The 72089-nt window shown below is 38.4% G+C and overlaps 1 protein-coding gene across 10 annotated transcripts; it reads right to left on the bottom strand.

Moving 5' to 3' along the window:
- Nucleotides 1-45797: 45797 nt before the first annotated feature.
- On the bottom strand, nt 45798-71821 carry LOC149802348 (uncharacterized). 10 transcript variants are annotated; one of them, XM_089951564.1, is made up of 5 exons: nt 71108-71804; nt 70682-70735; nt 63933-64199; nt 56134-56241; nt 45798-51183 (listed from the first exon to the last, which is right to left on the bottom strand). In XM_089951564.1, exons 3-5 carry the CDS (start codon nt 64161-64163, stop codon nt 50980-50982), a joined length of 543 nt encoding a protein of 180 aa, XP_089807690.1. In that variant the 5' UTR covers nt 64164-64199; nt 70682-70735; nt 71108-71804; the 3' UTR covers nt 45798-50979. The 10 variants fall into 10 exon arrangements, with proteins under 10 accessions (XP_089807690.1, XP_089807689.1, XP_089807698.1 ...); XM_089951563.1 differs by having other exon boundaries at nt 63933-64192; XM_089951572.1 differs by lacking the exon at nt 56134-56241 and having other exon boundaries at nt 63933-64192; nt 71108-71821.
- Nucleotides 71822-72089: the final 268 nt, after the last annotated feature.

Genomic DNA, 72089 nt, shown 5'->3' with positions numbered 1-72089 from the left:
CTGAACCAAGGACTCAATTTGATCTTTGTGTACTCCGATGTGGTGGAGTACAACGTGGTGGGACACACCTCTGTGCCATTACTGTGTGTCATTCCTTTCAAAGTGGATTCTGCCACGGCCGCTGACGAGGAAGGTGGAAACACTTACCACGTTCACCGCGAATTTGTACATCCTCATTATTTGCCTGTCGGCAAGTCGTATTTGGACACGGTCAAGATTGCTATAAAAGGAGATCTTCGACAAAATATTCCATTCACCAAAGGAAAAGTCACGGTGAAACTCCATTTTCGAAAACGGTTCTCTCACGACTTGTAAGTCATGTATCCAGTGTACCGAGGGGTTGCTCGACAGCGAGGACACGGTTTAGGAGATATGCTAAAATCGGCTTTTCGTTCGGTGGCCACGGTGTTGAAACCGATGGTGACACGCGGATTGCACGCCTTGGAAGATGCGGCACTGACGCAAGGCAAAGAATTTCTCCAAAATGTCATCATCGACAAACAAAACCCCAAAGAAGCTTTCTTGAGGGCAGGCAAAAATGTCTTGTTGCAAACGGGTAAAGAACTTTTGGGTCGACGAGACACACCTATAAATGCTCTGCACGCTACCGAGTCAGGCATTCAGCAAGGACAAGGCAGAAAGAGACGACGAAGAAAACACCCTTTCACCAGACTTCACACGTCTAAAGCTAGAAAAGCAAAGAAAAGAAGAACCGTTCGTGATTTAGACGTTTTCGATTATTGAGGCACAGAACAAAAATGACGCACCGAGAATCTTGCGCTTGTTCCAAGTCGGAACTGGATCTGTTTGCCATGCCCCCCACCATGATGACGATGCAAGAATCCCAATGGGTGGAATTTCACCCCGTCTCCTCTTTGACAGCCTCAGCTCCCATCGAGTTTGAAATCAAAGGACAGCCCGAAGATTACATCGATCTTAATAGCAGTTACTTGTACCTGAAAGTGAAAATTGTCGATGAGGACAATACAAACATAGAAAGTGATGAGGTAATAGCTCCCGTCAACAATTTCATGCATTCCTTGTTTAGTGGAGTTTACTTGTACTTGAGTAACAAACTAGTCAGTAGCAGCAGGGATACTTACCCTTATCGTGCCTACCTGGAAAATCTCTTGACGTACGGAATAGACGCCAAGAACACCCATCTCAAGGTCTGTGTGATATGGGAAGCTGACGATGCGGGCGAATTTGAAAGATTCGAAACTGATACAAAAAAGACCACAATGAGGGATTTGTTGAACGAAGAAAGAAAATTGCTGAAAGTCGTAGCTTAGAACTGATGGATCGTTTACATTTGGACATGTGATTACAAGAAAAGTATTTGCTGAATGGGGTGAATGTTCGCCTGAGACTGAATGGTAGCAGTGTCGCTTTCCATTTGATAGGTACTGCCGCTTGCAAAACTGTCATCGAGGAAGCCAGGCTCTACGTACGACGCGTGGAAGTGCTACCTAAAGTGGGTAACGACGTCAGTCAAACGTTGAGCAGAACGACCGCCAAGTATCCGATACGACGCGTGGAAGTGAAAACGTTCACCATTCCTGCTGGACAACAATCCATCATCGAAGATCATCTGTTTAAAGGACAGTTACCCAAAGGTTTGATCGTTGGTATGGTCAAGAATTCAGCTTTCAATGGACTTCACAACGAAAATCCTTTCCACTTTGAACACTTTAACGTGTCCAAGATCGAAGTCAGTCGCGATGGCAAGACCTTGTGTACCCGACCTTTCGAACCTAACTTTACCCAGAAGAATTAATTGAGATCGTTCTTGTCCCTGTACGAAGCCACGGGACAGTTAGGAACCAACACCAGTCACGGTATTACGTACGAGGATTATGCAGGAGGCTATGCTTTGTGGGCTTTTGATTTCACTCCAGACCAAGGCAGCGACGACGGACATTTCCACCCTATAAAATCCGGCCAAATTCGTGTAGAAATTCAGTTTAAAAACCGAGACCCTGATGTAACGGTGAACGTCATCCTGTATGCAGAATTCGATAATACCATAGAAATCAACAGTTTAAGAGAAATCATTCTAGATTATCAGAAGCCATGGAAGACTGTTATCCCTCTTTACCTAGTGGAGAAACTTTGGAGATGGAATGTGAGGAGTCCGTGGAAGAAGAAGTTATCATGATGAAGTCGAGATGGCCAGAACAAGAAGCCCATTTAGTCTCCTGTTTTGCCAAACACTTGGTCGATAAAATGACGGAATTGATCAAGAAAGATTGCTATGGATGTCAAAACGATCATCCCAGTCAAATTGAACACGATAAATGCCTGATGCTGAGTCAAGAAGAAAAATTGGACGAGTATCTGGACGAAGCTTGGAGTCTCATCTCCGACGAAGTCGTGTTGCATCAGTAGTATAAAGACTTGCGTGAATATTCTTGTCCACCATTAACCACTCAAGAGATCCATCGTATCGAAGCGGTCCTGAATCAGAATGGGGAGACGAAGCGAAGAAACGGTTATTTGTCAGACATTTTCAAGCAAAATGTCAGGATCGAATTGATCACTTATTATTACCTGTGAAGAAGAAGAAGAAAAACATGGATACCTGGGAACTTTATTACCTTTTGAACCACAGTTCGCATACGGCTTCTTGGAATCCTGTCGTCTGTGCTAAAGATGAACTCCCTCATCGCAAACCTCAAGACCATCAAGCTTATGTGATCAACACGGACGACAGTCATCTCCCAGGAACCCATTGGGTAGCCGTCTACTTTCCTCAAGAAGGATGTGTGGAATATTTTGATTCGTATGGATTGCCCCCTTTGGAAGACGATATCATCGACTTTATGAGAAGAAATGCTCAGACCACCCGATTCAATAATTTGAAATTACAAGGCACATATTCCTTGGTGTGTGGACAATATTGTGTGTATTTTCTGCATCATCGCAGCCTGGACTATTCCTTAGAACATTTAGTGACTCATTTTGATCGTCGTTCTTCTTCTAGAAACGATGTGAAAGTAGATCAATGGTTTTGTGACCATTATGCTTATCTTTTGTCTCAAGCTAGGAAACGTAGTGTCCATCAATGGCCTAATGACTTCCAACAGTGGAATCACAATTTCATTCACAACGTTGTCAGCCTTGTCCAAAATAATGTTAGTTGAGAAAAAATGTTTGTGATTTGAAAAAAAATGTTTGATGTTATATTGTTGGATTATTGTTAAAAAAATGTTAGAGTTGTTTGTTAGTGTTAAGTGATTTTTGAATAAAAAATGTTGTGTTTTGAAGAAAAAATGCCTTTGTGGTTTGTTTGGCTATAGGAATCTTGATTCATGCTGTTTGACTTCTTACTATCCCTCTCATGACACTCATTGAACGTTCCAGCTCGAAAACCGTAGAGGGATGTTTTCCTTCACGTCCGCGCTTTGACTTTAAAAACCGGGTCAGTTTTCAGTCTAACCATCCATTGTCGACTCATCCTCCTACGAAGATGTGCTCCAAACTAGCTAAGCTAAACGAAGCCTACGTGAATTTGCATAGGGTCAGACACAGTCTGATACCGAAGCCTGAAGAGACAGAGAATGTGAGAATGTTAAAAGTCACTGAAGACCTGATAGAAGAGCTCTTCAGAGAAGAAATGAACAGGGAGAAAGAAGAATGGACAGAGAAGTACAGACTTCAGAAACAGCAGAGAGAGCAGCAACAGCAACAACAACAACAGCAGCAGCAACCTGAACCTGACAGAGGCTTTGTCGACTGTCGTATCGACAGCAAAGAGTTCTTCTTCTCTTTCCGAAGAAGCAGACCTATCGTCAGAGGACGTCGCATTCTTAGAAACTAAAAGATCGCCCTAGCTTCAACTTCGCACAAAAAACAGCCCTTTTCATGGCTACCCAATACTCTAGAAAAGAAATAACAATCGATTTGCCAATGTATGTATGTAGAGTAGTGTGAATATAAACACTCACTCTTTTCTGGTGTGACTGTATATGTTTATGTGTGTGGGTGATTGTAAGCGCTCAAGTACGTTTATTTGAATAGTAGATTATGATCATGTTTTTTTTGCTGTTTGACGTGCGCGGAGAGTAGATTTGGGGTTTGATTTGACTGCTTTGCGTATGTGGATAGTATATTATTTGTTTAATGAAATTTTTTGAGAATAGTGATAGGTAGTATAAAAAAGTCAGTGAGTGTTTCTTTTAAGTCCGCGCGTTGTTTGGTCATGATCTAGGTAATATAAATTTTGTTTTAAGGTGAAAACTAATCGTCAGTTGGGCTACCCATCGTCGACCTGTTAACAGCAAGACAATGAATACAAGAATTGTAAAGCTTCTAGAACTCCAGATGCACCTGGAATATGCCAGGCGTATAGTGAATGAGCTGGCTTCAGAGGCCATAGTAGAAGAGGCAAAGACAAAGAAAGAAGAGGAGGAGAGAAGACAGAGGGAAGAGGAGGAAAAGAAAATAGGAGAGAGAATGTTGTATAAAATTCCAGAGACAGAGGATTGGGGTGCTGAAGCCAATCATCCTCCCTCTGCGCTCCCAACAAAAAAAGTAAAAAGAGAATGGAGTTGAAGATATGTGTGTGGTGCCAGGCCTGAAAGGTGCCATCATTAACCAGGTGCCCTGGAGTTAAAAAAAAACAGCCCTTTTTAGGGCTACCCAAAGCTTTAGAAAAGAAATAGTAATCTATTTGCCAATGTGTGTATGTAGAGTAGTGTGAATATAAACACTATCTCTTTTATTTCTAGTGTGAGTGCATGTGTTTGTGTTTGTAAGAGCTAACGTATGTTAGTGTGGATAGTAGATAATTGGGTTTTGTAAGAGCTTAAGTTGATTCCTGTGGATAGTAAATTTGGGTTTGTTTATTGCTGCTTCATGTATGTGGATAGTAGATAATATGAAATGAGAAAAGTAGGGGATGTTTTCCTTCACGTCCGCGCGTTTTAAGCGATGATCTAGGCATTATGAGATTTGAGTCTTAGGGGGATGTTTTCCTTCACGTCCGCGCTTTAACTGTAAGAACCTACAAAGTTCGTCATTCACACCATTCTACGGAATAACGGAAAGAAAATGGTAGCTGTATCTGACCTGTTCAACAACTTAAAGGAAACATACTACTGGATGATAGACAGTGAATATGTAGTGGAAAGAAATTACAGAGAATGGAGGATAAGAAGCAGTCTGGACTTTGCTAAAAAACTAAAAGTAGCCAGGGAGAAGATAGAGGAGTTAATAGAAGAAGAAGTGAAGAAGTTGAGAGGGTTTATTAATCCTGCATATGTCAGAATTGGAATGTTAAAAGAGGCCTTGGATAATGTTGTAGAAGTAAGGTGCTTTTTGGAAGGAATGGTGAAATAGTTAGATTTGTCCTTTGTCAAAAGAGGTCTGGAAAAGCTGAAGAAAGCTGAAGAATTAATAAGAAAAGTAATGGTGGAAGAAGTAAAGAAGATAAAGGAGACATGGAGTAAAGAAAGAAAGGATGAGGAAAACAAAAAGAAACAGACAGAGTTTGAGAGGCTGAATCAGAATTGGATAAAAGTTCAGGAAAAGTTTAGAGCTCTAGGCCATCCTGACTGGATGCCAGAAAAGGAGAAAAAGAAGACAGGATTAGTGACAAAAGTGAGCAGATGGTTGAAGAAGTGGAGGTGTTAGAAGAAGAAGAAGAAACCCAAAGGCCCTTTTCAGGGCCACCCACATCTCTCGAAAAGAGATAGACTTTCATTTGCCTACCCCTTTTTTTATTTTTATTTTATTTTTAAAAATAAAAATAAAAAATCCCATGTTAATTCCCCTTGTCACTAGAATTGCTTTTTTTCTCCCATGTTACATTTCCCTTGTCGCTCAACAGACCCAAAATATATTCCCATGTTAATTTCCCATTGTCGCTAAAGTGGCCCAGGGGTTTACGTAATGTTAAATTTCCCATTGTCGCCAAAGTGGCCCAGGGTGGTTTTTAATGCTAATTCCCATTGTCGCTAAAGTGGCCCACTTCACTACTAATGAAATAGTCTTGCTAAGGTGGCGCTCACCAGATAATATGTACTTTTGAGAGAGTGACGTATGTAAGGTGAAGTAGTTCACATTTAAAACATGCACAGTGGAGAGAATGTTTGCATACCTCTATGCTACATTAATGTAATGTGGATGATATTTCTTTTGGATATTGTACTTTTGGAAATTTTACATGATTTAAGCACACTGCTAACTAAAATGCCTGCTCCCTTGTGTTAAAAAATCAGTCTGAATTAGTCTAAAGTACACTATACATAGCAGCTATTAAAATAGGGAAAATGGATTTTGCCAGACTAGACAATACCAGCTTCTGAAAGTGCAATGAATGAATTACCAAATATATAAAATGTAAAAAAAGTTATCGGCTCTTTTTTATACAATTGACCTCTGAAGTTCAGGAAGTGAAAATGACCAAGTAGAGCTAGCACTTTTTTGAAAGGTGCACATTTGAAGTAAGGCCAAGCTGTATACTCTATAACCCATAGTACACCCATCAATCATACACCAAAATAAAGGGAATTAAAGGTTCTTTGCATTATACCTAAGATATACAAGGTCTTTTTTAAATAGCCAGTATAACCAGTGAGGAAAGCCGGGGACATTCTTTTTCTTTAAAATCCTAACCCTATGCAAAATGCGAAACTGTATAGCGCCACCTAAGAGATCCAACATCCGACGAAGATACGGCAACAAAAACATACGTGGACAACTTAGATGGTAAATTATCCACGCTGAGGGCCGATTATGATGTTCACGTAAGTGCGTTTACAAATCTTCGTAGAAATTTTAGAAAAATTAATGAAACCGCAGGGGAACTCTTTGGTACTCCGTTGACTGCTGACGTGAAACTCTCTGATATCAAGACGAATATTGAAACGAATAAAAAAACACTAAAAGATGTCATAAGTGGAATTCCTGAGATCGTTAACAAAATTAATCTGATTAAAATTCCTCACAAGCAGATCACCAATATACACAGTGTCATCGGGATTCTCGACATGGTCACAGCACAATACTATCAAACACACCGCAGAAGTCACTGGTGTATACAGGTTGTCTGTGTTCAGTGCTGCAACATTTAGTACATACACTACATATCTCTGGCGGCATTCAACCGATAAGTTTTCCGGGGTTGTGTCTATTGTGTTAAATAGCGGAGATGAAGAAACATACTGGAAGCAGCTGATAAGAAATTAACCGCAACATCTTACTGGTGGTGTCTGGAATTTGTTGCTGAAACACCTCAATTGGTTACTGTGTAAAATATAATGGACGTTCAAAAATGTATATATGATCAAGTAGGTGATTGGCAAATAACATTGAAAACCATCATTGACAAGTATACAACGAAAGTAAAAAAAAATATCGAAGACGTGCAGTTCTCATTGATGTTATTGTGTACTCGGTATCCACACTCGTTGCGACCACCGGTGTGGTATTATCAGCTCCAACACCAGTGACAGCAGCTGCAGCTGTGACAATATGCGTTTCATCATCGGCGACCATCGCTTAGGTTTTTAATATTATCGCGAAAAAGACATCCACGTGCACGAGCACAAGATTGCATGATGTTGTAAAATTACACACGGCATCGAACGCGTATTCTAAATTGTCGTCGCTGATAGCATTAAGCCTTAACGATACAACGATTTCAGATTCCGAATTTGATGTGATATACAATGACGTCACCGATTTGGAAAATGGAAATTTAAATAATGACAGAACTACTTCAGCAGATAGCCGAAAATACAACCCCGCTGAAAACCACGATGATAACAGTAAACTCCACTAACCCTGAGTTCGGTATTAATTTATCAACCGCGATTCCAGTAAAAGAAATCGCCCTTGCGCAGTTGCGAGTATACTACAGTTGGCCAAATATCCGGTCAAGATCGTTTGATGGACTACAATCAAATAATTCGCTGTTATTTGCAAATAAAAATAAAGATGATGGATCACCTGACGGGGCAGTTTTTGAAATACCCACGGGAAATTATCAAATCGAACAAATCAATGATGAATTTCAACGTAGAATACAAAATATTACGGGGAAAGAATCCAAGATAGCCTTAACAGTACACGAACCAACGCTTTCGTCCGCTATTGAAATATATTCACCGGATTACGTCGTTGATATATATCAGTCATCGATCAGATCAGTGCTAGGATGGGCTGAAGTTGCTCCACCATTATCTCCGATACCACCTGAACCCAAACGCGAGGATTTTACGTCGGATAAGGAGTCATACCATGGACTTAATCCAACTTACTTAACTAATGTTATTCAGTTGGATGGGGGGGGGGGGAGGCGGAGGATATTACCTCATGGAGCATAATACACCGAGATTGGGATGAACGAGATAGAGTTCATGTCGGCAGGGATGGTAATTTTGTTTGGTATTTAGTGAGTAAAAAAGTTCATTTCATCTACCAACTATAACGAGGATACTGTTAAGGTTACTTTAAGAAGAATGAACTGTGAACATAAACAACAACTAGAAAAATGACGCCAGCGTTTTAACGAGTATGTTTTCAACGTGACGTCTACGCGAGATGAAATCATTACTCAAATAGAAATTCTAAATCAAATTGTATCCGATTTGATTTAATTTCATGGTAGAATTATAAGTTTAGTTTTTGAAAACAGAAATTATGAAGATAAAAAAATCCTTTCTCGATAAATATTCTATAGCAATAGCTGAACTGCCAGATTTTAAATATCCCGAATACAATCCAGAAGAACTAAAAAAATCCGTCAACGATATCATCAATGAATATTTCCCTAAAATACTAGCTGAATGGAGAAAGATAACACCGCAGCAGGATAACATTCTCAGATACAACAATGACCCATACGGACAAGGCCGTCATATCTCGCCGAGAATTGTAAACACAGCCTCAACGATCGCAGTCAACCTTATTTGGGATGTAATTGAGGGAAGTTATCTGACAAATACTGATTTATCAAATCAAGCACAGCAAGGATACATTCTTAATACGTTTACACCGCAAGTACCACCCGGATATCTGATTGTGCAAGAACCGATCAATCCGGTCTATCTATGATGTCATAAAACGCTATTATCAAGAATAAATTTCAAACTAACTGACCAATCCGGCAACTTGCTTGACTTAAGTTATAAAACGCTGGGTCTGAATTTATATGTATAATCCTAAAAATCTACGATTTTCGAGGATTTTTAATCGTAGAGTGTTGTCTCCCCTTATCAAGGACAAAAAGAGCAGCACAAAAATGCCACTGATGCGTGATACACATTAAAAACAGTAAAAAAAAATTAATCTCCTTTGTCCTTGATAAAATCATTGGGGTGGACATTTTTTAAATGACAAATGGACTAAAATAGGTGATAAAAAGACTAAAATCTGACATACTGTCACTTTCATTTCCACGAATGACTCTAACTTTCATTTTCATTGGCACTGATAGTTTCTGATATAATTGTTCTTAATTGTCTTATGCGAGTATTGATTGTATTCACGAGACAGTTCTAATCTGACTTTTTCTATTGCGAGAGACAGCGAGAGAGAGAGAGAGAAATAATTCAAAACCAGAAATAGTTTTTCATCAGATATATTTATGCCGTCGTTTTCTAATTTTTTAATAGCAGAAATAATATCATTGATATTTTCGTAATTCATTATATACTAAATATACGTTTAAAAGAAATACAAAAAAAATGAACCTTAGCATGATGAGCATTTGTCATTCATTGGGTCCCTTCATTGGCCTTTGTGTCTTTCATAGGGTCCTTTTCTGAGACTTTTGTCCATTTGAGACCTTTCTTATGGTCTTCGGCACGCTATGACTATGACCGTTTCTTTTGGCCGATATTATTTCTGAATGTCCTTCAGCATGATGATCATTCATTGGGTCCCTTCATTGGCCTTTGTGTCTTTTATAGGGTCCTTTTCTGAGACTTTTGTCTATTAGAGACCTTTGTTATGGTCTTCTAGGCACGCTATGACCGTTTCTTTTGGCCGACATTCTTTTTATTGGGTACCCTTCAGTGAGATTTAGAGCTCACATCATGCTACGGTTTATTTTTGGGGGCGCCACAAATTCTTTCATGCACACCCCCATATCAAACCCCGGTGAAGTGCAAAACGCACTCACTACGTTGTTTGACTTGGTGAAGAGGTGTACATGAAATTTTGTGGGCTTGGAGCCCCCAATTATATATATAAAATCGCGAGATATTCGCTACCATCGAAAATTGTCCGTCACGGGATTCGATCGCCAGACCTCAAGCATAAGAGTTCTACGCGTTAGCAACGTGTTACTTTCCATCTGTTACAAATCTTTGATTCAGAAACTATTATAAACTTACCCATGTTGGATTGCAAGAAAATAATAGTTATTACAATTTGAATTTATTTCTGAATACACAAATTCAGAAGAAATACGCTTTGTAAAATATTTATAAACATTTTCAACATGAAAAGCCAGATTTGAAAAGTTAGTTATTTTCTGGATAACATATATACTAGAAAATAATTCATGAAATGGTGTGGCTGCTTGCTGTTTGTAGATGAAACAGAAAATCCGACGGATTCAGTAAAACGAGAATATTGTTTCTGAAAAGAAAACATCATTTATCCTTAATAAAAGATTACACCTACCTTTACTGGTAGTCCTTGATAGAAATCAACGGAGATAACTGATACTTCCTTGAAATATGATGTCAACCGCTCTCTTAAGATTGTAGTCATTTACTTCCGTGTTTGTCGAATTAAAATTCTAGTAATAAGTCTGTCTTTTGTGTTGCGCCGAATCCTTCGAAAATCGATTTGATTTTTTCCAACCATTAGATTCTTTGACTTTTAGGAATACCTGACCCCAAGAAACTCCGGAAGAGAGAATTAACCACAAAAAAAATGTTTATTTACAAATATCCTGAAATGTATCTCCCTTGACAGAGACAATGATAAAATCAGGGACAGTGTCAAGGGAACAACGATAAATCTATCAACCAGACTACATATCCGCTGGAGAGTTATCTCCGCTGATTTTATCAAGGATAGTGTTCGTATCTAATACAAACGGGAGGTATTCAAATGAAATCCATTTTTCATACTTGTGTGAAAAGGCAGTTTTGGATATTTTATCTGCTACATGTTGAAGCCCGCGTGAGTTAATACCGAAATACTTACCAGCCGCGGTCATTGACTGAAATATTATTTTTTCACCGGTTTCAATATTTTTTGATTTGACGGCTCTCCTCCTAAAAAATTTTCATACTTCCCAGTGTTTCGGAATAAACAGTTTTTGCTCTGTGTAATAGCTCGAATGTTACTCAAATTATTATTTTTCTTATCTGAGTCAATATGATCGATCACGAGATCGTCTTTGATCGCCCCAAAGAAACATTCGAATGGTAAGCTATGACAGAGATACCTTTTCTTCCCAACAGTAAATCTAAGATAACTAGTATTATCAACAGTGCCAACTGTCTTTTTCAGCTGACAGTTTCTGATTACACCGTCACGAGATGCTCCATAATTTTTTAATATAGGATTCTGACAAATTCTTTTTGCTCCGTTTTATATATAATATTATTTGTCTAAATTATAATTTGTCTTTACAATTCTAGCTATATAATCTTCCGGGGTTCTTATAACCTTATCGTGTAGATTTTTATCAAAGTCCTTGACAACGTCCTCGACAGAGTCAGGGTTGTTATTTTTTTATCATAATATTGTTTCAGTTCTCTGCATCTTTCACCACCACATTCCCCACACAACTGCGTTTTCCCTCTAACTCCAACACCACACCGTAAACACGGTTTTGGACCAAGACTCCCTCTCCTTACGCTTTGTAAATGCTGTCTGCAGAATTCATTTACGCAAGATTTGTTAAAAGGAGTTGAAGACCCTGTCATCAACCATTTACACTGATTCCTTATTTGAGCAATTGTATATATAATATTTTTTATTTAAATACTTGTCTAAAATATAATATGGAATAATTTGAGAGATTATCCACAATGGAGCCCTGGAAAACTTCGTTTCCTGAATCCAGATTGGATCTTGACAGAAGAACGCCTGACTTGCGGAGGCGAGCTCTGGTTGATCCGACGAATAATCTCATTAATAATATTCGGAATGCTAAAAAAGAATTTCGTGATGTTGGGGCATCTCACACATGGTCGACATTCAGAATTATACTTGATGATAAAATCATTGATGCTACAATGAACGAACGATGAGCGGGCGAAAGAGATTATTGATTATCTCAACGATCAAAGATATTTTTCAGGATAAAGTTTATTATGCTAGCAGAAACAGATTCTGCTGAGTGGATTATCCGTGACAAACGTGATCCTGTTTTTCATAGTGGAAAAACCGCTGTGCTAAGTAAAAATTCCAAGCCAGGAATGCTGATTGATATTGATAAACCATATTACGCTGTTATTTATGGAATTTATCAGCTAAATGATAACCCTAACGTTAATAATCTTGCACCAATGAGATTTTCAAAGCCGAATTGTGCAGCCGAACGAGTAATCGAACATTTTACAAACGCGATATGTGGAATTGAGTTAACGGATATATGAAGTGAAAAAATAAACAAATGGGCTGAATTAGTTAAGGATACCGGAGCTACAATTAGATGAAAAAAACCCACTAAAATTCCCAACGATAACAGGAGAGATTTTATACGATTCGAAACATTATAAAAAAGGGAGCTCCCATAAATATCGTTGATCATAATGCTCACGCGTGGACTAGTGCAGTAACAATATTTCCACGAGATCGAATCGTAAGATTTTACCCCCCCCCCCCCCAGAGAACACTGAGAGGGGAAATATGTTTGATTTTATTCACGACATAAGTAAAAACGATCCTGTATCAGTATGGCTATTTAAGATTTCCGATGATGAAAAATATGATCAATTTATACGACCTAATGGCGAAATTTATCATAAAGAATCTCTTCATGAAGAAATGAAGAATCTTGCGCAGAAACTTTCAACAGAGAATACTGAACAATTACTAAATAATTGTTTCACAGTTCCGTCAGTTGCTGCTCACTTTGCAAGAGAGAAAAATTCGTGGAAGCCAAAATGATTTGAATTTCTCGAAGACGTGAAATTAAGTTGCTGTGAATACGGACACGGTGGATTGTGGAATATTGAGTATAATTACAGCGACGTTATCTCGGTTGATATGGTCGCGTGTTATCCGGGAAGTTTTCTAGGTTACGGAGAGTGTCCTGGATATTTTAAAAGATTTGGACACCCCACAAACGAAATGACTTGAGTATCGATAAATGGTCCCCTACCTGATTTTGAACTAACTGGATTCGCTTGTATTGTGTCATTTGAGTTTGCTGAAGGTCTTCATCCGATCTGTTGTGTTTGGTTTGGTAGGCTCCTTTCAGAAAAAATGTGGGCACCAATAGCTTTATTGCGATATATGCTTGATTGTAAAATATTAATATCGTTTATTTAAGTGAAGCAATTATATCATACCGTCCTCAGACCGAAGTTTGGTTAACACCACCTGATGATGATAAAACCGCAAAAGATCTCGGTAGAAGAATAATCGGTAAATTTACTCAAGGCGGGGCATATGATCATAAACGACATTATGCACGATGAATTCTAGCTGATGCTGAATATGATTTTATAATCACCGATACAACAAAGAGAGATATATTTGTAAGTCGAGAAATCGCTTACTTGTCTAACGGAACACGATTAGGAACAATTGTTGGTTATATTGATGGTGAGTTACCTCAGTTTACTCATTTAAGATCTTCAACGATCGCTTATATTTCTATAAATTTATTATCGATGATAAATAGATTCCCTACCACTGCAGTCAGAGTTGCTACGGGTTCATTTTATATCGAAATCAAATATTCAGAATTACTGACTCAATTTACAAGTACTGATGCATCATGGGGCGAATGGAGAATAAAACAAGAAATGTTATATAATTATTCTGAATCCGCAGATGTTGAAATCAAAGATATTTATTACAAAAATAATCAGATATCAGAATTGTCGTCTGCTGAATCTGTGTATGATCCAGTATCCAGACACAAGACGGTCTATCTAAACGGACTGGGGTTTTCTGGTAAAACAACGCGAGTTGATGAATTATTTCGACAGAATTCAGATGAAATGGTAGTTTTAACGCCTACACACAGACTCGCAAGAGCAATGAGAGAACGAGGAGTGCAATCATGTACTTATCATAGCTTTTTTCGATAGAAGGGAGACGCATGGACTCCTGATAGAATGGGTGAGAAATATATTCCAAGGATCATCATTTGGGATGAGATATGTACAGTGTCGCTAGATACTTTAAAACTGTTTCTTGATTGGCTGTTATTGAAAAATACAGCTGTGAATATGTGCGGCGATCATGGTCAACCACCACCGTTTGTTGGGTTATCTCCGCACGGGTGGCTAAAGAATTTTGTGGATTATTACGAGGAGATAACTGATGATCATAGATCTCTTGATGTAGAATTAAGGGAGTTTAAGAAATTAATCAGACTACAACCGAATAAAATTCAGTGTGAAATAATGCGTAAAATAATTTCAGAAACTTCTTTGAACGATTTTCTGCAAGTGTGGAGACCAAATGATTTGATAGTGGCAAGTAGAAAGATAGTTCGTGATACACTTCAACAGCGGTTATTTCAGTTGCATAAAGAAACAGTTTCAGATCTACATGTACCGTTGTGTTATAGACCATCTGAAACACGACGACAGAATATCTATGTTGATATAACCAGGACAGACTGAGAAACAGAAACTCGTATTAAATGATGTTGTTTTGGTTGATGTGTGTGTTGTTGAGGATACGCTTAGCGCGGATGAGACTCCATGGACACTGGGATACGCAATGACAATTCACTGATCTCAAAGGTTATCTATTTCTGATACGCGAGTTTGGATTATAGATGATCGTGTCGAGTGGTCAGACTTAGTTTATCTCACAGTGTCTAGAGTCAGAAGAATAGTTCAGCTGCGTTGAATTGTCATAGACGTTATAGAAACCATCAATGATGTCCTCAATAGTGATATAGTAAGAAAAAAATTAGCTGGTTATAAACAAAGTGACAAAAGAAACCGAGACTTTGATCTCGATGTTGAATTTATCAAATCGCAAAAACAGGAGCAGAAGGATCATTGTGCAAGTCGTAATACAGTAATGTTGTGGCGATGTTCAAATAATGATCCAAGACAATTTACCGGGGGATAGAAAAGATATTAGTCTTGGTCATACACGCAAAAATGTGATGCTAACCTGTCTTGAATGTAATCGACGTAGAGGTGCTAGTTATGTGATTGCGGTGTTAATTGTGTGTCTTAAGGAATTACTTGTAATTGTTCACGTGTAAATCCACGTTGAGGAGCAGTTGAATCTAGTCTGTAGATTGCGTGTTTACCCGCGGATCTTACCACGCTGGAAATTGTATGTGTCGTAATACTCCAGATAGGATCAATCGCTCTTTTTTAACCACCTTCAAGTTCACTGGGTTCATATAAATACCTGACAGTAACATTACCTAACATTGGTTGTTTTGAAAAATCACGTCGTTGTACGGGTATATGTTTTTTGGTAATTGCGCTAATAGGTTTCATGTTGGTCGTTCGGGTAATTTCATTATTTAATGCAGCTGTCACACTTGGTAATCTTGCAATCCATTCGCGAGATCTTTTGTCCTGAATTATTTCCTTCGCATACTGATATCCAAATAACCGCTCAGCAAGTGTTCGTTTAAATCGTTCAACACAATTGCTTCATAGAGATGAATTGCAGTGTGTCCTCGTCGTATTTTGACGTTATGTCGCTTCATCAACTATAATACTACACCTTGAAATTCTTTGCCAGGATCAACTTGTAGCAGCTGTGGCCATCGTAGACTACTACGTCGATAAATTCTTTGAAACGCAGAAGCTACTAAAGTTGCTGTCTTTGTTGCTAGTGGCTCTGCTTCTTGATATCTACTTGCAGCATCAACAACAGTCAACGCGTATTTGCACGTTAATCAACGTCTACCAATTTTAATAGTATCATGTGGTAAAAATAAGATATCAGCCTGATGAACTTCATTAGGAACGCTAGCATCAAAATGTGCGTACTGAATTGTTTTAGGTGGTGGTAGGTAAATTTGCCATATTGCCTGTCGTGCTAACCATTTTTCAGCAGTAGAACGTTCGACTGCTGCTCCTTCGGCGAGTTTACTAATCGCTGCTCTACCTTTCCAATATCCTCTTGGGCTATAATAAATCGACTCCATTATAATAATAATCGGTTGATTACACTGGACAACAAATTTTTACAAAAGTCATGTTACTGAAATAAAATTAGTCAATTCTTATCAATTTTTATGTGCTGAACACGAATATGACAGTCAAATTGCAAAATTGGCTCTAGTTTTTTTGTAATCTGCAAGAAATTAATGTTTACATAACGAAATGCATTCCAATAGTAAAAGGTCAACTGTAATAGCCTACCTATAAAAAATCAAGTCATTGACTACATCTTAGATTTCTTCGCCTGTCTCTTGTACAGCTGTTCGGGAGTATCTCTGAGGAGTGTCCAGCAGTAGTCAGCCAGCATTGTAGTGTACCATTTTCCCTGGTATCTTTGTTCCATTGTTGCGATATCTTGATGAAAACGTTCGCCGTGTTCATCACTAACAATACCACAGTTGCTAGGAAAGAAATCCAAATGGGAATGAAGGAAGTGAATCTTTAGAGACATATTGCAGCCAAGTTTCTTATACTTCATCAACATGTCTTCTACTAGTTCCTTATAGTTTTCTGCCCTAACATTTCCGAGGAAGTTTGTAGAAACTAGGCGAAAAGCATTCCATGCTTGTTTCGCGTCACCTTCCAGCAAGTTGTTGAACCGGTCATCTTTGAAAAGCTCTCGAATCTGAGGACCCACAAAAACTCCCTCTTTAATCTTTGCTTCGCTGAGTCGAGGGAATTTTTCATGCAGGTATCGGAATGCTGGCAAAGTCCGGTCAATGGCTTTCACGAAGTTCTTCATCAAACCTAGTTTGATGTGAAGGGGTGGTAGCAAGATTTTCTGAGCCTCAACCAGAGCTGGGTGTTGGATATTCTTCTCTCCAATGGCTACATTCTGCCTGTGAGTCCATTCCTTCCTCATGTAGTGCATTTCCCTTGCTCGGCTATCCCACTCGCATAAGAAACACATGTATTTTGTATATCCTTGCTGCAGTCCCATTAAAAGGGCAACTACCTTCAAATCACCACAGAGGTGCCAGCTGTACTTGTTATACTCAATGGAATTCAGTAGCTGCCTTAAGTTATCGTATGTCTCTTTCATGTGGACAGAATACGCTACTGGAATAGATGGAAGAATGTTTCCATTGTGCAAAAGCACAGCCTTGAGACTCAGTTTCGAAGAGTCCACAAATAGTCTCCATTCTTGTGGGTCATGAGTGATTTTTAAAGCATTCATGAGGCCCTCAATATCGGAACAGAATATCAGATTACTTTCCTTTCTGAAGAAAGGCTCCAATTGCTGGTGGCGCTTTCGATATGCAGTAATTGTGACATCTTCTTCTAGAAGATTCCATTGTTGGAGTCTTGATCCTAGCAATTCTGCCTTGTTCTTTGATAAGTCCAAATCACGAATCAGGTCATTTAGTTCTTCCTGTGTTATTCTGTGTGGGGTTGATGATGCACCACAGTGAAAATCTGGATCACTGCATGCTGATGGACCAGGAGAAGAACAGGTCGACTCACCTTTGTCTTCGTCAGATGAATCAAGAGAATATTCTGCTGGAGGTTCTGGAATAGGAAGTCCCTCACCATGTGGAACTGGTCTCAATGCAGACGGAATGTTTGGGTAGACTATTCTCGACTTCTTTCGCTTCGTTATTCCGCCGGAAAGGGGAGGAACCAAGCAGAAGTAACAGTCATTTAGGTGGTTGCTTGGCTCTCTCCACACCACTGGGACTGCAAACGGCATTGATGACCTTTTGCAATTCAACCACTGTGAAAGCTGTGTTGTACATGTAGCACAGCATATATGCGGAGCCCAAGGCTTGTCTTGGTCACCAACCTTGCATCCGAAGTAAAGATGATATGCCTTCTTCACTTGAGAATTGATACTTTTCTTCTGGTTGGCAAATGTCACTTCCCCACAAATATAGCAAAAATTGTCCGCGGTATTAACACACTTTCGAGGCATTACTGTTCTTTATTGTACGTAAATGGATAAAATAATAAGTTTTATGTAACAGTAGCTTGAACTGTCTCGCACAACGTCTAAAATATTTTAAATGCTGAACCTATCTGATTGGGCTTTATATAGTACACTGCTTACGTCAGCTTCAGCAGCCGCCTGGCATTAGTATAATAGGCCTACACATGTATAGTACACTGCTGACGTCAACTTACTTCAGCAGCCGCATGGCATTAGTATTGCATTGCATCAGAAAATGATGCAATCAACTGTGGATGATGTGAGCATGATGGTATTATGCAATGTTACATCATTATTCCGGATGTTGCTGCAGTCCTACTGGAGAAATTTACACAGTGAAACATAGAAAATGAGGTATATGAATATCTTCAAAACGAGAGCCAATACAAATTTTTCACGGTTATATTCGTGTTCGGCACACCAAAATACTACAGATTAGGGCCTTTTCAAGTCAGTAATGATTTCACTGTTGACCAGTGTTAATTACCAGCTCCTACTACAAGCTTACTTTTCATCGCAGATCTCTCCAACCAATTAGCTAATGATTCTTTAAAAGATGTATTTTTTTATGGAATTTATCGCATTAATTAATTGTACATCTGCAATATGTCTATATTGTAGGTTTTTACTTTTATAAGCTACATCATGAGCGTGACACGCTTTATCAATAGCGTTCACTGTATACTCACGGGGTTTTGCTATCTTGGCTGTCAAGTCGGATATCAAGTCGAGTACCAAGACCACAATAATTATATCCTGGAAGGTGTTTTTCTCCTGGGTATTTAGCCCATGGTGTTCCTGGTAGTTTTGCTAACTGAACGGCAACATCACCTCCTCTTTTTTATATTGTTTGGATTAGAAATTAATTTAAGTTTTTTGTACCACATCGTTCACACTTACCTGTAACTGTTGATATGTTATTTTTGTTGTAGTAATTGTTAGTCCACTTGTGGGAGTACGCTTCCTACATGTCACACAATATAAATCCATATTATTTAGTATATTTCTACATCATGGATGTAACTGATTTTTCGGCAACAAAAAAGCGAGAACCGGTCAAGCATCATCCAGCATTACCAAATTCTGTCCGAATGATTATTATTGGACCATCCGGGTCTGGTAAGACACAATTCTTACTTAATTTGATAATGAGATGGTTGAAATGGTATAAGTTGTATTTAGTAGCTCCGTCTGTAGATCACCAGCGATCCTATGATGTACTGAGAGACTTTAATGAAAACGCAAAATTGTTGGATGAAAACGGTGATAATGTTATTGAATTTATTACTGATATCGGTGAAGGGCCATCCGTAGATGACCTCGATGGGTTTATTAATAATTTAGTTGTATACGATGATGTGATGCTGGACAAACAGTTAAATCCAGCTAGAATATTCTCGCCCGGAAGACATAAAAACACAGATGTCATTTATGTTACTCAGCGACATACACAAATACCAAAAGTGATCTGAGATAACTGCAATATTCTTGCTGTGTTTAATGGTGTTGATACACATACTCTGCGAAATATTCATTAGATTTGGTGCAGCGGAGGTATGGACATAATTAAGTTTAGAAATGTATTTAGTCAGGCTCAGTTAACCCGCATGGATTTATAACAATAAACTTACTTGACCCACAATCGCGTTATCGTATAGGTCTTGATACAATTTTTGGATAGCAGCAGAGAGGGTGCGACCTCGATAAGGCGTCAACGTAGTAAAACTTACGATATGTTTTTCGAAAACGACGACGCGAAAAAAAAGTAACAGGAAGCTAACCCCGAGGGAGACTCTCTGAAAGTTAGAGGCTTCGGTTTCATGTTATCAGTGTATTTGTTTCGGTTTTTGTATAAGCCTTAGTTTACCAAAATAACGCTTATAAAATGAGGTCGGTTCACTCTCTCTGCTGCTTATAGTGATGTCCCGCACTGGGGCATCATGCCGCAGACATGTAGCATGATGTTCTACCCAGTCACGTTATCATGATACCAGGCCGACCAGTTCTAATACTAACCTCTTAATGCTGAGCGCCTAGCGAGGCAGCTGTTAGTACCATGTTTGTAAATCTTTGGTATGACTCGGCCGGGGTTCGAACCCACGACCTCCCGCTTTCGAGGCGGACGCCCAAACCACTAGGCCGCCGGAGCGGTCTGATAGTTTAGTAAACAAGACTATATAAATTGATACAAATTAAAAATATTGACAAGCTGTTATCAATTAAAATTGATATTTTACACAAAAACTACAATTTATATGTTACCCCATTATGTCCAAAATAGAACACAAGTATTGTTAGCATCCGACGTTCTCGCTTTGTTTTATGAGTATTTAACTGATCACCGGTAATCATCATGTAATTTGTTGGTGTACATGGTTAGAGCGTCCGAATCTCGGCCGAGTAAGCACAAAGACTTATAAATAAATGATACTTGCATCTTCGCTAGCCAATGTTCCTGTGCGATAACATTATTTACACCTTGGCGTATCGAGCTGATATGTTTGTGCTTCGGGTCTGTGAATTTCATCGGATGCGGAAGCAAGCCACCGCATCCAATCAAAATTAAGTTGTTCAAATTTGAACATTGTTCCTACATTATCGAGACAAGGGGAGAACACAACTTGAATGGACGGATAAATAAGCTATTTTCCATTGCCGGTCCGTGTTTGCACAAATACCTATCACTCAAATACCCGTGTAATGGCTTCCTTCTGGTACATATTCATGCTTTCGATGTTAAAATTCAAAAGTATCCTTTTTATGTCAATTGCCTCCACCACACTATTGGTTAGTTGGCATTGCATACTAAGGCAGGCAACTCATGAAATCCAATAAATGTCGCTAGGACAAAGCACCAATATATCTGTTTGATCCGCCAAGGTATAGAAAGGATTATCATGTCGGAGCCTTGGCTAGCGAAGATATTACCTGGCTTGGTGTTAAGCATTAAGAGGTTAGTGTTAGGACTGGTCGGCCGTGTGTCAGGATAATGTGACTGGGTGGGACATCATGCTACATGTCTGCGGCATGACGCCCCAGTGCTAGACATAAGACATACAATTGAGTTATACATAAGGAGTTGAAATAAAACATCAATACATATACGATGGCGTTATACGTAAGGAGTTAACAAAAACAACACATAAACAAAGGCATAATACATAAGGAGTTAACAAAAACAACACATACACGCTGACAGTATACACACGGAGTAAACAAAAACAGCACATACACAATGACATTATATACAATGAATTACAAACAACAAAAACCCACATGAACGGAGGGATTATGCACAGGCAGTTAAGAAAAGCAACACTTCTTATATACTCATTTTTTTCTCCATTAATTTTACATTGACGGAATCGTGCAACATTTTAGATACTACACATCTTCATGCTGCACGACACGTTTATCTAAAAATAATATCCTGTATTAGGAACTACTTTTTAAACGAACCATGTAGACGCATATCATGTTGTAGAGACTTTAGCTTTTGGTTGATTAGATTTGTGTGTGTGTGTGTGTGTGTGTGTGTGTGTGTGTGTGTGTGTGATTTAAATTTTTAACGTAGCTTTAATAATGTTTCAGTCATATCGCTTCGATGTCTGCAGTGTGGTTGTTTTTAGTGAAGCCTAGCACTGGGGCATCATGCCGCAAACATGTAGCACGATGTCCCACCCAGTCACGTTATCCTGACACCAGGCCGACCAGTCCTAACACTAACCTCGTAATGCTCTCAGTACCAGTTTTGTAAGTCTTTCGAATGACTCGATCAGGGATCCAACCCAAGACCTCCCGCATCCGAGGCAGACGCTCTAACCACTAGGCCACCGTAGCGGTCCAATTAGATTTGTATCTGTATTTGTATTTGATTGAACTTAGGTCTCACAAGATAGTTTCGTATTTTGACACCTCCCTAATTTTTAAGGTAGAAGGCATGAGCGTAATTATCATAATCCCAGTGTTTATAAATTCACACAGAAGCTAAATCTGTAATGAGGTTGACATTTATTTTGAGTTATGAAAAGTATGTTTATTTGTTATAGTACTAGTGAACTTTAATCATTTTGAGTTATGGTGATGAAAAGTATGTTTATTTGTTATAGTACTAGTGAACTTTAATCATCTATAAAGCATGTACTGATTCTTTTAGGCGCCTTATCACAGGAAAATATCAAAATATCTCTTTACTGTCAAAATAAATGTAAGAAAGAGGGGCTGGTAGCAGTGTCGATTCAGTATAAAAGCCGCCAGTTGCATAAGGAATTATCATGAATACCTCAGTCAAAATCCCAAAAGAATACTTTTGACAAAATTTATTGCATACTTTTTATTTGTATATTTCATGTAAATTTATTCTCATTTTTCTGCAACAGGTCATTTTCGGATGAAAATTCACCCCAAAAACCTGTACTGTGAGACCTAAATAAGCTGTTTTGTCCATTTGAAAGTAGAGATGATAAAGTTAACGATGTGACCGAGCTGAAAGTAGAGATGATAAAGTTAACGATGTGAACGAGCAAACTGAGTCACAAACGAAACTTTCAAAGAAGCAAACAGATGAACGTGATATTTGAAACGTCAACGACAAAATTGAGAGACGCAGGAATTGAAAATACTATTATAATCATTTAAACATTTATTGAGGAAAAATATTCGTAACTTTTCGCAAATAGAATGATTCAGACTATGAACAGTGCTCTCTAGGGTCTTTAAAATAGCATAGAAAAGTATTACGAGGCCAAGGGCTACCGCATATCTATCAAAGACGTTACCAATTTACAAGTCAGTCAACACTCAACTCGTGAAAAAATGCAGCAGAAAGTTTGGTTGAAACCTAAGGGCCTCAGAACCAATTAGCCAAGAACACGAAAAAGTATTACTTCAGCTCGGCTGTCACACAGCAGGTGCTTTCAATTTTCCCCGTTTAACTATTTTGATACAATGTTAGGCTAGTGATAGAAGATACACACTTTATAAAACAGGCCATAGTTGGGGTCCATCCAACAGCGAACATGCAAGTGACAGGGCATAAACATGTTTTCTATAGCTGGGAATAAGAATGGTAATATATTTACTTACATTATACATCTTGAATTTCCTCAAAATATACTTTCTCTGGAAATCCGAATGACATGAGTAGTGAAGTGGGATACCCTGGCGACAATAGAAATTAGCATTACAGACCCCCTTGGGACACTTTGGCGACAAGATCTATAGCGACAGTGGGAATTAGCATTACAGACCCCCCGGGACACTTTGGCGACAAGATTTTTAAGTACATCCTCGGACTGTATAGCGACAAGGGAAACTGAACATGGGACTATTGGGTTTGTATAGCGACAACGGAAAGTGGGGTCTGTATAGCGTTTGACGTCACGGTAGGGATTTTGGTAACAATGTTGCAACTAGTGGGAGGTGACGTCACAGTACTGAGCAAAGGGTGGGTGTACAGAGATAACACAGACAAGAGATAAATATTTATGCAACATTAAAAAAAAATTTGGGGGGAGGCAAGAAAGCAATTTCTTTTTGAGGCATATGAGTGGCCCTGAAAAGGGCCTTTGGGTTCTTCTTCTATTTTCTCCAGTTCTTCAGCCATCTTCTAATTTTTCCTAATATTCCTTTCTTCTTCTTTATCTCTGTCTCTGGCATCCAGTCAGGATGGCCTATGGCTCTGAATTTCTCCTGTATCCTTATCCAGTTGTTATTTAGTCTTTCGAATCTTTCTTTTGTCTTTCTATTCTCTTCTTCTTTTCTTTCCTTTGACTACTTTTCTTTTATCTTCTTCACTGCTTCTGTCAGCACGTTTCTTATCAGTTCCTCTGCTTTCATGATTTGATCTAATCCCCACTTCACAAATGACCACTCACTCCATTCCAACATATCTTCTAGGAAGCACCTGACTCTCGTGACATGATCAAGGACTTCCTTCAAGCTACCTTCTCTCACATACTGAGGGTCAATGAATCTTCTTAAATTTTTTACTTCCTCTTCTATCATGCCCCGGAGAAGATCCATGGCTACTTTGAGACTGGTCACTTGTCTTGTCACAAAATCCTTGGAAACTGGATACCTCCATTCCTTCTCAAGCCTTTCCAACACGTCTGTCCCATCCACTATCCAATACCAACAGTCCTTTAGTTCACTGCACAGCTGTATGCTCATTTTCTTTGCTTATTCCGTAGAATGGCGCGAATGACGAACGCTTTGAGTTTTTACTTGTCAAGCACGGACGTGAAGGAAAACATCCCCTACTTCTCTCTTCACATATTATCTACCATTCACACAGAGATGAGGAGACAAAAAACTAGCCACAAAAATCTACTATCCAATCACGGGAAGAAGCCAAATTAAACCCAAAATATAGTATCCACACACGCGAAGAAGCATAAATCAGACTCAAATTATACTATCCACACACACGAAGAAGCAAAATAACATAACCATAATCTACTATACACACAAGCGAAGAAGCAAAATTCAACCATAATATACTATCCACACACGGGAAGGAGCAAAATCAAACCCAAAATATACTATCCACACATGCAAAGAAGCAAGAAACAACCATAATATACTATCCACACACCGGAAGGAGCAAAATCAAACCCAAAATATACTATTCACACAAGCGAAGAAGCAAAAACCAAACCCAAATATACTATCCACACATGGGAAGAAGAAAAAATATAACCAAAATCTACTATCCACACACGCGAAGAAAAAAATAACATAACCACAATCTACTATCCACACAAGGGAAGAAGCAAAACAAAACCAAAATCTACTATCGACACACGCGAAGAAGCAAAAACAGAACCTAGTTATACTATCCACACAGAAGGAAAATTACAAAACCACACGCTCTACTATCCACACAAACGTACGTGAGCGCTTACAAATCCCAATAATCTACTGTCCACACAAACGTACATGAGCTCATACAAAGATACACACACACACACACACACACACACACACACACACACAATCATATTAGTAAAGGAGTGAGTGTTTATATTCACACTACTCCACATTCACACAAACTGGCAACTTGAATAGTGTCTATTTTCTAGAATTTTGCTTAGCCCTGAAAAGGGCTGTTGTTAGGAACTCCAGATGCACATGGCTAATGGCGACATCTCCCCGGCCTGGCACCACAGACACATCTCCTACTCCAATCATTCTCCCAATTCAATTGTGTGGTTGAGAGCGTTGAGGTTGGATGACTGGCTTCACTATCCCAGTCTTCACTTTGCTTTGAGGGATAGTGAAAACTTCGCTCACTCTTCTTCTATGCCACACGCGTGGATGTTGTGGCCTTATTCCTTCTTCCCGGTTTTCAGTTGGGCGTACCACTGGTCTTTGTATTGGTGGAAGAGGCTGTGGCTGTGTTTGACGCTGTTGTGGTGATGTTACTGTTTGCGGAGGCGTCATCGCCTCAGGTTTCACCTCACATTTAGGTCTCATAATTATGTGAGACAGGATATATGTTTTCTTTTCATCCTCTTCTTTCTTTCTTCTCTCCACTTTATCTTTGTCTATTCTAGCCTCTTCGGCTATGGCCTTCATAGCCAGCTCATACAGAGGTCGCCTGGCATACTCCAGATGCATTTGGAGTTCCAAAAGCTTCGCTATTCTGGTACTCATCGTTTTGCTATTAACGAATCAAAAGGGAGAGCCAGACTGCCGAGTGTTCCGTATATATTAGCCAAGCACGGACGTGAAGGAAAACATCCCCTGACACCAAAAACTTACATCGGCGATATTATCACCAAAGACGCGCGGACTTAAAAGAAACACTTGCTCACCTTTTTACTGACAATCACTCATGTAATATGTTTGAGAAGCTACGGAAACGAAGGGCTTATAATCACACTTTCTAACTAAGATAAGGAAATGAGGTGCTTATAGACGCACTTCTGTTTTTATCTAACTGACTAACATACCATTGGCAATTGAATGAGTATATCTTTTCTAGAGTATTGGGTAGCCCTGAAAAGGGCTGTTTTTTGTGGACGAGGAGCTATGGCAATCTTTTATGATCTAAGATTGCGACCTCGTCTGGCGACAGGCTTTCCCACAGGATAGGGCCTGTATGTTCAGAAAGCGAAGGAGAACTCTTTGGTGTCGACACGGCAGTCAGCAAAACCTCTGTCAGGTTCCTGCTGCTGTTGCTGCTGCTTCTCTCTCTCTGCTCTCTCTCTCTCTCTGTTGTTTCTGAAGTCTGTAGTTCTCCGTCCGTTCTTCTTTCTCCTTGTTTATTCCCTCTCTGAAGAGCTCTACTTTCAGGTCTTCAGTGACTTGTAACAGTCTGACATTCTCTATCTCTTCAGGCTTTGGTATCAGGTTTTGCCTGACACGATGCAAATTCATGTAAGCTTCGTTCAGCTTGGCTAATCTTGAGCACATCTTCATAGGAGAATGAGTCGACAATGGATGGTCTGACTGGAGACTGCCCCAATTTTATGGTTAAAGCGCGGATGCGATCGAAAACATCCCTACACAGTTTTCGAGTCGGAACGCTAAATTAGTTTGATTTGAGGGATAAAGAGAAGTAAAAGAGCGTGGTTCATGATACTAATGGCAAACAAACGACAGACGCATTTTTTTAAAAAATATTTTTTATTCAAATAACTCACAACTAACCATTAACAAATTTTTAAAATTAACAATTCAATAAACTAAAAAACATTTATTTCAATTAACTATCTATTTTGGACAAGGTTGACAACGTTGTGAATTAAATTGAGATTTCCACTGTTGGAAGTCATTGGACCATTGATGTACACTACGTTTCCTAGCTAAAGACAAAAGATAACCATAATGGTCACAAAACTATCGATCTACTTTCTCATCGTTTCTAGAAGAATGACGATCAAAATAAGTCACTAAATGTTCTAAAGAATACCCCAGACTGCGTTGATGCAGAAAATACACACAATATTGTCCAAACACCAGTGAATCTGTGCCCTGTAATTTCACATTATTGAATCGTGTTGTCTGAGCATTTCTTCTTATAAGTCAATGATATCATCTTCCAAGGGGGGCAATCGATACGAATCAAAATACTCAACACATCCTTCTTGAGGAAAGTAGACAGCTACCCAGTGGATTCCTGGGAGATGACTTTCGTCCGTGTTAATGACATAAGCTTGATGGTATTGAGGTTTGTGATGAGGTAGTTCATCTTTTGCACACACGACAGGATTCCAAGAAGCAGTGTACGAACTGTGGTTCAAAAGGTAATAAAGTTCCCTGGTATCCATTTTTGTGTTGTTTTCTTTTCTTTTTTCTTTACAGGTGATGATGCGTGATCAATTCAATCCTGACTTTCTCTTTGAATTTGTCTGACAAGTAACCGTTTCTTCGTTTTATCTCTGCACTCTGAGCCAAGAAAGCTTCGATGTGATAAATCTCTAGAGTCGTTAATGGAGGGCAAGAATGTTCACGCAATTCTTTACACCACTGATGCAACATGGCTTCTTCCGAGATGTCACTCCAAGCTTCTTCCAGATACTCGTCCAATTTTTCTTCTTGACTCAGCATCAGACATGTATCGTGTTGAATTTGACTGAGATGATCGTTTTGACACCCATAGCAATCTTCCTTGATCAGTTCCATATTTTTTTTGGCAAGTGTTTGGCAAAACAGGAGACTAAATGCTGTTCTTGTTCTGGCCATCTCGACTTTATCACTATGTCCTTTTCGTCTTTGACTTGGGATTCTCCTTCCACAGGCTCCTCCCATTCCATGTCCAAAGATTCTTCACTATGTAAAGTGGGATAACAATCCTCCATAGCTTCTAATAGTCTAGAATGACTTTTCTCAAACTGTTGATTTCTATGGTATTGTCGAATTCGGCATACAAGAGAACGTTCACCCTGTTGTCTAAAGGTATTGGCTTTGCAAACTGAAGTTCCATACGAATCTGGCCGGATTTTATAGGGTGGAAATGCCCCTCATCCCTGCCTTGGTCTTGAGTGAAATCAAAAGCCCAAAAAGCGTAGCCTCCTGCGTATTCCTCGTACGTAATGCCGTGACTGGTGTTGGTCCCTAATTGTCCGGTGGCTTCGTACAGGGACAAGTACGATCTCAAATAATTCTTCTCGTCACCAAACTTTGGTTCGAAGGGTCTGGTACACAAGGTCTTGCCATCGCGACTGACTTCAATCTTGGATACCTCGTAGTGCTTAAAATAAAGGGATTTTCCTCGAAGTCTCCATTGAAGGCTGTATTTTTGACGATACCAATGATCAAACGTTTGGGTAACTGCTCTTGGAATAGATGATTTTCAATCATGGATTGATGTTCAGCGGGACTGGTGAAAGTTTCACTTCCAAATGTCGTATCGGATACTTGGCGGTCGTTCTGCTCAAAGTGTGACTGATGTCGTTTCCCACTTTAGGTAACACTTCCACGCGTCGCACGTAGAGATTAGCTTCTTCAATTTTGGTTTTGTAATAGACAGCATCACTTATCAAATGGAAAGCGGCACTGCTACGATTCAGTCTTAGGCGGACATCCTCGCCGTTCAGCAAATACTTCTCTTGCAACCACATGTCTAAATGCAAACGATCCATCGGTTCTAAATGTTTGTTTGGGTCTTTGATTTTGTTTCTTCGGGCATTAAATCCCGCATTGTGGTTGGGGTCTTTATCTGTAATCATATCGGCATCGTTAAACTTGCCCGATGTATCAGGTTTCCATACCACGCAAGCATCCAGATGGGTGTTCTTGGCTTCTTTTCTCTATGTCAAGAGATTTTCCAGGTATGATCGATAAGGGTAGGTGCCCATGTTGCTACTGACCAGTTTGTTATTCAAATACAAATCCACTCCACTGAACAAGAAATGCATGAAATTGTTGACGGGTGCTACTTTATCTTCTACCTTGGTATCGGGACCATCTATGGACCTGTCGATCACTTTCACTTTCAAGCACAGGTAACTGCTACATTATCGATGTAATCTTCAGGCTGTCCTTTGATTTCAAACTCGATGGGAGTTGGCCCTGAGTCCTTGACAGAGGAGACGGGATGAAATTCGACCCATTGGGATTCTTGCATCGTCATCATAGTAGGTGGCATGGCAAACAGACCCAGTTCCGACTTGGAACAGACGCAAGACTCTCGGTGCAACATTTTTTGTCTCTATGATTTAATAATCAAAAACGTCTAAGTCTCGAACAGTTCTTCTTTTCTTTGTCTTCCTAGATTTAGGTGTGTGAAGTCCTGTGAAAGGGTGTGTTCTTCTTCGTCTCTTTCTGCCTTGTCCTTGCTGTTTCGTCAGGGAAGCGGGAATGTCTGACTCGGTAGCGTTCAGGGTATTTTGTTTGTCGATGATGAGATTTTGGAGAAATTATTTGCCCTGTGTCAATGCGGCATCTTACAAGGCGTGCAATCCTCGTGTCACCATCGGTTTCAAAACTGGGACCACCGAACGAAAGGCCGATTTCAACATATCTCCTAAACCATGTCCTCGCTGTCGAGCGACGCCTCGGTACACTGGATACATGACTTACAACTCGTTAGAGAATAGTTTTCCAAAATGGAGTTTCACCGTGACTTTCCCATTGGTGAATGAAATATTTTTTCCCAGATCTCCTTTTATAGCAATGTTGACAGTGTCAAAATACGACTTGCTGACGGATAAATAGTGAGGATGTACAAATTCGCGGTGAACGTGATAGGTGTTTCCACCTTCCTCGTCAGGGTTCGTGGCAGAATCTACTTTGAAAGGAATGACACGCAGTAACGGTACCGAGGTGTGTCCCACCACATTATACTCCATCTGATCGGAGTAAACAAAGATCAAATTCAGTCCTTGGTTCAGTTCTACCGGGAATCGAAAAAACTTGTAAATTCCTTATTGCTGTTGATTTTCGTGTTGAAATTCAGAGTCATTTTTGAGTCTCCACCTAAAATGTCAAAAAGTCACGATGAAAACTGATGGACAACGTTTGGGTATCCTGAAATTTCATCAGTAGACGAAGAGCCACTTTATGGTACTCAAGGGTGACACTTTTTTCACTCTGTTCAGAGCTTTGCCAAAGGCTGACTCGAACCTGAAAGCAATGGTATCCACCAAATATTGACCACTAAAATAATAGCCTGCCGAAATTTTCACAGTGTAGATGGTGAATACTGGATTGCTTGCTGGTCTTGTGTCCGCTGACAACCCGATTTCGTTCATGACTTGTTGCAATTGTTCGTTCATGATTTCGACCTCAAAAGTGTTTTGCTTTTCAGTGATGTTTTGGATTTGTGTAGGGTGAATGATTTCCACCAAAGCCACTTCCCAATGGGCTTCGTGATCTAATTGGATGGCCTGAGGTAGTTTAGCCGTGTAACAACACAAAGTGTTATTAGGAAACACCTCCATGGAACTGTCACTGGGTAAAGTTAAGCAAAATTGGTTATTGTGGTTCATAATTCCGAGGGGTTACTGGAAGTCAGAGGCGTGTCTCCGCCCAAAATGGGGTTGTTGTAATTGGAGTGGTGACTGGCACTGGACGCAAGATTCCCGTTGTTGCCGTTCGAAGAGAATTTCAGGGATGGATTGGGAAGAAGGTAACCGATGCAACTGCTCAATAAAATGATCCACAATTGTTTGTCTCCTTGTTGAAAACTCAAATTGGCGATGGCCGCACCGATAACACAATGCACCACAAAGATTTGGCAGAAAAAGACGATTTGCATATTAGGCACACGTTCTCTACACCACACCCACAAGGGTTGTTTCTGTAGATCTTGCAGAGAAGAACTGGGCGAAGGAGTGGTCGCTGAATTGGTAGCAGTAGCTGAGTCTGTGTGAAAGGGCATAATGGTCACTTCTTTTTATTGTCGATGACTCGTTCCAAGAATCAAAACTGGGAGGATATCCTTTCTAACGTACTTTGACTTCTTTGACACGTTTTCTTCCCACTTTACGGGTTCTTCGTTCGAGAATGCTTTCTATGTCGTACAAATCGTCTTCTTTTTTGGTGATACGTTGTAACTCGGGTAAGTAAAACGTTCCTTTTAACACTTCCCCGTTCATGTCTTCCAATTTATAGACGACAGGATGACGGCCATGCACTCGTCCAGTGACACGAAACAATTCGGTGGTCCAGTTGGGTAAGTAACCTTTGTCAAAAGTGCGTTTGGTTTTGCCAATGCGCACCCAATCTCCTACAGCCAACACTCTACCTTTCTTGGGGACAGTGACCGTTGGGGACCTACGAAACAGGCGATCAGAAACAAGCACTTCGTTGTCGAGAGCCACATCTTGGGGCGCAAGTCCAATGCTTCGATGGTAAGATTGGTTATACGCTTGAACCAGGTGCAGTAAGATGCCGATGTACTTGAGAGTGTGGTATTGCGTAAAATATTTCCACATGCGTTCTTTCAAAGTGAGTTGAAAACGTTCCACGATGATGGATTTGGTTTTGGGTTTCTCGGTGGTGAAAAAATGAATGTCACGTTTCTTTAATTCTTTTTGGAAAGCTTGGTTCAGAAATTCGGCACCTTTGTCAGTTTGCCATCGAAGAGGATGACGACTGCCTTGATTCAACACCCGTTGCAGGGCTCGCACTAACTCGTTGCTCGATTTGGAAGTCAATGGCACGACCCAGGCAAATTTGGAAAAGACGTCGATGACACAAAACAAACATTTGTAGGCGCGATTGTAGGTAGCCAAATGAGAGACATCGGCTAAATCGGCTTGCCATTGATGATCTATGCCTTCCGCTTGGGTGCGACTTCTGGAAAACGTTCGTCGAAAGGGTTTGTGTAAAGTGTAGGTAGCTTGTTCTTGTAACCATCGTTGCACTTGAGGTAAACGGAGACTTTTCAGTCGAGTTTTGGCAGCACGATACAATTTCTGAACTCCTCCGTAACCTGAAGGATGGGATGGATCGTAGTAAATGCTGGCTAACACCTTTTCCATTTTTTTGTTAATAAGTCACCCACTCTTCGCTGATGATACTTTGGACGCGGCGAAAGGGTGGTTTGGAAACGGATTTACGTGTCCGATGGGCCACGGGATTAGAAGTCGAAGGTAGTAAAGGTGGTAATGGAATGGCTTTGGTCTTCTTTTCTTTTTTCACTTCTGGTTTCCCTTCTTTCTTTTTCACTTCAGTCGAAGGTTGAGTGGATATCATCTTTTTAACCCAAGCTTTCATTTCTTCTCGTTGGGGTGTAGGGGAAGGGGTCAACAAGGACGCTGAAATCTTACTAGGAATGGGAGCTGCTGACGGTGTTTGAAAGACTTTTCGTGCCTCTTCTTCCTCAGACTTTCGTCGGGTGGCGTCTCTCATGACCACTGGGGGTGGTGGGGGGGGGTGAGGATGGACTTTTCATCAAGGTCTTAAAATCTTTCAGAGTGGGTAGAGTTGTTTTGGCTAAAGCTTTCTGGTGAAAAGTTGCAGTCGTTGCAAGAGTTGACCGTACTTTAGCGATTTTTCTGTTTCGACAAATCGTGGCGATCCATCAATGACTGCAATTCGTGTTGTAACTGGGACATATCGGTCAAATTTGGATTGGGAGGCAAATGCGGGATTCGTTGTTCTTGCCAACGATGGTATTCCATCCATCGTTTGTAAGGCAGTAAAGCTAGGCTTCGTCCTTCCATTCAATGTCAAGGGTTACGTCTGAGATCTTGGGACTCCAGAGGTCCTTTATATCTTGCTCCCACGAGTCCACCCAGCATGGTTCCCAATACTCCTTTCAGCAAAGGTCCCAACAATAGAGGCAAATTTCCTCCACGTTGGACCAATAACTTCTTCTTTTCATGAATTCGCATTTTCTTTTGAACCATTTGGCGAAGAACATGACGATGTTTGCCTAAGCATTGTTTCTGGTGTTTTGACAAAGGTATCGTACCTTTCAAGACGTTCAAGCAACATTCACACACGGTATCGATGACCTCTTTGGAGGCCGTTTGATTGAGATTTTTTGCATGGGTGGAGAAGCTTTGGAGAGGACAGACAACCCGTCCCCATGTTTGACTAAACGAGGAGGCAGTCCTTCCCTTTTATTTCCTTTGGGTATAGAAGAGGGGTGATTTTTTGGGGTGGCGTCTTTGGGTCTTCAGGAGCACAAAAACACTGATAAACATGATGTGCCTCAGGCCTTTTTTATACTGGAATGCGTCGCCACCGATTGTCTTTACGTCGTATCAACTTGATGACAGGCATCACACGTCGTGGAGGGGTTCGCAACGGACTAAATCGAGTCAGTTCTTGCTTGGACAAATCCAGTAAACTCCGTAACATGCCCGATCTCTCTTGGACTTTAATTTTGGGAGCAGGTACTTTGTGAGCAGCTCCCACTGCAGCTAAAGAGGAAGAGGGTGTCACCACTGGAGGAGAGGTTCTTGGAGACACGGGTTTCCATGGTGTCATCAACTGAGGACGAACGTGTGTCAAATGGGGTTGGTCAGGCATCGTCAGCAACGGAGAAGTGGATGAACCTGAGGCAACCGGAGATGCGGTCACCGTCGTTACAGGTCGTGGTTTGCGAATGTAAGGTTGCGTCCTGGCCGAAGTACCTCTCTTACGGGTAAAAACTGTTTTGTGTGGGCTTTTCTTTTTTTGGCGGCTTCTCTTTTTATCAGTGGGCTTTTCTTTTTATGGGGTTGTGACCTGGTCTTGACACCGTTGCTCTTTTTCTTTTCTTCTTTCGGTTTTGTTTGGGTTTTTGGGAGTGGTTTTTTTCTTGGAGAGAACTTTGGGAGCATTAGGATCCAATTTTAAGAGGGAGCGAATAATCACACCTCCTCGAGTACCGCTCCCTCCAGGTTTCAAAACGATTTGGTTTTTGGTTTGAGTGTCGATGCGGAGATCGGCCATCTGTGTCAAGGCTACATTGTTTCTATCAAAAAAGCGTTTGGTTTGATAAGGAATCTGACTGATTCCTTGCAGTAATTGACGTGCTGTCACCGTAAACCATCGTAAGACTTCTTTGAGACTTGCTTCTAAGACACGAGCACGTATTTGTGGATTTTTTTCGCGACTGATGCCATACAAGGCACGAATCAATTTGACGGGAAGATGAGACTGAAGGGACGTCATGTTGACGGTGTGTGAGACAGAGGAAAAGTGTCCGAAGTTTTTATAGATTTTTTTGGTTAAGTCGAGGACGGAGACATGTACAGGACAGGCCCTCCGTCTTGACACCAGTGGTGAAACAAATAGGTACGAAATCGCAAATAATCGGGATTATTGGGTTTCAAATCGACGAGTAAATAGGCATGTGGAGTTTGAGTGGCATCGTCGTACGCACGTGTTATCCAAGGCGGCGTTCCTAACTGTTTGGCTAAGACTTGCACTTGCGATTTTTCTCTAGGGCTTTTAAACAAGACCACGTAATGAGCACTGAGACTGATGGTGCGATGGGCTTTACTTTTTGAAACACATTTTGCGTAATGTAAATGACTGGCATTACGATGATGCCTTTTGCGCGTAAACCACAGTTTAATTTCTCCTTCGTCTTCTACTAACATATCATCGAAAATGACCAGATGGGTTTGACTGGGGTCAGACACAATTCCGTCGTCTTCGTTAGGAATGCCTTCCACAAACACGATGGAATCGCCTTGACTTTCTCGCAAGAGGCTGTACGCCGATTGCCACTCTTTGTAACACCACACGATTCGTTGAGGTGGACGATCGATCAGATGATGTTTATGTTCGAACAAATGTTTAACAAATTCTGTTTTGCCTGAACCGCAAGGTCCAGCAATGAGCATGTTAAATGGATGTCAAAGATACAAGGCCTCCCATCTGGCACGATCTAAGTGTTCGTCGATGACTTTGAAAGTGGAAGAAGAGGGAGCAGAGACAGTAGAGGTAGCCATAGTGCAAGGAATGTCACCTGTGACACGAAGACAGACAAGACAAGAGTTTTTATACTTTTCAGGACACGTTTATTGATTTTTTTATAAAAAAAACACGAAAGACTAAAATACATAAAAGCCAAAGGATTAAGTACAACGATAAAATACACATCAAAACGATCAAAGTAGAATAGAAACAAGTTTCTGTACAACATGTTTTTGGTAACCAAGATGTCCTAGGGACAAAGTGTAATGTTCTTACAGACTCTACATGCGGTAATGTCATACAAGTGTCCTCCTGAAAGGGTCTTTTGGGAATGTCTATGACAGTCCTGTCCTGAAGGGAGTGATTGTCCTCGGTGACATGTTCTTCTGGCACTGTCACTAACGTAGGTTGAAAAGTGACTTTTCCCTAGGACGTTGAAATGGAGGATCCCAACTCTCGAACATAATGGGCTACTTCTTGAGTCCAAGCCTGAAAACCCCAATATTTCCAGTCACGTACACCTGTCCAATGAGAGTGTAAGTGACAACCTAAACACACATCGTCATACACATCTGCGGTACCCAAAAGTTGACGAATCTTTTTTCCCGTAAAGGTCGAGAAGTATGTAGATGAAAACGCAATGCTTTGAGCAAAATGGGTTTCTCGTGGCCATTTAAAGGAATCACTTTCATGTTTTATTGGGTGGTTAGTACTGTTGGTAAAGAGTCCACAAGGAATCGGTTGGCAAACGAAATCCCAGAAAACAAGTCACTAAGACACACACCACACGTCGACCCCAATTGAATGGATAAAGGTTTCGTAATAAGTGTTGGTAATCTTCCACTGTTTGAATAGTGTCATTGATTTCCTTCTACGGAATCTGTTGAATCACTTTTGATAAAGGCCATGGCATGGAAGCCTGTTTTCATACTCTCTTGATTTCGGAAGCAATAAACGTACTTTCTGCCCAGAGATAATCGTTCTCCAGTAGGGAATCTAAATGCTCCAGTCACTAACCTACAGTTCAGAGTTCGTTCAGAAGCTTCTTCTTCCACTAAGTTGACGTTGCGTAAAAGATTTTGGTAATCCACCAACTCTTCTTCTGGAATTCCTTGCAGTATGTGTATCTCGAAGTAACGAAAATCATTAACATACCGATACTTCTTGTCCTCGAACAGTTTAACAAGGTCTGACCACTGGAACACTTTCTCATCAATCAGTCCTCTGATAGCATCCAGGTACCAGTGGTTTAAACACCGGTGACGTAACGGATGCAATTGTTCTTTACGTTTCACTTGTATTTTGACCAGTTCTCGGTAAATCCGTTCTCGCAATTCCACAGGCAAGCCACGAATGTTCTCATGTAAACTATTCATGATCATATCAGTCAGTATTATTGAATTTGCAATCTTCTCCTAGAGTGAAAGTAATCAACATAGTGAGTAATTTCTGGCCACTGCCATTCAGGGTTACGCTCAAGAATGCCACTGAAATCTTCTGATGTAAACGGTCTAAAGTAGAATAATAGGGAGAACGCACACTTAATCCAGAAAAATCTAACACGTTTGTTGACTTCTTTCACTTTCCTCTTGTGAATTTCTCGACACAAAAGTTCTACAGTCACCCATTGAGAATTTCGCACTGGCTAGTCCCTGCCAAACTTCCTTGTAGATCTTCTCTTGCAGTTCGTTTGGTAAAGCTTGAATATCATTTTTTAAATGGGGTTTAAATACTGGTCTCGGTGGTGTCCAACGTGTGACTCCTAGCTAATCTAGTTTCTTAAACGACATGGTAGGTCACTTCATTGACTCGGTCCCAGTAAAGGTTGGTAGTGACAATTCGGAGACCATCGAGCATGTTCCAGTTATGCTGAATAGTGTTGTTCCCACTGGTGTAGTGACACACTGCAACTGAAGCACTTCACTTTATCCCCTTCGCCCAAGTAGAAAAATCCGGCTCTGGCTAATTCTTCGGGGGTCGGTCCTCGCAGATATTTAGGCCATTTTCCTTTGAACGATTGAAGACTATTTTCAAAGTTGAAATATTCAGGCAAACGAATATTCGTCTTTCACAGGTTCGTTTCGATGAGGGTAGGGTGACATCGACAGCAGTTTGCTCAGGGCTGGATGACATCCGTAGGGTGGTAGACGTGAAGGTTGACATCCACAAATAAAACCAGTAAAGAGTCCACGCACAGCATCACTTTCCATGATAGTTGTAGTAGTAGTAGTAGTAGTAGTAATAGTAGTAGTAGTAGTAGTAGTGAGAACAAAGTTACTTCATCGCTGAGGTCATAGCGTACGGCATCGCTCTCATCGCAAGGCACAGCTCGCACTCCATTTGAGAATCACCGAACTTGAATTGTGCCTGTCTGAACTTGTTTTGCGTTTCTCTGAAGGTATTCATCTTGTTCACTTGGTCTTGGCAGTCACAATGAACTATCGATCTTGCATATTGTCCCTTCTTATACTAGTCGCAATGAAGCTTGTACATCATTCCTTTTTATGTCTAGTTTTGGAAGTCTTCCTTTTTCTTCCATCGAGTATATTATAGAATAGCTGAATCTTTATAGATACATAGATCCATTCGTAGCTTCAGGCCGCAACTGAAACACTGTACTTCGTATCCCAATCCAGTCTCAGGTCCCAAGTAGACAAATCCTGTTCTAGCTAAAACATTCGAAGTAGGTAATCCTTACCTATCCGTGGGCCATTTTTGAAACGTTTCCAACTGACGGGCACAATCACAATAGTCAGGCAAGAAGACCGGAAAATGGTAGGGTTTAAACTTGGAATTCTCATTGGGTTTCTCACTCGATTCTTGCTGTGGCGAAGTCATCCTTCTTGTTGGTGGCTATCCTCTTACAACCAATGTTTTTATACCGACATGTCCATACGGCAAAGTGAAGGGGTTCGGAAGACGCACTCGCTTCTGGTACACAATTTGACTTTTTCCAAGGGTCGACTGACGATCTGGTGAGTGGGGAAACGTACAATCTTGTTCGGTTGGTAGGTGGTCACTATAAAGTTTCCATCGTCTCCAGACTGCAAAGCTTCTTTCAATACTCCAAAGTTTACCACTCGACTGGTGCGATAATTGAGAGTCAATCCTTTCACTTTACACTCGGTGTGCACCTATCCTTGTTTGTCAAGGTATTCATAGCCGTAATTTTTAGGACCGCCACTAGCAAAACTTTTCTCGTCGGAGTGTTCGTCTGTCCAGGCTCCTAAACGGTCTCCTTCGATGTCAGGGTGACGTTGACCCGGGCGATCGATGTAGATGTAACTGTCCGTGTCAAAGTACAGGACGCGATCCCCTAACAGTTCTAAAGGTTCGTAGAAGTTTAAGCAAGCTGACACGTAAGCCGCAATGATGACATTTCCAAATTCGTCGGCTTGTACAAAGTCCAGATCTTCTTCGTAATTGACTAAGATCAAATCCTCGCGAACGACGTCCTCGTGTTTCATGTATTTGGTTTTGTCGTGAATCATCTGGAAGTAGCGGGAAGGTTCTGTCAAATTCTGCGTTTTAGGTAAACACTGTCGTTGTGCCATTTTGCCCCACAAGCAATTTAACATCACTTTGTCAAACGATCGCCTGCCTTCGTTTTTCTGGATGTGGTCTAAAGTGATGCCTTCTTGTTCACATTATTTCTCTTTGAATGTATTTTGGTCTTCGCGAGTGTGACACCAGGAAGGATAGCCGCTGGCTTCTTGTATCAGTTTCAAAAAGGCATCCACGTAGTCTGCGGAAATGCCTTTCTGACTTGGGTCACCCTTGTGGTATTTATGTGTCTTGGGAAAGTGGTAAATTTGTTCTTGGGTGTGCTGACAAGACTGGCCTTGGTTACACGTTTCGTCACAAGTACGGCACAAGGGAAACATCAGTTTTCCTTGGCAATGGTGAGGTAACACGGGATGGTACAAGTCGGTGGGAGGCAAAACTTTGCACTTGATCAAGCCTTCATATTGTCATAAGTGGTCCAGGTCAATGTGTTCCGTTAACAATTGCGGGTGCCCTGCAGGAAAGCGACACAGGATACAGTGAACACACGTCCAAGTATTTGATTTCTTCTCCTTTCTCTTCATCAGCGTGGTACAGCAAACAGGTGGCATTTGTCCGTCCTCCGTACAAACTATCCCTCGGGATTAGGGAGTCCATCAACTTGTAACTTTCCACGATACGTTTAAACTCGGAAAATCGGTTTTCAAACGGTGATCGTACTCATGTTCCCACATTTCCACCACTTAGTATCCTTGCTGCTCTAACTTCAATCGTCTCTGACAAGTGGCCTGGTACAAGTCTTCCATGGTTCGTTGTAAAAACTGATTTTTAGTGCCACGTTCAGAGTAACAGACGGGACATCCGGGAAATAAGCAACCGTTAAACTCGTACACGATCTTGGGGTTTTCTAAGTCCCAGCCATCTACCGAATACGTTCCGATGGTCTTTTCGCCTCCTCCGTTGTGGGCGTGCTGAATACATTTGTCTTCCTTGTCGCACAAGTAATGTAACCAGCGTAGGGCTTTGACCGAGTATTGACGTTTGACAAAGTTGGTTGGTTGAGGACTGATGACAGCCAGGGTGTTCTTGGGCACGACTCGTTGACGATACACTAAGGAACATGCTTTGGCAATGGTGCAAGCTTCTTTTAAAGGATCGACCCCTCCGTGTTCCATGAATAGTTCTCGAAATTTTCCACAGCAATACCGTAAAATGTCCACGTCGGAACGACAGTACTTCAAAATTTCTTCCTGAAAGTCGAAGATATCCGAGTCATGAGCTTGGTACCAAGCGTAGAAAGCTTCTCGTTGTTCGGTACGCATGTTGTCGGGGTCGTAATCGTAAGCCTCAGGCAAATGGGGTAGAACGGCGTGTTGATTGACTTCGGTATTGAAAAAGTGAGGAAAAATAAGCTTTGACCATTTCTGTCATTCCAAACATTTAGGCATTCGACTCAAAAGCATGGCCAAGTAGCTCATCGAATCTTTAAACTGCACTTGTCCCAATTGCATGGAAATGATTTTGGTTCCGTTCAAAGTCACTATAAGACGTGCGGTGCCTTGTTCCGTATAGTATCTCAAAAGAAACTGTCCATCGTATCCCGAGAAATTGTGAGTCATGACTGTGGCATGGCGATGACAATCTTCGTAACGTTCGATGTCCTCTTGGTTCCACGCCTCGTCGATGGGGTCTAAGATCCATTGGGTGAAATCGGCTAGCGTGTTCGGTCCCCAAAAGATTTTTTTCACGTCCTCCAGGAATTTTACTGCAGTGAGGGCGTTGACTAAAGATAGGTTCTTGGATGCACTTTTTGCATGCTCGGTGAGCCACGCAGAAATTAGGAATGTGAATGCCAGTCTTTGCATGCATTCGAAATAAAAAAAGATGAAATTCCCTTTCTTCTTGTCATCTTCCTATTGGGGTTGGTATTTTTGAATGTAACATTGATGTTCCAAGTCCACGATTTGGTGACAAATGTGACATCGTTTCTTTCCTGAACATATGTGTGACTTGGCATTATTGGTAAGTATGCCTTGTCCACAAGTTGGACACAATCTCAGGAGTTGACAAGCACTTTTCTGCTCTGAACCTTGCGTTTTTAGATGTTGTTGGTAAGAGGCAGGGCTGACAAAAGTGCGCTGACAAGCAGAGCAATGCACTGATTCTTGTCCTTCGTCCAGACAGGGTTGAGAAGCCAAACATCCTGAGCATTTCGATCCACAATGCTTGTGTTGCTCTAGATTGATATAGCCATATTCACATTTCTCACAGTAATAATCGTATCCCAAGAATGCGGTGATACTGTTAATGATATCGAAATGTTCATCGTGATGATAGACGTGAATGTATTTTCCGTCTTGGAAATCTTTGCCTCGAAACAACAGAGGTCCGCGCACATCTTGAGGATGCACTTTCAAGGTGTAGCGTGGAGCCAAGACGTCTTGCAATTTTTGCATTTCTGGAATGCCACAGGGTGCGTCTTCGGACAGTACAGCTTGCTGTAACAGGAGTTTTGCTTCTTTTCGTTGTTTGGCTCTGTCCGATTTTAGAATAGTTTTCCAGGCTCTTTTTCATTCTACCTTATCGTTCTTGTTGGCATACGTTCGTCCCACCACAATGGCACGGGCTAAACACATATGGTCTTGAGGGTTGTTAATTTGGACGAGACTCTTTTTAGTGCTGCTAAGGTTGTCCACCAATAACACCCTTTTGTGTCCTGTCCCTTGGGGAAGAGACACGTGGGTCATGAACAGTGTCGCTTTTCCATCGGTGGTGTGAAACTTGTCATTGGATTGTTGTACGTATTGTATATTGTCCATGACTTTGGAAGGTGTCAATTCTGCTGGGTTGCTAAACTCGATCCAAACAGGGGACTTAAACCGTCGTGATGAATGGAAAGTCTCAATCGATCGTCTTCTTTGGCTTGACATTGGCGTTTCAGAGTGGTTAACAAAGAAATCCCACACCTCGGTGATGAAACCCTCTGCTTTCTCCAGCGGTATATTGGACTTGAAATCTTTAAACTTCACCGTGTAGGTGTAAGCTGTGGTTCTAAATTTTCTAGAGGGGCGCTTTTCGGTCTCTCGAATGTGATAGTAGTTATTAGGGTTTACTAAGGGTGGTGAACTTTGTTTAGGTGTAGAATCGCTGGGTCTGGATTCTGGTTCACTCATGTCATCTTCAAAATCACTGGCATAAATATGTGCCAAGACTTCAGCTATTGTACGAGGCGATAAATCACGTTTCTGCCTCTTACTTTCTTCTTCTTTCTTCACGAATTGATGCGATCGTTTCATCTTGACTGCAAAAAGTCAAATGACCACATTTTAAACACCATAGGTCACTTTATATCCATGGCAGACCAGTGTATATAAAGGGTGTGTGTCTTGCCTTCCAATATTCATGTTACTCTCAAACCGAGCAGAACGATGGAAGAGCTTTTGATCAGAGCTTTGCGAGGTGTCATAAGAAAACTTTCTTTAGACAAGCCGACGGACTACTCACCCTTCTTTCGAGATAAAAGTAAAGATATTTTGGTCTTCAGAATGTCCAGACCGTCAAAAAAGCAAAACAGGTGCTAGAACAGACAAAAGTCAAGATACTTGTTAAGAAAAAGGACATTGGTCTTCAGATTGCCCTAAGAAACAACATGAGCAAAAAAAAAAAGAGTGGAGTTCTGGACAGGAAGAAGAAAAGGTACCCTCTCCCAAGGAAGAACCCAGACGCGTGCAGAAAGAGAAACATGAGAAGAAAAGCAGACGTGGTGAAAGTGATGTAGAAGTGGAAGAAAAAACTGTGAAAGTGAAGAAATTCAAAAAATAGAGAAAGTGAAGACAGACAGAGAAGAAGCTTATGAACTTTTTGAAGTGTTGTGAATTGGATTTTAAACTTTTGTACCAAAATAGACCAGGCATAAAACGTAATTGTCTCTTGGTTTTGATTTTTAGAATAAGAACCTACACTCATGCACTCATACATTCACACATACAATATGGATAAAAAGGGCTTTTTGAGTTTTAATTGATCTTGGCAATTGAAATGCTATCTCTTTTCGAGAGAAATGGGCAGCCCTGAAAAGGGCCTTTGGGTTTATGTTTGTTTAAAAAACAAACTTAGTAATGGGAAGCAATCAGCTTTATCTGCCTTAAGCCTTTGCCACGGCCAAGGCCTACTTCTGGACTGCCTCCTGTCGATGATGATTTGGTAGAAATCACTAAGGGTGGTACGGCAGGCGTAGTGATAGGGTTGGGTTATTTAGCTCGGAAAGGTATTTTTCTATTCGGTCGTAATAAAGACGTCTGATACATTTGTTTCAGACTTAACTCTGCTAAAATGTCTAAAAGTACCGTGACCGTTTGACTTTCTCTACCTTGTTTCTTAGCTGCTTCTTCTTCCTGTCGTTTCCTTCTTGCCTCTTCTTCTTGCTGTTGTTGCTGAAGGAGAAAAGCTTGTTCTGCTTCCTTTTGCTGCTGTAAAATTTCTCCAATTCTTCTTTCTGTCTCTGTTTAAAATTCTCCACGTGTGGTAAAGAAGGAGAAGGTAGCAAAGGTACTGGTTCCCATTGTCGCTATATATCTTGTCGCCAAAGTGTCCCATGGGGGTCTGTAATGCTAATTTCCATTGTCGCCAGGGTATCCCACTTCACTACTGACATGACCCTTTGTCATGGAAAACCTGATACATACCAAAATGGTACTATCATTTTGACTAAATTAAAAAAGTTCAAATGTCGCTGGGCGGTGCTCTGTGAGTATTAATATTACTACCGTGTATTGATGAATCTACGGTTGTGTATTTATTTTGAAATATTGGTGTGTATTCTTTTTATTAATAATCCTTATAAAATGAGTATATAATAAAAACGGTTACTGCATTTGTGTGGGAAAATATGAAATCGTTTTCTGGGAGTAATACTTCATTCCTATGATCTTGCAGTGCTACTCAGATGAAAAAAAAAACCTCGTTCATATTTTCCAACACAAATGCAGTAACCTATAAATACACAATGGCATTATACCCAACCATTTAACGAAAACAACCCATACACGATGGCACTGTATGCAAAGAGTTAAAAGAAACAACTCATACACAATGGTATTAAATACAATCAAATATTATAGTGATACACACATCCATTTTCAGTTTGTCATGATCTAGTTTAATACTTTAATTTTTAAAATACTGTATAAAAGGACATTTAATTTTAATTCTTTAACACAATTTATGTCATGCATACAAATGCATGCTTATCAAATATGTCCTGATTTCAAAGGAAAATAAAAAACTGACGGACGCACTGACAGATACACAGATGGCATGGTTACTTTTCAAAAGTCTTATTTTATCAAGTGCTCAGTATAAATTTAGCATTTTTTAACAAGTACGTAGATATGTTGTCAATATTCTTATTTTATTCATTATTTGTGTAGTCTAAGAGCCGAAGACAGCGTGATGGTAATTCAACTGACATGTAACATCAAACTTTAAATACAGAATTCGTAGTTGTTCTTTGTGTAGTCTACGAGCCGAAGACAGCGTATTGGTAATTTACCTGATATGTAACATCAGACTTTAAATACAGAATTCATAGTTGTTCTTTGTGTAGTCTACGAGCCGAAGACAGCGTATTGGTAATTTACCTGACATGTAACATCAAACTTTAAATACAGAATTCATAGTTGTTCTTTGTGTAGTCTACGAGCCGAAGACAGCGTATTGGTAATTTACCTGACATGTAACATCAGACTTTAAATACAGAATTCAAAGTTGTTCTTTGTCTGCTACAGACATGGGCAAGATTCTTTTGAATCCAGAATAAAAATAAGAAAGTTAATCACACACAAATTCTGAAATAAGTAAATATACTGTAAAGAAAATGTTGCTACCCGATCATATTGAACTTGGCATGACAATGTTGTCAATATGAATAGTTTACCATCGTATTTTTTGTTCGAGAGGCAGTAGCACTTATGCGATCCTGGAGACCGGCATTGCTGGACTGTAAAATTATTGTTCACGCATATATCTTTATAAATAATTCACACAAGTTCAGGTCCCTTATGTCAAATTAAATTTGTATTATCCACGGACCCGTAAATTGCATTCATATCTGATGCCGTGATAACCAACGTCCAAATGCCGATGTTAAAACTACGATCAAGTCTATGATTTTATGAATATCAAACGCATATTAACAGTAACGTATTCAGTAAAACACCTTTTTATCACCCTAAAAGTAAGCTTATTTATAATTGAAAACTTTTTAGAATGATCTCTGTAACATTGGCATTTTAATAACATAAAATTAATTTCTGTCTTCTGTAAGACCAGCCAAGTACGAAAAGGGTAAGTATTTCTTAATTATTCGGATGATATTGCAAGTAGAAAAGTTTGTATTGTTTACCCTCCTTCTTGGTATATTTAATACAATAGGTATATCGAAGACAATCTTCATCACGCTTTGGGAAACCCGGGTGGTCGAGTGGTCAAAAGCGCTCGCTTGTACCGATCACTGCCCTCCCGCGTTGGTTCGAATCTCGGGTTCGGCCTATGTGTGTATGTGGGGAAAGCTGCCAGTAGCTTCCCGTGAGTCGGTGGTTCTTAGCGAGGTTTTCCTAGGTTCTTCCTCCACCAATTTTACTGACCGCCATATACAACGTATCTTGAGCTGAGAAATAGCGTTAAACCCAAATCAAAAATATGAACATCACGCTTTGCTGAGAATGAGTGTAACACAGCCGGGTGTTAGAACAGTACCATATCGTGTGCTTTTTCTATGATCATGAGGTGAGATAGTTATTCATTCTCTAACGTTGTCACTGTTTATTTAACAACCATATGTTTCTTGCGACACGATATTTTGGCATATATGTTGGACCCAACATTAGCGCGCGAGCGTGTGTGCTATAGCAGTAAAGATTTCACTATGACACTTATGTATGTATGCATGCATGCATGCATGCATGCATGTATGTATGTATGTATGTATGTATGTATGTATGTATGTATGTATGTATGTATGTATGTATGTAAACTTTGTCGATGAGTTTTAATTCCGTATGGCTAGTGGTTTGTTATAAAGACTGATTTATTGGTTCCTCGCTTTAAGGTTGTTATGAAAACTGAAATGAAATTTGTATGCAATATTCCCCAGCTTACTGCACACTTTCTTGTTAAATAAATTTTTTGTAGCTGTACTAATATCAGAATGTAATAGTGCTGATAAGTTGTTCCCGAGTAAAACAAAATATTGAAGATTTGAAAAATTGAATTTTAATGCATCATTTTATTATTTGAAATGTACATCGTGCAATCTACAATCATGTTAAGGATATACATATACATGAACGGGACAAAAATAAACAAAATTATATCCATTTCATAAACTACAAAGCAAACGCATTTTATCAAACAAAACGAGCAGAAACTATTAATTAAATTCTAGTGCCAAACTTCCACATTTACCTTTCAGTTGCTAAACATCTTCGGTATCTCCATCTTCTCTCTAGAATGTGAACTTGTGGAACAATATTTCGTGTGAAACCACAACTAAATAATCGCGTGTGCTCGCTTATAAGTCGAGTGGAACTGCAAACTATATAGACCCAGATATGCTGATGCATTATGCGACGGCAGGTCTGGGTCAATAAAATTTGATAGGAGTAAGGAACAGATCGAACAACATAGACCTTGACCTACCGGCGCATAATGCGATGTCAATGTTGGTTGTAGTTTGACTGGACTTATACGCGAGTTCATACGGTTCCACACGGGCATATACACCTAGTGGTAAGTTCAGAATTTTGCAAATGGTTGTTATCCCCAGTTGTTGGGCTATTGTCACGTGGCTCTGAAGTACATAGGAAGGAAAGGTTTTTTAATTGTGTTTATAAATGAACTTCTAAAACAAGTCTCAAAATTACATTAGTTTATGAAAACTAGATACTTTGCGTAGTCTAGTGCAGACTCAGATTAATTATGAATACATATACCTTTTTAATGATCATGACTGAACTACTACTGTACTAAGTAGTCATAAACTGCTTTCATTCCTGACCAAAAACTCCCTCCTCCGTTGTTTTTAGTTCATTGTCTTAAAAGTTCTCCTTGTGAGGCGTTAACATATTTCAAATGAGTGCCGGAAGTCCATCTCTACTAAAACTCCGTAGAAATTTCATTCCATTCTTTTTGTCCTCACATATTTGTTTTCGATCGTGTTTGAAAGATTGACGAGCGTAAAGGGTTAAATAAGAGAGTATGTGTGTGGATTCCTCTCAATTTCATAGAACTGTGGAAGAAGTAATTCTGACATTCCTATTATGTGGTTATTAGACATGGAATTACGTATTCTTGTTCAGCTCCAACCCAGGGTGTGATGTGAGTCCAAAACTATGTATTACTTTCTGATAAACTAGAGTAATAGAAAAGTGAGAGTGCAACTTCATTACGTGCAGACTGTCTGTAAATACAGCAGATACTTCGCTCAGAGAGGCGGCTTCCAACAGGGAAACATTGAAATGTAGACTCCCTAGAGACGTAAAGGCTGGCCTACACCAGCGATTTTGAAGCGATTCTGATTTAACATCAGTAACACGAAATGTATACAAACTGTTTTATTATCGACGCGTCTCTACAGCTTATTGCTCAGATAGTTGTAGTTTTATTTGTTGTAGGAGTAGGAATTCGGACAGTTAACAGAGGATATTCTGGTCGGGAGACAACCACTCTAAAGGACAATGATAACGGTCCCAATGGTGGCACAAGACCTGCTGCTGAAGTTAAGGCCATATCGATTGCAGACGATTGCACTTGAGGCAGCCATTGCCCTGATTTAGTCACCGAAATAAATAGGTACCAAAATAACCGACCTCACCTCTGCCCTTTCTTTTGTTGTCGCGAGCTGTAAGTTAATATAGGGTTGAAAAGAATTTCAGTATACACAAAAAAGATAAAGAAATCAAAACATCAACGAGAAGAGACATGATAAAGTACGTGGAAAACCTTGCAGATGAAACTGAGACTGCAGCAGCTCTGATAAACATGAAAACAGCCAACAAGAACACAAAGAATATCAAAGGGGACCTTTTGCAAAATTAGGACCTCCAAGTAAAAGATACAGAATGCACAGCCATCACAGATGAGCAATGCGATGAGAATGGAACAAATCCCTTTTTAAAAGCGTTACAAGAAATAGAAAACTAGATGTACAGAATCGTTGACATAGATAGGAGAGGACATGGAGTGTGCAAATTATATTAGTTTTTCCAGCTTGTACCAATACATTCAACAGAAGACATAGGTTCTGGCAGAAAATGCAAGCAACATCGGTCTCCACGTCAACATAGACAAGACAAAACTCATGAAGATAAGCTCCAGGGTCAACAAGCCTGTGACAGTTAACAACAACCCACCGCAAGATGTTGAAGAATTCTCTTACTTAACCAGCAAGGTGTCTACATAATGATCACACGAATCAGTAAGGTAAACCAGGCCATACAGCTACGTTAATGAACCTGAATGGCTATTGTAGTGAACCCATATAACTACGTTAATGAACCCGAATGGCTATGTTAATGAACTTGAAAGTCTATAGTAATGAACCTGCTATTTTAATGAACCTAAATGACTACATTAATGAACCTACAAATACCTTTACAGAGTCTTTCTGAAGAAGTTATATCTGTGTGTGCGTGTGGATGTTTGCTACAGATAGACAATAAAAGCAAGGTGTTATGATTAAAGAACATTTTAGTATCTGCTTAAACAGATCAAAAATAAGACAGCGTTTGCGTGATTTGGCTATTACAATTAGTTTCGCTTCCAGACTTGCTAAGTGTTTATGCATCAAGGCATACATGTTGAAGTTCAGTGACTGAATTATTACGAGATGCAATTAACCGCGAACAAGCTTCAATCCCGTCTTTAACAAGCTCTGTTGTGACCGATTGTACCTCTTTGTTGGAAAAAGTACTTCAAAATTAGTCTTTGACACTACATTTCCAGATATTTGTTACCTATGTTATTTAAAAAATTTGATGCGATCAAGTGCAATGTACCATAGTCATTGTTTCTTTCACGTGAATTTCTACTCACCTCTTTCACTTTAATTACTATTGACTTGTTTTATCCTTTTGGAAGTATTTTTATAACTAGAGAAAACATTAAACATCTTAACTTATTTATTAGCTGGTGATTGGTGAATGACAAAAGAAAAGAGTTCGGTGTCTTGATATGCTTTTTAAATTACCAAAACGGAGATTTTACCAGCCCCAAATTTAACGTTCGGATTTTGTTTTAAGTGATATGCTTTTACTGGCAAGAGAAGGAATTAAAATATAAAAACTGACAATAATGACTAAAATGAGTTAAATTAAAGAGATCTCAGAAAGAATCGTAAGCATACAGAACAAAATTGTTATACACGTGGTGAAAAAGAAAAAGTGCATATCTGATGTTTCAAAGAAAGCTAGCATGGAAAGTCGAGGCACGTTTTTGTGTCTCTGTTGATAACCACGTGGGCATATGAAAACACTCGATCAAGAATTGGATAGAATTCATCACTCAGACAAAGTGTTCTTGTGTAATGTGAAGACTTGGAGGTGGTGAAAGTCCAAACATCGTACTAGTGGTGTATATACCACGGATTCTCAGTGAATATACAGAAACAAAATGGTGGAGTCTTGAATTCGCAAGTTGAAATCACAGCATTACGAATTAAAATAAAGGGCACACACAACACAAAAATTAAACAAAAACTTAGTCTTGGTCTCTTTGTATCTTCTTTATGGAAATTGGAGAACAGTTCGACATATATTAGCGATGGTTTGATTTGATTTATTTGGTCTTTTACGCCAGAGCAATATAAAGTTATTTAGTGTCGAGACAATTGGAGTAAAGTACCTTGCCCAAGGATAAACCATGGATGCCAACCGATGATGTTTAGATATTATGATTGGAACCCGTGATGGACATTATTCCCCTAATAGCTTTGGATATTTAGTGGACGCCTTCTACACTATTTTAGATATGCACCCTTTATGGCACATCCTCTACCAGGGGTTAGTAGCAATGGTTTATGAAGAAGGGGTGTAAATAACGGATGGAGAAGCGAAGGAAGAAGCGAATAAAGAAAATCCAGTATTATATACAACGTTAATTACAACAGTGCAGCCATACATAGATCATCATCTTCGCCCCCGCATCCAGTCAAAATTAAGTTGTTCAAATTTGAACACTGTCCCTACATGATCGAGACAAGGGGAGTGCACAACTTGAATGGACTGATAAATAAGCAATTTTCTAGTCTCATTCAATATTTGCATACATACCTATCACTCAAATATACATGTAATGGCTTCCCTCTGGTACATAGTCCTTCTTTCGATGTTAAACTTCCAAAGTATCCTTTTGAGGTCAGCCGTTTTCGGCCAAAGTACAATGCACCACGCTATTGGTTAGTTGGCATTACATACTAAGGATGGCAACTCATGAAATCCAATAGATTTCGCTGGGACAAAGCATCAATTTACCTGTTCGATCCGCCAAGGTGTAGATAGGGTTGTCACATAGCAACCTTGGCTAGCGAAGATGAGAGATCACTTGTTGGTATGTACTAAGTTCTTTATAACGTTAGTAAGTGATATTTTCACCCCACTTGGTGGAAAAATAAAAGCAAACTGTGAGCCTTTTTGATCACAAATAATTATAGACAATGTCGAAGGAAAGTCTGAAAATCATATGAAGAGGACAACATTTTCAGTCGGTTATGATGACGGTTTAACGTAAGGTGATTTCAGGCCAGGAAGAAGGCACGACAAAGGCTTCCAAGACTGTTTAAAGTAATGCATCCATAATCAGCAAAAATCTTAACTATGACATGCAGGGTTGTACATTTGTACGTCTTATCACATGGACACTGTAGAATTTCTTTTCTTAAAGTATTGATCAAAATCAAAAGTAGATAACAAAATGAAACCCAGTCCAGACACATTGAGAACTTTACACATTGTTGTATTCTCCATGGGACATTTGTTTTAAACTGTATTCAAAGGCATCAATCACCTTTGCTTATATTTAAATAGTTTACATTTTAAAGGATCTGTTTCCAAGTCGAAACTATTAACTGATTTTCTGGAGACCGTATGTTTTTTAAAATTATTTTGTGTATGTTTTCAAGAGAAAATAATAGTTAAATTTCTACTTCACAACAAATACATGTGAACTGGCTGATATAGCTGATTGTGCTTAGAATGTATGCTCTCAAAACAAGGGAATTATGTAGATAATGAACTACATTTTGTTTTTGCCGATATCAGATAGATTATCAATGTCCGACAGAAGGCAGGGTATGTCAGGTCTTAATGTCTCAGTTTATCATCTCTAAAGAATTAATTACACTGTTAAGCAAAAAGAGCTGACCAAGCTACTTTATCACCGCAGATGTGTTAATCATGTATGGGAACATGGCGGCTTCTTTGCATTTGAAGGAAACATCAGAGATCCCAGATGTGACTCAGTCTTACGTTTTAAATATTCATTTTTGCACTCATTTAAATGATGTAACAGGGTGTTGTTTAATTCACTGGTATCTTCAGTAAGCTTGTCTCTCATTTGTAGCAGCGTTCTTCTCTCCCGTTCTAACTTATTCACTTCCTGCAATTATTAAATCACATACAACGATTATTTCTCGATTATGACTTGTTAAAATAAGACGACGAAATAAAAATATTCGATTCATCTCTAGGTGATTACAAATTTTGTTTAAGCGATTTTCAAACATGAAAAATATAAAAGCAGACACTGAACATAATGGGTTTCAAGGAAACGATAATTGTAATACATTCTTAATACAGTGGATAATATGAGGAGATTTTTGTAATAGCATAAACCCACTGGCAGCTGTTAGACTTATGCGTTATGAATAATAGACTTCATCAGAAAACATTTGTGTAAAGATATTTTCATGAACAAAGAGATGTTAAAGACATTTCTGGCGATGACAAATATTAATTTAAAGATAAATGAGCACAATTTATTCCCTCCCACATGTTATAAATATCTTATTAATAGAGAGTTGCATAACAAAGTTTCCACAAAAGATTACTAACATTTTATGAGGTACGCAACAAATGAATAAAAAAAAGAAAGACGAACGCAAATAATCAATGCAAGTATTACAAAATGGCATAGAATTTGGTAAAACGTGCGGGAAAAATGAAACAGTGTTTCCCTATGTTACCACCTAAAGTAAAGTATTCCATGTGAGATAATAAGTAACATGCACATACACACAGAGACACAAAATCACGAAGAGTGACACGCATAGAACATTTATAACAAAGCTATCCAGAATAATGAATTGGTCTAAACTTAAGAAGAAAAAAAAAATAAGAGTAGAAATAACTAAATGTTTAGAAAGGGACATAGTATCTATGGAAAAGGCTGTCTAGTTTCTATGTACGCTAGCAGCAATAAAGCTATATTCTCCATGTAATCTGACCTTTGTTTGAGTTTTGGCCATGTCGGTGTACTTTTTAATTATTTTTTGTTGTCACAGCTTGTATTGTCACTGTAGGTTTCATTTGACGTTCTGATAATCCGACCTTCTTTTAAATTTGTTCATGTCTTCGTCCTTAACGTTTTGTCATTTTTGTCTTTTTCTGTGGGGTTTATGTTTTTTTTTATAAGAGATGTCTTTGTTCAAGAATTTTGTATGAGCACACGTATATTTCCAGGAAAAAAGAATTTAATCCTTTTGAATCCGAATAATTCGAAATAACTCCAAACGACACGACAGACACTTTCCAGTGTAAAAGCCGAACTGAGATTATTTCTCCAAAACGATGGTTTAAAACTTGAATTTTACGAACCAGATAAGGGTCACGTGATCATGTTTATATATTTTAAGAAATCACGTAGCCCCTGTATGTCCCTGATAAGAAACAATCATTTTATTCCGAGAATAAAGATTATTTGCTTCACTAAAAACTATTTACAACCTAGGGTCACCTATTCAATACAGCCTCAATCTCAATCTTATTAGTACCACAATAAAAAAAAAGAACTTGACGTGGCTGTTATAATTTTGAATATAGGTCGAAGACTAGGTCAGCTTTATGTGTTTACTAAAACGAACAGCAAGGTCAAACTATTTTCTGGAAAATTATCAAATTCCTAATAAAAAGAACTACATTATTTCGACATATAATGAAACAAAAAAATAGAAAGATTTTAAAACTTACAAACAATTAAGTCCTCTACAAAACTAAATCAAATATACATAACACTTGTGTGATTGAAAATTCATCCAGCTCTTTTAAAATTGAATGCAACAAACTACTTCATCTCTTGAAGCCAAGGAATATCCACCACGCATGAGAACTGGACATTCTCCTTCCGTTGCATACAGAGAAATAATTATGATCATTGTGACTTGAACAAAGAAAATAAACACAACCTTGATTCTTTTCTCTGCACACTAACAAAACGGTATACTATCCAAGAAAGTCTCCAGGGATCATATAAAACAGCTAAATGTCTTTATCCAGATTCCCCCCCCCCCACACACACAATAATGACAAGAGGAAAATGGAACATAAAAATTCGTAGTTCAATTAGTTCAGTTACCCGGAAACTAAACACTAGAAATGACTTATCACTAGAAGAGCTGTTAGAGTCCGATATCAGCCTAATATTCTAATCTTATGTTCTGTAAGAGCCCCACAACCTTCCATTCATCCCAATTAAAATAAATCGAATAACTTGCTCTGTATAATGAAACTGAAAGAAAGTTTGAGTGATCTTGTTGTAAATTCACATTCGAACAACTTGGAACCCGCCCAGTATTTATAGTATGTATACTCTTCTACGAACGAGAATGCAGCTCTGTAAATTTTCTTGTTCGCGATTGATATTGTAAATTTTCTTGTTCGCGATTGCATTTCACTCACAAACCTGTACCAAAATCATATAATCTAACCAAACAAGACAATGCGACTTATTACAATTTTAAGTCACTATGGTCCTACATATAAACAAATGTCTTATAGGCCTTATGGAAATGAAACAAAAGTGTATTGCCAGGGATTGATCCAAACAAGCACGCACCCTTCCCAATAAGCGAAACAGCCTGCTTGCTAGTGTTTCTCTGCAGTTATAGGGAAGGTAGGGGATAGGTATTAGTTACAAACACACACTCTTACTAATTAACAGTCTTACTAAGCAACACACATCGATTCTGTACAATACCCACCCTTACTGACCAACACAAACTCACTCGTTCAAACTTGTAAGGGGGGGGGGGGTTGTAAAATATTAAAGTTAAGAGGACTAACACCTATTCTTACAGACCCACCCACGTTCTTAAGGCAAACATCCACGCATACAAGCAAATGGACGAGGGAAAAGAGTTATGTAATTGTCGCTAAAACATATAACTACAATCCAAAACACTCCTTTACCATACAAGACGCACCCTTACAGACAAATCAGATTAGGGAAATGTGAGTTAGGCGATGGTCGTTAACGTACATATTAACTATCCAACATACCATCACACAAACAATGGGATGAAGTAGATCATTTAGTCATACTTACTATCAATGAATCTTCACATTTACAAGGGACTGGTTTTTCTTTCATAAATACACACACACACACACACACAATCACCGATACGATCACCCATGGGTAGGGTAAATGATAGGGTATATTTTACTATTCACACACATATATATAAAAGGAATAAGGTGTGTGTGTTTGTGAGACGAAAAAGAAGAAAATCTCAGATCTTTTAATAAAATAAAAATAGCTATAAACATTGATCTATACATTTGTCTCTGGAACAAGTTTCACCTTTTAGCCCAGTTTCCATTATCTTCGTGGACGTAACAGGCATTTTCACTTTAATCTCCAGATTTGTTTTCAGTTTCCCCATATAGCATGTTTGAAGTCTTGTAATTTCGAATCATTTTCTATCAATCTTGCGCCTTAGGTTTGATCCTTTGTTGCTCTTACATCTTCACAGTTCGGAAGGTCTAGCGGAACAGAACTATATCACTTGGTGCTGTGCATATCGTGAGAAAAAGAATATGATCCAAACTAACTCGAATAGTGCACGATCATGGAAGGATCGCTGTTTTACAGGGAAGCCAGAAACAAAGCGATGTCGACGGCAACGTACTGTGTTGACCAACGCAATTAGAGCAATGCAAGTACAAGTTTCCCCCATAAAGAGAATGATAATAAGATGATCGATCCGTATGCATCCCCACGATCGAGAGAGTAAGTATCGTCCAATGGCGAGAGTTGCTCGGTAAACCCATTTGATCATTTTCGTATTGAATCCAATGGCGAGAGTTGCTCGGTAAACCCAGATGATCATTTTCGTATTGAATCCAATTTCGAACAAAGGTCAAGACTTACATTGTAAAATTAAAATATTTTAAATCAAAAGTCCCTCACATAGAAGTTATTTTTGTCTACGATGTTCGAGTTGAAATGACAGCTTCTGGCTGAACATCAAGATAGTTTGCTAATTTCGATCACCTGTCATATTTTGACATTTCCTGTTTGTATCGAATTTCGTAGACATGCAAAACTGACCGCTTTTTTCGCTAATGTGCATATGATTTTTTTTTCACCTCCCACAGGTAGTGGACGATGACATTGCATTTAATAATGTCAATCACGTACTACGTGTCTACTCATGTAAGTTTTCTATCACCTCCGTGAAACAAACCTTGATATATTTTTCATCACGTCCGCGTTTTCAGCCTATAATGTTGCAGGTTCGCGTGCTATTATCAAGCATTCTTCTACAGAATCCTGGGATAGCACTTTCCGTTCTGTCTGGTGTATATTTATAATTCTCTCTCTTTCTTTCTCTCTCTCTTTATATATATATATATATATATATATATATATATATATATATATATATATATATATATATATATATATATAATACAAATCCAACTATTATATAAATTTCTAACAATTTCCATCTCACCATCGGATTCACATTGAAATCATCAAACAAGTCCATACGATTCCTTGACACCCGATGCACGTTACAAGATATAAACACAGAAACTGAACCGCATCAGTATCTATCATCTACTAGCTATCCTTCTAAACTTGTGATCAAATGCTTTCCGTTCGGCTTCGATGATACAAGCCTTCGTGAAAGAGAGACCAATAAATTAATTAAATATACACATAAAGCTTCGTAACAAAATATGATCTAATTGGGGTTTTGTTTGTTGCTGTTCTGTTAATTGAATCTTATGAAAGAAATTGCAAATTGAAAGTTCAGTGAAGAAGAGGTCGCAAAGCCCTCAGCAAGCATGGACAGTAACGATACTAGATGGCATTAAGATGTGTTATAGTGGTGGTCAGAGTATGATGGGCCCAAGAAAATCAAGAACAATCAAGTAAATGAACACGTGTGAAGCAAAACGGAGAAATAAACACGACACTGATTACCAACATAGGATCCTCATGAAATCAGTAATTTGGGGACATAAAACCACGTCATTCAGAAAATAGATATTTAAGAGATGTGAAGTTCTTCGAAAAGACAAGTAATATAAATGTACACACTGTCATAAGTTCCTCCTCCCTCTGTCTAAAGCGCACACGTGACCTCACTGCGGAGGCTCTATTCTGGTTAAGTCTCTTATTTCGTTTCAGTATTTCCTCCTCAGACAGCTACAAGAAGCATAAAGATAACATAGATAAAATTCTCAGACAGTCATAAGGAAAGCTGAATGGACACACACGAAGACAACATGCACGGACATAAACGGAAATAAAGAATGATAGTCAAAAGAAGAGAAAGATTAAGATAGATGGATTGCAATGGGAGAGTCATTCAATATACTATGAGTAACTAACAAAATGACACTGCATTATGACAGTCTTCTTTTCCCATCTCCATTTATGTAAGTCTATTAAATGGAAGTAAGTAAAAAGCTGTTCAGGAATTTGACCTTGTTTACGGAATGTGCGAGGCAAAGGGACGTCATTCAAGTGTAATCCAGTTAAATATAAAGAAAACAATTGTATAAGATTATTGTAAGATATCTTTACATCATAATACCCAGAACGTCTGTATTAAAATTGTCATTATACAAATCCTCAAAATAACATCGAGATACCTTTGCTATATGTATTTCATATTGATATAGGTATTTCATAATGCTATAGTTATTTCATAATGCGATAGGTATTTCATAATCAAATTATTCAGTCGACTGAAAAGAGTGTTTTCTTATTCTGATAACAGGTAACAATTTTTCCAGCTTATCTATCAAACATTTCTGACATCTTTATTTCACGACCGAAAATAAATTTGTTTACTAGAAAGGATCTAACAGACAAAATACCTGATTAAGCCATCAGCTGTCAATATAATCATCGATATGCGAATTTCTGATCGAACATAACCCGCAAACGTCTATGATATTATAATAACCATTTTCCCAACTGTATCCGCAAACTATGTGATTTATAATTAGAATACTTTTAGTATATCCTCGAGTACAGACTAAGTCCCTTAATTATTTCTTTCACTTTAGCTTAAACTGATCAATTAATCTTTTGGCACACTTAAGTGTCCTGAAAATTATCGTGAATTTAATTTGCAAAAAGGATCGCAAATGTGCAATTGAAACTCACGAACTCTCTTATGGAGTAGACGAAAAACTGAAGACAAAAATTATTTTATGCAAGGTTAAAGGCACCGCTGTGCTTTGATATATCTGGACAAAAATCTAAAAGAGCGTTGGTTGAACTGGACATAAATCAAAAGCAGCGTTGGTAGATCTGGACATAATCTAAAGCAGCGTTGTTGGATCTTGAAAAAAATATAAAGGAGGATTGGTAGATCTGGACATAAATCTAAAGCAGTGTTGGTAGAACTTCACATAGATCCAAAGCAGTGTTAGTAGATCTGGACATAAATCTAAATCAGTGTTGGGAGATCTGGACATAAATCTAAAGGAACGTTGGTAGATCATGACATAAGTCTAAAGCAGCGTTGGTAGATCTGGACAAAAATCTAAAGCAGCGTTGGTAGATCTGGATATAAATCTAAAGGAGCGATGGGAGATCTGTATATAAATTTAAAGCAGCGTTGCTAGATCTTGACATACGTCTAAAGCAGTGTTGGTAGATCTGGACGAAAATCTAAAGCAGCGTTGGTAGATCTGGACATAAATCTAAAGGAGCGATGGGACATCTGGACATCAATCTAAAGGATCGTTGCTAGATCTTGACATAAGTCTAAAACAGTGTTGGTAGATCTGGACATACATCTAAAGCAGCGTTTGTAGATCTGGACATAGATCTAAAGCAGCGTTGGTAGATCTGAACATAAATCGAAAGCAGCGTTGGTAGATCTGGACATAAATCTAAAGCAGCGTTGTTAGATCTTGACACAAATATAAAGGAGCATTGGTAGATCTGGACATAAATCTAAAGGAGCGATGGGAGATCTGGACATAAATCTAAAGCAGCGTTGGCAAATCTGTATATAAATCTAAAGGATCGTTGGTAGATCTGGACATAAATCTAAAGCAGCGATTGTAGATCTGCACGTAAATCTAAGTAGCGTTGGCAAATCTGGACATAAATCTAAAGGAGCGTTGCTAGATCTTGACATAAGTCTAAAGCAGTGTTGGTAGATGTGGACATAAATCTAAAGCAGCGTTGGTAGATCTGGACATAAATCGAAAGCAGCGTTGGTAGATCTGGACATAAATCGAAAGCAGCGTTGGTAGTTTTGAACATAAATTGAGAGCAGCGTTGGTAGATCTGGACATAATCTAAAGCAGTGTTGGTAGATGTTGACAAAAATGTAAAGGAGCGTTGGTAGATCTGGACATAAATCTAAAGCAGCATTGGCAGATCTGTATATAAATCTAAAGCAGCGTTGGTAGATCTGGACATAAATCTAAAGCAGCATTGGCAGATCTGTATATAAATCTAAAGCAGCGTTGGTAGATCTGGACATAAATCTAAAGCAGCGTTGGTAGATTTGGACATAAATCTAAAGCAGCGTTGGTAGGTCTGGACATAATCTAAAGCAGCGTTGGCAGATTTGGATATAAATCTAAAGCAGCGTTTGTAGATCTGGACATAAATCTAAAGGACCGTTGCTAGATCTGGACAAAAATCTAAGAAGCGTTGATAGATCTTGGCATAAATCTAAGGCAGCGTTGGTAGATCTGGACTAAATCTAAAGGAGCGTTGCTAGATTTGGACATAAATATAAATCAGCGTTGGTAGATCTGGACAAAAATCTAAAAGATCGTAGGTAGATCTGGACATAAATCTAAAGAATCGATGGTAGATCTGGACATAAATCTAAAGAAGCGTTGGTAGATCTGGACATAAATCTAAAGGAGCGTTGCTAGATCTCGACATAAGTCTAAAGCCGTGTTGGTAGATCTGGACATAAATCTAAAGCAGCGTTTGTAGATCTGGACATAAATCGAAAGCAGCATTGGTAGATCTGGACATAAATCTAAAGCAGCGTTGGCAGATCTTGGCATAAATCTAAAGCAGCGTTGGTAGATCTGGACAAAATTCTAAAGCAGCGTTGGCAGATCTGGATATAAATCTAAAGGAGCGTTGGTAGATCTGGATATAAATCTAAAGCAGCTTTGGTAGATCTGGACATAAATCTAAAGCAGCGTTGGTAGATCTGGACATAAATCTAAAGCAGTGCTGGGAGATCTGGACATAAATCTAAGGCAGCGTTGGTAGATCTGGACTAAATCTAAAGCAGCGTTGCTAGATCTGGACATAATTATAAAGCAGCGTTGGTAGATCTGGACAAAAATCTAAAAGAACGTTGGTAGATCTGGACATAAATCTAAGGCAGCGTTGGTAGATCTGGACATAAATCTAAAGCAGCGTTGGTAGATCTGGACATAATCTAAATCAGCGTTGGTAGATCTTGACAAAAATATAAAGGAGCGTTGGTAGAGCTGGACATAAATCTAAAGCAGCGTTCGTAGGTCTGGACAAAAATCTAAAAGAACGTTGGTAGATCTGGATATAAATCTAAAGGAGCGTTGGTAGATCTGGACATAAATCTAAAGCAGCGTTGGCAGATCTTATCATAAATCTAAAGCAGCGTTGGTAGATCTGGAAAAAATCTAAAGCAGCTTTGGCAGATCTGGACATAAATCTAAAGCAGCGTTGGTCAATCTGGACAAAAATCTAAAGCAGCGTTGGTAGATCTGGACGTAAATCTAAAGCAGCGTTGGTAGATCTGGATATAAATCTAAAGAAGCGATGGTAGATCTGGATATAATTCTAAAGCAGCGTTGCTAGATCTGGACATCAATCTAAAGCAGCGTTGGTAGATCTGGACAAAAATCTAAAGGAGCGTTGGTAGATCTGGACGTAAATCTAAAGCAGCGTTGGTAGATCTGGATATAAATCTAAAGAATCGATGGTAGATCTGGACATAAATCTAAAGAAGCGTTGGTAGATCTGGATATAAATCTAAAGCAGCGTTGGTAGATCTGGACATCAATCTAAAGCAGCGTTGGTAGATCTGGACAAAAATCTAAAGGAGCGTTGGTAGATCTGGACGTAAATCTAAAGCCGCGTTGGTAGATCTGGATAAAAATCTAAAGAATCGATGGTAGATCTGGACATAAATCTAAAGAAGCGTTGGTAGATCTGGATATAAATCTAAAGCAGCGTTGGTAGATCTGGACAAAAATCTAAAGAATCGATGGTAGATCTAGACATAAATCTAAAGAAGCGTTGGTAGATCTGGACATAAATCTAAAGAAGTGTTGGTAGATCTGGACATAGATCTAAAGCAGCGTTGGTAGATCTTGACATAGATCCAAAGCAGTGTTAGTAGATCTGGACATAAATCTAAAGCAGTGTTGGGAGATCTAGACATAAATCTAAAGGAACGTTGCTAGATCATGACATAAGTCTAAAGCAGCGTTGGTAGATCTGGACAAAAATCTAAAGTAGCGTTGGTAGATCTGGACATAAATCTAAAGGAGCGATGGGAGATCTGTATATAAATTTAAAGCAGGGTTGCTAGATCTTGACATACGTCTAAAGCAGTGTTGGTAGATCTGGACGAAAATCTAAAGCAGCGTTGGTAGATCTGGACATAAATCTAAAGGAGCGATGGGACATCTGGACATCAATCTAAAGGAACGTTGCTAGATCTTGACATAAGTCTAAAACAGTGTTGGTAGATCTGGACATACATCTAAAGCAGCGTTTGTAGATCTGGACATAGATCTAAAGCAGCGTTGGTAGATCTGAACATAAATCGAAAGCAGCGTTGGTAGATCTGGACATAAATCTAAAGCAGCGTTGTTAGATCTTGACACAAATATAAAGGAGCATTGGTAGATCTGGACATAAATCTAAAGGAGCGATGGGAGATCTGGACATAAATCTAAAGCAGCGTTGGCAAATCTGTATATAAATCTAAAGGATCGTTGGTAGATCTGGACATAAATCTAAAGCAGCGATTGTAGATCTGCACGTAAATCTAAGTAGCGTTGGCAAATCTGGACATAAATCTAAAGGAGCGTTGCTAGATCTTGACATAAGTCTAAAGCAGTGTTGGTAGATGTGGACATAAATCTAAAGCAGCGTTGGTAGATCTGGACATAAATCGAAAGCAGCATTGGTAGATCTGGACATAAATCGAAAGCAGCGTTGGTAGTTTTGAACATAAATTGAGAGCAGCGTTGGTAGATCTGGACATAATCTAAAGCAGTGTTGGTAGATGTTGACAAAAATGTAAAGGAGCGTTGGTAGATCTGGACGTAAATCTAAAGCAGCATTGGCAGATCTGTATATAAATCTAAAGCAGCGTTGGTAGATCTGGACATAAATCTAAAGCAGCGTTGGTAGATTTGGACATAAATCTAAAGCAGCGTTGGTAGGTCTGGACATAATCTAAAGCAGCGTTGGCAGATTTGGATATAAATCTAAAGCAGCGTTTGTAGATCTGGACATAAATCTAAAGGACCGTTGCTAGATCTGGACAAAAATCTAAGAAGCGTTGATAGATCTTGGCATAAATCTAAGGCAGCGTTGGTAGATCTGGACTAAATCTAAAGGAGCGTTGCTAGATTTGGACATAAATATAAATCAGCGTTGGTAGATCTGGACAAAAATCTAAAAGATCGTAGGTAGATCTGGACATAAATCTAAAGAATCGATGGTAGATCTGGACATAAATCTAAAGAAGCGTTGGTAGATCTGGATATAAATCTAAAGAATCGATGGTAGATCTGGATATAAATCTAAAGAAGCGATGGTAGATCTGGATATAAATCTAAAGAAGCGATGGTAGATCTGGACATAAATCTAAAGAATCGATGGTAGATCTGGATATAAATCTAAAGAAGCGATGGTAGATCTGGACATAAATCTAAAGAATCGATGGTAGATCTGGATATAAATCTAAAGAATCGATGGTAGATCTGGACATAAATCTAAAGAAGCGATGGTAGATCTGGATATAAATCTAAAGAATCGATGGTAGATCTGGATATAAATCTAAAGAATCGATGGTAGATCTGGATATAAATCTAAAGAAGCGATGGTAGATCTGGACAAAAATCTAACGGAGCACAGCATAAATGTAAGCGAGTTATAAGTTAGCGTTCATCTTGAAGTATATGGAGAAAAAATAACTAATGAACCTCAGTATGAGACTTCGTGACATTTATTTAAATAAATTCTTAGCGGAAGATGCACACCCTACTAACAGTAGATGTATGATAACTATCACTATTGTATTTGCTAGCTTGTAACTTCAAAGATAGCATACTTTACAACTAGTAATAAGATTTTCTTCCAATGGTCAGCCGCCTGAATGCCAAGACCATTTCAATTTCAAAGATTATGTAAATAAATTGGCAAATAAAGTTCTGAAAAAGTAAACAGTATTTTATAATTCTAAAAATCTAAGTCGACTGTTTCCTAATAATAATCAGTAATTGAGAATATGTATAAATACATGACGAAACAAATAAGAAAAAGGAGAGAAAAGAAATATTCGAAACAATTAAATAGATTTAATGATGCTCAATTTTAAACTGAGATAGTAACTTGGAGAACATCAGAATTATGAAACTAGTGATGTTCTTCCCTGAGTTCAAGAATGAAGCTTCAAAACATGAAACTATGTAATGTCGTCTTTAAGGCTATTGCAAATAATTAATATGCATGTTAGCTGCATCTTGATTTGGTTGAAAACTCATAGAACCAAATTTGCTCCAACCGTGAATATTCTGCTGCACTTTAACTCCTAACTGCGATATCTTTTCTATACAATCAAAAAGAGAATCAACTAATGCCCTTAATGACTTCAAAGAGTAAAGGAAGGTAAGATTAATAATTTTCCATATCATTGATCATCATAAAAACTGACTTGCGAGGTTTCGTGTGAATAGCAGATACAGTTAAGACATAAATTAAGAGATACTGTTAAGACATAAATTAAGAGATACAGTTAAGACATAAATTAAGAGATACTTTTCTCTGATAAAACGATATCGTCCGATTTTCAGTAATTTGTGATATTACAGTCTCGTGACGATATAAAGTATTTTTGGCAAAGTAATTCAGTTCAAGGGGGTAAATTTTACTGAACTGAATCAAGCTGAAATTCAAGTTTTGCAATAAATTGTAAAATAACATAGTTATAGACCTTTGTTTAGATGAATATGAATTTTTATGAACCAGTAAATATTGACCTCCGATACGCATTGATAAATATGAGATTTTCAGGGTCAAAAAGTCTGATTGACCTCGGCAAAGGTTAATTCAAAACGTTAGGCTTGCAAAGATTAGATCAGGTGCACATGCAAAAAAACGCACGTAAGAGTTATACCCCTTGCAGTTTGAAAATAGAGCAACCGAAAGTACCTATAGTCTACTCTAGTATGTTTGTTTGTGCATGTCGCATATGTTAGTGACGTTCATCAAATTTTTTTGGTCATGTGATTTATTCACCATTTTTAAAATAAAAAAAATCAACGATTTATGCTCTTATTTTCAATTCAAGGACAATATCGGCAAATATTTATTCCAACTAAGAAACAATACTTTACATAGCCAAATAGCGAGCACAATAAAAATATGCCACATTTTCGTGGCGTTATGTGACGTTAGTCAGAACACACAAGCACAAAATACCCAGCAAGTTTCGCTGGTGACTAGATTTGACCAGTCTCATTTTATATAGTAAGTACCATTCACATTTACCATTGCACATATTTTGATATCTGAATCTTGCAATTAAACATTCATCCAAAGGAATATTTTGTTTCACTGACTATGATATCGCTAATTTTCTTAATGCGTATGCCTCCATAAATAAGCGTGCAACTCACACAGTAAAGTTTATTTGGTTCTTCTCGAAGTTCAAGTTCCTCCTTTCCTTCTGAGAGCCTCTTACATTGAATCTTCAGGTGTAGTTCCCGCTTTAAAAGTGGAGTTACAGTGCCCTGCAAAATCGAGTCTGTATAGGCGCGCTCGAGTGTCTGATCCTGGATGTTCAAGTATTCAATAGGCAGAGAACTGGAAGCGGGACAGAAGTCTTTAATGCCTTCACCAAAGAGCATTGTTTAAGTCATGACTTGACCCATTGAACCTGAAATCTCAGATGAAGAGATAAGAAGGATTACTATTTGCTTTCTGTACTTTTCAAATAATACGAGATGAATATCGAACAAACTTCTGTATAGTAGTTCAGCAGAGAATGAAAAATGCATAAGAATAAAATCAAAGAAAGATAATACTAATTCTTACTACTCCAAATTCATGACTTAGAATTAGGTTGCTAAAATATGATTTCTGTATAGATTTTCTTTCCAGAATGTAATTGATATCCAATCATGTCACAAGTATTTCTACTATCAAAATAATTTTCATTATTGATCTTTCATTAGTAGCTGGTTCATCAAATTACCAGCTGTTGTCTACTTTTATCATCTATTAGACTAAAGGTTCTCCTATATTTTTTTCTATATTTTATATAGACTGAGTCCCCATTTGTAATAATATGTACGATATATTTTTGTCTTAAAAATATAGTTAAATATTAACATAAAATACTAAATTCCATCATATATATATTGTGATCAATATTTTCCAATAAGATATCCATCATTTAGCAAAATGTCAACATGATTGATTTCTCATTCGTAACAGATAAGGGATGGTTCCAATAGAATCAGGTTTAATTTCTTCTAAATGCCAATAAATATGAAAACAATACTTTAAGTGTTTTCAGTATATTTCATGGAAAGACTTGCAACTATAGATGCTGGGATAGAATATGGTGTTTACTGCTTAGGGTTTACATTAAAAAATTAATTATGCCACTTCTTAAAGTTAAAATTTATTCATAATTCAAAATAGTTTCTTGGTCCTAGTTCAATTAGGAGTATGGCTATTTCATCTTTAATTAATCATTCTTCTGGCCTCTTTACATTTTTCTTCAGGAAGGTACGAATAATGTATGGAAGGTATTGGATTACTAAATGGAAGCTCTGAAACAAAAGCAAAATGATACAAACATAACTAGATCGCACTGTGTGATTGTTGGCATAAACCATTCAAAATATGCCAAAGATCAACTCTGTGAGTAACGCTTGCAAGCATCTGTCATAAAATATGAAATTAGAGGGACTTTACACTAAGTTCACAAGCTTGAAACAAGTTTAAAATTAGTTTGAAAACATTCAATACAGCTTACTGTTATCATAATTGACAATTATTATTCATTTATTATACAGAAATACTTGTATAGCATAAATAACTGATGATTTAGCAGCAGCACCAATCACATAGACTACACTGCTGTCTCATATCTTAACGTGGCTGTCTTCAGCGCGTAATTAATTCATTGTAGGCATTATTTGCAGGTGGATAACACGTCTGCATATTAGTCATACATTCATGTGCATATATGCGTTATTAAGTAAATCATTTCGTCACGTTGCCAAAAAGGTTATTAGCACGTAAAATTTACCCATAATAAGGTTTAACTTATCTCATTGTGTAACAGGCATATGATAGTCCGTCTAGCTTACAAGTATAAAGTGTCTAACAATATGAATGAATGCATAAATGATCATATCATGATTTTTGTGTGCGTAATTAATCTAAAGTTTGAGCAATGAATTACATTTACACAAAAACGAAATGACAACATTGTATTAAACGTCGTCGTGCTTATACCACGAACATTACTTACAATTTTACTGCGTATCTTTGCTAAGTATGTTATGCTGAGAATTGTTATGATTCAACACATAGCACACTGCAGCGTTAGGTTCAATAGACAAGTAATGCAGATTTCAACCAGACATCTAATAGGCAACGTGTAGTTCAATACGACAATTACTTTAGTCAACATCCGTATCTGACGCATTCATTCATATTTGGATCATTCTTTAGAAGATAATTATTAACCAGTATGAAAAGTACGTATATGAGAATGATGAGGAAAAAACATCAGTACATACACACATAAACAAGAGGACAAATGTTTAAAATTTGGCTTGTAAGGTCAGTTGTACCGTTCCAGCATTGACATATGACGAATGGTTCAGGCCAATTGGCGACTGCTACAATGTGTTTAAATAGACATATCACCCTAGGATTATGGCGCTTTGTATACAGAATGTAGGTAAATATAATCGCACTGTTCTGGTGCAAAATGGTCTGGAATTTTCAATAATTGCATAGAATAGAATGAGAACCAATCAATGTTGACGAGTGAGGGGGAGTGGGCAACTTCCCCATTGAACCAGACAAAGGGACGCCGTCAAGAGCTTCTTTTTCTTTTGCAGCTGAGACCGCTCCCGTGGCATAATGGTTGGAGCGTCCACCTCATATGCGTAAAGTCGCGGGATCGAACCCCGGCCGAGTGATAATAAAGACTTATAAAAATGGTATAAACAGCTGCCTCGCCAGGATCTCAGCATTAAGATGTCATTGTTAGGACTGGTTGGCATGGGGTCAGGATAATGTGACGGTGGGAAATGATGTTGCATGTCTAAGGCATGATGCCCTATGATAAACATCACTATAAACTGCCAAGCTGCAGACATAGTAGCGATATGACTGAAAAATTGTTAAAGCTACGTTAAAAATATAAAATCTCAACCACACGCACACATTCTTTTTCAGCTGAAATCTCTATAGTATTTCAGCTTGATTTCGGTGTAACTAGGACAATTCTTCACAGCCATATTTGGGGTCTCATACTGGTTGTTTGTTTAGCGGTTTAAAAAGCGCAGCAAAAGGTCGGGTGTCAGTCAAGTTCACAGGCAAGCCTGCGCAAGTAATAATATCCAACAGCTTTACATTTCAAGTTTGATCAGTTCTTTTGTGCAGAGATAGTTTGTAGATCATCTTGTACCACATAATTACCTTTACTACTAGAAATTACACCCATTACAAAGAAAGAAGAACAAAATTAATTGACAATTAAATCGCCTTTCTGAGGCTATAAAGGACTCACAGTACTAATGATATGGAAGAATGGGAATGAAGCTAGAAATGGGGAAACATAAAATATATTATGTATGGGTTTGGCTGGCGAGGATTGATTGATAATCAAAGTAACATTTTAGAGTTTATCCTAGTTTATCATACTGAACTAAAACAATAGAGACAATGTGTTATTGGAACGATTTGATTCCTTTTAGAAACTTGAGTTTAGAAAATTCATTACTGAAATTTGCACCTGATTCTGCGGTGCGGAATGGAAAACACGTGTTTGTACAGTAAATGTCGTGGCTCATATTGTTTTCTCTATAGAAAAGCTTGCATCAAGAATATTTCTAGACTGAAAAATATAGATTCCATCATGAGCATTACAAAATTCTAAGTTATTGAATTTTTAATGTCATGATATTTCCATAGTTTTAGTACCGCGAGTCCTAAAGACTGAGTTTATAAACCCCACCTTCCGTTAACAACATTCTACTTCAACTATGGTCTGATCGGCAAGAGAGATTTGTTCATGTAATTTTAATTTCTGTCCGATGAAATTCCTTGCCAAACAAATCTGATTAGTTTACTTTGAATGCATGGTCTGGGCTCAGGGGGAATTATTTGTATTCTATGGCATGTGTTTCCTCTATGTATCCCTGGCACACTTTCCCCTCAACTTTCATAATGTTTTATCCAATTTTGTTGTCCACTTGAAAGTATTTGTTAAATGAAACCCTGTAAAGTTGCTAATGTTTTTCTTTTTTTAAAAAAAATAATATATCAGTGTAATAATAAATATTTAGATTTTACTATCATTCTCGTTATATGAACAAAATTTTAGAAAAAAAAAATCAAACGTTTGGTGAGAAGGCTTGTATAATGCGCCATTTGGTGTGATTCATCCTAAGGAACTTCCATACCAAGAATGTTTGAGTAGAAGTTTTGGGTACTTGGTAAGCTAAAATGTGAGCTCTGGTATGAATAAATTTCGAGCAGCTATCTATCTATCTATTAATCTATCTTTCTATCTCCTTACCTACCTACCTACCTATCAATCTATATATCTATATATCTATCTCCTTACCTACCTACCTATCAATCTATCTATCTATCTGTCTGTCTATCTATCTATCTATCTATCATTATATCTATCTATATGTCTGTCTGTCTATCAATCTATCTATATATCTGTCTATCTAGCTATCTGTCTAGAAATGTCTACACTACTGAGGGTCAAATCAGCATATCAGATGTAAGATCTCGTCTAAAACTACGTTAATGAATTAATTTTTCATATTTTGCTGTTAAAAGAGAGAGAGACCAGCTGAAGTTAGATATTTCACTTTGATGGAATGTTTGGCCTTGATATGGGGTTGATGTTCAGTCCTGTTAAGACACTGCCCGAAGATAAGGCATATTGGATGACGATACATGCAGTAACTGCACTACAGGAGTCCACGTACCACTGTCGAGCAGCTTAAGAGGTAAAGGTTTTCAAACTACTGTGTCCATTATGTCATAAGAGATAAAAAGGAAGAAAAAAAAGAAAGAAAAAACAAACAAACAAAGAACTGACGTTTGAAGTTTAAACAGATATCACTTTAAAATTCTTTTCCGCAAATAGCTAAAGATGAATTATTGCTTAATAATTCTGGAATAGATGATCACATGGTATTTCACATTCATGTCATACATGTAAGTTCATGAAAGGCTGTGAGGCCGACTTTAGATTGCATGTAGCATTTTATCATTTGCCATTGTTTAATGCTTTACTTATAGATGAATAGGTTCAAATATTTTTCGTTTTTTTTTTTAATATTAACTATATTTCTGTGTTTAATGTTTGCTCTTAATCCATCAGCTCAACTTCATTACCGATCTTGTCAACATGGTAATTCACTAATCTTCTAATCCTTTGCCATATTCGCATCATTAATTATAATTTGATGTTTAAAACCTTGTCCCAGCATAACTCGGAAATTCTGCTATAACCTACCATTAAATTAGGACGTTTTGCAGGGAATGCATCAATATCAAACCAGTATGTATGATTTTGAGTCACAGATATACGCACTGCAAGTGGCTACACATACAATCGAGTCAATATGGCTGCTACGCATACGCAGTGCAGATGATTATTATTAAAATATGAGTTTTATAGCCGAAGGTGTAGGTTGATATTATCAATAGATTTTATTTAAACACTGCTACAACTTCACCTGAAACAGTTTCAAGCATCCAGAGCTTTCTCACTTTCCCAGTTTCGAATAGAATTTAGTATGGTCCGATATCGATTTAAATGTTATTTAGCATGACCGAATTTCGATTTATAATGTGATTTAGAATGGCTCCATTTCGATTTAAATGTGATTTTATCATATCCAGGTTTCGAATTATAATGTGATTTAGCATGGCTCGATTTCAATTTAAATGTGATTTAGCATGGCTCTTTTTCGATTTAAATGTGATTTAGCATATCCAGATTTCGATTTATAATGTGATTTTGCATGATTCCATTTCGATTTAAATGTGATTTAGCATATCCAGATTTCGATTTTTGATGTGATTTTGCATGATTCCATTTCGATTTAAATGTGATTTAGCATATCCAGATTTCGATTTATAATGTGATTTTGCATGGTTCCATTTCGATTTAAATGTGATTTAGCATATCCAGATTTCGATTTATAATGTGGTTTAGCATGGCTCGATTTCGATTTAAATGTGATTTAGCACGGCTCGATTTCGATTTATAATGTGATTTAGCATATCCAGATTTCGATTTATAATGTGATTTAGAATGGCTCGATTTCGATTTAAACGTGACAACACAAGAGTAGATCAATTTTCTTTATTTTGTTTATATTTAAGTTAACTTTAGCACATAAAGGTAGTTATTAAAAAAAGCAAGGCAAAATAAATCTGCCTGAAAGGCATTCACATAAGTAAATAAAATAAAAGTTGCAACTCTAGCTGAGTTATCCCTGCGGTAACTGTTTAACGATCTGTTTATTTTTATCCATCTGAGAATAAAAATAGGAACTTACATCTTGATAAGTGTACAAATTATGTGGCCCTTTTCTTGATTGACACTTAATAAAATTACACCATCCTGACTACATTATCTTTCATTAGCTGCATTCTGAGTCATTCATGTTGGTTTGATTCATACACACAAGACAAACGTTGCAAAAAGTTTGTAATATTTCATATGCATAATAATTAGAAATAATTAGAACGTAAGCTTACATTTGTTGTAACAGTCGAGAACTAAATGAAATTTGTCAGACATCTTGTGCTGTTTTGTTTAGGTCGACGATTTTTTCCCCTAAAAATAAATGATTTTGAAATCATATATTTTATATTCTGATTAATTTTTAATTGATCTCTATCGGTAATTGTTTACAGTCTTGGTTTGTACATTTTCCGCTCTTGAGATTCTCAGTTTTGAACGCGTTAAAAATTAAAAAGAAAAATGTCTCCCCCTACCCTACATTTTCATCACTAGTGATATTTCTTACAAAAAGAGAATGTGTATTTCCTAGTGTAAGTTTAAAGAAACTATAATTTTCTTTATTTACACATTTGAATGATTGGAATTATCTGGGTGTAAGAATACACAGCTAGGCCTTACTTCTAATGCGCATCTCATTGAAGATTGCTAGGTCTGCATGATTACTTTTGCTTCCTGAAATTCAGAGGTAAATTAATTCTAAGTATGGCGTTAGCAACCTAATATGTACATTTGAAATCAGAGTTAGCCTAACCGGCCTTGTATTGTTGATTTGCTATCGACAAGTAAATGGAATAATTAATATCAACAAGTAAATTGATGAATTAAAGAAATTATTTTACCCATTTATTACGTAAAACCCTTGTCAAAACTTTTGTTTCAAATATAGCTGCTATAAATGTTAGTCTTAGTACTTACTTGTAAAGTTAGGTCATATCACATGAACATAGTAACGAAACTTACAAGAATTCCTTATGCAGAAAAACGGATCGCAGTAAATGAATAGAGAACTGAAGTTCAAAAATAGTAACAATGGAAATAACCTACCGATTCCTTATCTGAGAATAATGCTGGTTTTTTTCTTCTGAGAAAGCAATACATGCATGTCTTTGTGCCTAACTGTAATCGTTTAACTGGGATCCCATGTTTCCCAAATAAAATAAACGTCAAGAAAATCCCAGATCTATACATAGAATGGAATTTATTTCCCCGTTTCTTATGGTGGCTTGACAGCTGACAAGCTTGCTAAAGGAAGAAGACAATTAAAACGTAGCGTGGAGCGTGCAGTAGACAAGAAGAAAAATAAGCAGCTGACGCATGATTTGAAGAAAGTAAACGTTTTATGTAAGGAGTATAAGTAGTAGAAACTTACGTGAAGATGCAAGAAAGATAAAGAGAGATACAATATGAGTGCATATACCCAACTAGAGGCCGATTGAATACAATAGCTGTGCAAGTTTGACTAATTACATATGACAAATATGTAGTTGAAAAAGTAAGAAGGTGTTGAAGAAAAGAAAAAAAAATGCGTCAGCAGAACAAGGTCTCGCCATATTAATGTTACAATGTATTTTTGGAACACAAGCGAGATCATGTAGATCCTGGCAATTCATCAGCTCATGTGTATGCATATACGCGAGGGAATCGAACATGCGTAATTTCTCACAGCTCTTCCATGACTTTGTAAGATAGTTTAGACTTTGAAATATGGTTCGAAGGGATTCCATGACCATTTAGACCTTTTATTTACTCCCATGTGAGCAGCTATCTGGTGGAGTAGTTAGGCGAGATTATCCGTATATAAAATACTACTACTACTACTACTACTACTACTACTAATAATAATAATAATAATAATAATAATAAAAACAATGTATTGCTGTATTTTTATGTACAAGGTCAAAAGATAAAATTTTAACATTCTGTTTGAAAGCATACACAGGCTAAAATATTTCACGATATTGGCAAAGCCGTCAGAGGTATTTATAATTTACATGTAAATAGCAACTATACTAAACAACAATGACTG

This window comes from Sinohyriopsis cumingii, chromosome 3 (genome assembly GCF_028554795.1).
Source record: "Sinohyriopsis cumingii isolate HCF-2022 chromosome 3, ASM2855479v2, whole genome shotgun sequence".
In the NCBI taxonomy this organism is placed as follows: Eukaryota; Metazoa; Mollusca; class Bivalvia; order Unionida; family Unionidae; genus Sinohyriopsis; species Sinohyriopsis cumingii.
The sequence above is the reverse complement of the archived record's forward strand: the minus strand, read 5'-3'. Positions and strand labels throughout refer to the sequence as shown.

What these genes read in the sequence shown, in the direction of transcription:
- LOC149802348 (XM_089951564.1), bottom strand. Translation starts at nt 64,163, where the DNA reads ATGCTCTTTGGTGAAGGCATTAAAGACTTCTGTCCCGCTTCCAGTTCT. An exon ending in AACCAAATAAACTTTACTGT is followed by an intron (nt 56,242 to 63,932) that starts GTGAGTTGCACG and finishes TGCTTCTTGTAG; the next exon opens with CTGTCTGAGGAGGAAATACT. An exon ending in GGGAGGAGGAACTTATGACA is followed by an intron (nt 51,184 to 56,133) that starts GTGTGTACATTT and finishes TAATAATTGCAG; the next exon opens with GAAGTGAATAAGTTAGAACG.